This window comes from Arachis ipaensis, chromosome B7 (genome assembly GCF_059453495.1).
Source record: "Arachis ipaensis isolate K30076 ecotype BB chromosome B7, ASM5945349v1, whole genome shotgun sequence".
NCBI lineage: Eukaryota > Viridiplantae > Streptophyta > Magnoliopsida > Fabales > Fabaceae > Arachis > Arachis ipaensis.
Window position 1 is genome coordinate 36,979,657 of NC_142442.1, and position 72,089 is coordinate 37,051,745.

At 37.9% G+C, this 72,089-nt stretch overlaps 2 non-coding genes and 1 pseudogene across 2 annotated transcripts; 1 reads left to right on the forward strand and 2 right to left on the reverse strand.

Annotated features, from left to right (window-relative positions):
* Nucleotides 1-9,850: 9,850 nt before the first annotated feature.
* On the forward strand, nucleotides 9,851-9,954 carry LOC148550856 (small nucleolar RNA R71). The gene has a single exon (XR_015893444.1). It is a non-coding gene; the product is annotated as a small nucleolar RNA R71 (small nucleolar RNA).
* A 13,009-nt stretch (nucleotides 9,955-22,963) lies between these two features.
* LOC148550857 (small nucleolar RNA R71) lies at nucleotides 22,964-23,071 on the reverse strand. The gene has a single exon (XR_015893104.1). It is a non-coding gene; the product is annotated as a small nucleolar RNA R71 (small nucleolar RNA).
* Nucleotides 23,072-32,497: 9,426 nt separating this feature from the next.
* Nucleotides 32,498-33,384, reverse strand: LOC110265029 (mitogen-activated protein kinase kinase kinase 20-like; annotated as a pseudogene).
* Nucleotides 33,385-72,089: the final 38,705 nt, after the last annotated feature.

Here is a 72,089-nt window from a genome sequence, read left to right on the forward strand (position 1 = left end):
GCCCGGGTCGGGCCGACCCGTGGAGGGTTTGGGCCAGGCCGTAACAGTGCCCCCACACGCCAGTGATAGTCGTGGGAGCTATTAGTGGCGTGTTATTTCGTGTTCCATTCCTTGTCGTTAGGTCGGCCGCTCGTGGAAGGGACGTGCCCCCTGCGCGCGTGTCTCTTGGTTGCTGAGGCAACCGTTTGTTGCTTCGTTCCTTGTGCTGAGCATTAAATGCTCATAATGGGTTGCAAAACCCCACGCGTAAATACTATTTTGCCCCCAAGTCTTTCGCGCTTTCTGTGTGGCAGTTTCAAATAGTTTCAAAGAGCTATCCTTTTTTACACTTCTGTTTCTTCCATCTCCTTGCTATCTCCCTCTTCTTCTTTCACAAATCCCAGAGTGTTGTTGCAGTATCTTCGAGCATCTTCCCTTCATCCTTCTCAACTTTCGCAACAAATTTAGGTAATCCTCTGACTTCTCTCTTCTCTGCTTTGTTATTGCATGCTCGTTGTTTGTATTTGCTTAGTGTTCTTGCGGTCTTGTTTGGAATTTGTTGCTACATGACTTTTTGGTGCTAGGTAGATGTGTTAGGGGAGGGGTACCATTCCAGGGTAGGTTTTTAGGTGTCTTGCGGGATAGGCGTAGCTTTGGTCGTGCTTGATCTTAATCGTTGAATAGGATGAACATAGTTTCTGGGTTGTTTCCGGGCTCCCGACCTCATAGACTAATGGAGTGGTACCCCTAACTGTAGGTATGCCTCGCGTCGTCTTCCGGGCTTCCCCCTCCACCGCGAACTATGACCCCTATGCTTGGGTGACCTCGGACATAAAGGACTCGCCGAATCAGATGGATCTGGAGGAGTTGACGGAGTTCCGACAAGCCGGGTACCTGTGCGGGGGGACTGACGAAGAGACTAATTACCAGACCTTCGTCCCTGCCCCCAACGAGCGATTGTACGAGATTAACTTCCGATCTTCCCGGGTCGCCGATTGGATTTGGCTTTACAAAGCCATGTTCACCCAGGTTGGCGTTTGCCTACCATTCTCCGATTTTCAGATGTCTCTCCTTAATCGGATATCCGTGTCGCCATCGCAACTCCATCCGAACAGCTGGGCTTCTATCCGCTGTTTCGAGATGGTTTATGAATATCTCGAGCTGCCGGCTTCAGTGGATGTCTTCCTCTTCTTTTTCAATCTTACCAACCCCTCCAAATAAGGGAAGGCGAGGAAAGGGTTTTTGTCTTTCCGGTCTGCCCAAGGCCGGAGGATATTCGGCCTGTTCGAGGACTCTTATCATGGGTTCAAGGACAAATTCTTCAAAGTTCATCCTGCTAAAGGTCGCCATCCTTTTTGGTTATTGTTAGAGGGGGAACGCCTCATCCCGACTTATTGGAGCTTCGGGGCGGGGTCTAATTCTTTCATTAAAGTGACCTACAAGGGAATGTCCTCTGTGAATAAAAGGATTGCCGACGTGTTATTTGCTCTTTTTGGAAAGAACCCCGTGAACCCCCACCTCCTCATGGGCGAACGGGAGTCCACCAGGAATTATATTTGTGAGCTGTTCTGTCTTGTGTTTTTTGCATTGTTTGTTGTTAAGTTTGTTCTTCCCAACTTCACAACTAACGCATTTGTTTTTCTCTTGCAGTGGAGATGTCTGCCTCGGTGACTGGGCTCGAAAATTTAGTCAAGACCTTCTTAGAGGATAGCGATGACGAGAAGGCCGATGAGAAGGACGCCGGGAAACCGGATGGCCCTTCTGGGGAGAAGGGGGATCAGGCTGTGCCCTCTCCCCAGGACACCGTAATGTCCGAAAAGAATCCAGCCGAGGTGCAGGCTCCCCCCATTCCCGAAGAGGTGGCCGTTGCTGGGCACTCGTCTTCTACCCACCAAGACTATGATGATGTGGAACTTTTTCATACTCCTAAGAAGCGGAGGGCATCTGCCAGCCCAGAAGGAACTCTCACCATTATGGAACGAAATTTTGATGCTACGAAATTCATCGATTCCCAGCTGATCCCTAGCACGGAGGACCACTTCCATGGTACCGATCTAGCGGGTCAGGCGAGGTGGATGTATCGTACTCTGCTCTGCAGGGCTGTGATAGCTCAGAAAGCCGAGTTCGAGTTGTCGGGGATGCAGGCGCTTCGAAGGAGACTTGAATCCTCTACCCAGACCAATAACGACTTCAAAGTTCAAGTCGAGTCGCTCCAGGGGCAGCTGTCCGAGGTAGGGGAGAAGCTCAAGGCTGCCGAGGAGAAGGCGGCATCTACCGAGGAGAAATTGAAGACTTCAGATGAGTCGGTGGCCCGTTTAGCTTAGCAGGAGATGTCCCTGGAGAGCCAGCTGAACGCCGCTCAAGGTCGGGTGGCGGCCTTGGAGAAGGAGTGCGACCAGGCCGTTTCGTCGGCTAAGGCTGCTAAAGTCGAGGTCGAAGAGCTTAAGAGGAAGCACAAGGCGACCAAGGAGCAAGGGAAGAACGCGATCTTCATGACCGACGAGGCTCTGAAGGCCCAGGTGAAGATCGTGGCTCCTGACTTCGACACGTCGGCTATTGGAGTCTTCAAGACGATCCAAGACGGCAAGATTGTTGACATGCCTCGAAAGTGAGCTCTTGTAACTTGTGTTTTGTGTGGTTTTGTAAGATACTTGTTGATACTTGTTATAACTATTGAGACCTTTGCTACTTTTTAGTGGTCGCCTGGTCGGCTTTTATTATCGCCTTTATTCCGTTTGTTTAGCAGCGTCTTATGTTTTGTTACCGTTTTTCTGGTGTGGACTTATCGTTTGTGTCCGTTTCGCCGTTTATATTGGTAACGGTTGGGACCGTCTTGGTCATGTTATCGCGGCCGTTAGTCATGGCTATGATTCGTCTGGCTCCCGGGGTGATCAGCCCCGGGTAGCCATTGAAGAACGCGATCGTGCGGGATACGTATTGGGAGGTAATAGATAGAATTTAGACAAGTAAAAAATAGTCGTTAGCCAAACAAATTTGTGAACACGGCAGGTACTTTAATAAAGACAAATAGCTAAGAATTAACATGTGAATAGAGTAAGCACCCCTTGGCCCGCCAGGCCGCTTGGTCGGTGTGTCCAAGTCACGAATAGAACCTCCTTAGGTTACCTGCATTCCACGTTCTTGGAATTTCTTTGCCGTCGAGTCTCTCAAGCTTGTAGGCGCCTTTGCCGAGCACTTCTTTGATTCTGTAGGGACCTTCTCAGTTTGCCGCTGGTACACGAAATTGTGATGTCCAGGCTCAAACTATTCCTGGCACGTGAGCAACTTGGTATGCGTAATCGTGATTACACATTCATAATCTGTCACAACTTCGATACAACTAACCAGCAAGTGCACTGGGTCGTCCAAGTAATACCTTACGTGAGTAAGGGTCGAATCCCACGGAGATTGTTGGTATGAAGCAAGCTATGGTCACCTTGCAAATCTCAGTCAGGAGGATATAAAGTGATAATGGTGTTTTCGAATTTAATATAATAAGATAGGGATAGAGATACTTATGTAAATCATTGGTAGGAATTTCAGATAAGCGAATGGAGATGCTTTTCGTTCCTCTGAACCTCTGCTTTCCTGCTATCTTCATCCAGTCAGTCTCACTCCTTTCCATGGCTGGCTTTATGTGATACATCACCACTGTCAATGGCTACTTTCGGTCATCTCTCGGGAAAATGATCCAATGCCCTGTCACGGCACGGCTAATCGTCTGGAGGCATCACCCTTGCCAATGGCTTCATCTTATCTTCTCAGTGAATAATATGCTCACGCACCCTGTCACGGCACAGCTATTCATCTGTCGGTTCTCGATCATCCTGGAATAGGATTTACTATCCTTTTGCGTCTGTCACTAACGCCCTGCAATCGCGAGTTAGGAGCTCGTCACAGTCATTCAATCATTGAATCCTACTCGGAATACCACAGACAAGGTTTAGACCTTCCGGATTCTCTTGAATGCCGCCATCATTCTAGCTTACGCCACGAAGATTCTGGTTAGGAGATCTAAGAGATATTCATTCTAGCTTATTTCATGTAGAACGGAAGTGTTTGTCAGGCACGCGTTCATAAGGGAGAAGGATGATGAGCATCACACATAATCATCATCTTCATCACGTTCTTGGGTGTGAATGGATATCTTAGAAGAGAAATAAGAAGAATTGAATAGAAAACAGTAGTACTTTGCATTAATCTTTGAGGAACAGCAGAGCTCCACACCTTAATCTATGGAGTGTAGAAACTCTACCGTTGAAAATACATGAGTGAAAGATCCAGGCATGGCCGAGATGGCCAGCCCCCTAAACGAGATCAATAGTCTCCTAAGATGAACAATGGATTAAAACTGAGACCAAAGATACCTAATACAATAGTAAGAGGTCCTATTTATAATAAACTAGCTACTAGGGTTTACATGAGTAAGTAATTGATGCATAAATCCACTTCCTGGGCCCACTTGGTGTGTGTTTGGGCTGAGCCTGAATGTTGCACGTGCAGAGGCCATTTGTGGAGTTGAACGCCAGTTTCTGTGCCAGTTTGGGCGTTCAACTCTGGTTTTGGATCCTTTTCTGGCGCTGGATGCCAGATTTGGGCAGAAGGCTGGTGTTGAACGCCAGTTTACGTCGTCTATTCTTGGCCAAAGTATGGACTATTATATATTGCTGGAAAGCCCTGGATGTCTACTTTCCAACGCAATTGGAAGCACGCCATTTTGAGTTCTGTAGCTCCAGAAAATCCACTTTGAGTGCAGGGAGGTCAGAATCCAACAGCATCAGCAGTCCTTTTTCAACCTCTGAATCTGATTTCTGCTCAAGTCCCTCAATTTCAGCCAGAAAATACCTGAAATCACAGAAAAACACACAAACTCATAGTAAAGTCCAGAAATGTGAATTTAACATAAAAACTTATGAAAACATCCCTAAAAGTAACTAGATCCTACTAAAAACATACTAAAAACAATGCCAAAAAGCGTATAAATTATCCGCTCATCACAACACCAAACTTAAATTGTTGCTTGTCCCCAAGCAAATGAAAATCAAATAGGATAAAAAGAAGAGAATATACTATAAATTCCAAACTATCAATGAAACAGAGCTTCAATCATATGAGCGGGACTTATAGCTTTTTGCCTCTTGAATAGTTTTGGCATCTCACTTTATCCATTGAGGTTCAGAATGATTGGCATCTATAGGAACTTCAGATTTCGAATAGTGTTATTGAATCTCCTAGTTCAGTATGATGATTCTTGAACACAGCTTCTTTATGAGTCTTGGCCGTGGCCCTAAGCACTTTGTTTTCCAGTATTACCACCGGATACATAAATGCCACAGACACATAATTGGGTGAACCTTTTCAGATTGTGACTCAGCTTTGCTAAAGTCCCCAATTAGAGGTGTCCAGGGTTCTTAAGCACACTCTTTTTTTGCTTTGGACCTTGACTTTAACCGCTCAGTTTCAAGTTTTCACTTGACACCTACACGCCACAAGCACATGGTTAGGGACAGCTTGGTTTAGCCGCTTAGACCAGGATTTTATTCCTTTAGGCCCTCCTATCCACTGATGCTCAAAGCCTTGGGATCCTTTTTATTTGCCCTTGCCTTTTGGTTTTAAGGGTTATTGGCTTTTTCTGCTTGCTTTTTCTTTCTATTTTTTTTTCTACATTTTTTTTCGCCTATATATTTTTTTTTTCTTTTTTTTTTTTCTGCAAGCTTTGTTCTTTGCTGCTTTTTCTTGCTTCAAGAATCATTTTTATGATTTTTCAGATTATCAAATAACATGTCTCCTAGTCATCATTCTTTCAAGAGCCAACATATTTAACATTCTTAAACAACAACTTCAAAAGGCATATGCACTGTTCAAGCATACATTCAGAAAACAAGAAGCATTGTCACCACATCAATATAATTAAACTAAGTTCAAGGATAAATTCGAAACTCATGTACTTCTTGTTCTTTTGAATTAAAACATTTTTCTTTTAAGAGAGGTGATGGATTCATAGGACATTCATATCTTTAAGACAGAGTTTACTAACTACTAATGATCATGTAATGAAGACACAAACATAGGTAAGCACATAACATAGAAAACAAAAAACAGAAGAAATAAGAACAAGGAATGAATCCACCTTAGTGATGGTGGCGTTTCCTTCTTGAGGAACCAATGATGTCCTTGAGCTCTTCTATGTCTCTTCCTTGTCTTTGTTGCTCCTCCCTCATTGCTTTTTGATCTTCTCTTATTTCATGAAGTATGATGGAGTGCTCTTGATGTTCCACCCTTAGTTGTCCCATATTGGAACTCAATTCTCCTAGGGAGGTGTTGATTTGCTCCCAATAATTTTGTGGAGGAAAGTGCATTTGAGGCATCTCCGGGATCTCATGAATATGAGTTTCTTGCGCCTCTTGAGCTCCATGACTGGGCTCTCTTGCTTGCTCCATATTTTTCTTAGTGATGGGCTTGTCCTCTTTGATGAGGATATCTCCCTCTATGTCAATTCCAGCCGAATTGCATAGGTGGCAAATGAGGTGAGGAAAGGCTAACCTTGCCATGGTGGAGAACTTGTCAGCCACCTTGTAGAGTTCTTGAGGTATAATCTCATGAACTTCCACCTCTTCTCCAATCATGATGCTATGGATCATGATGGCCCGGTCTATAGTAACTTCAGACTGGTTGCTAGTGGGAACGATTGAGCATTGAATAAACTCCAACCATCCTTTAGCTATAGGCTTGAGGTCCAATCTTCTTAGTTGAACCGGCTTGCCTTTGGAGTCAATCTTCCATTGAGCTCCTTCTACACATATGTCCATAAGGACTTGGTCCAACCTTTGATAAAAGTTGACTCTCCTTGTGTAGGGGCGTGCGTTCTCTTCTATGTATGGCAAGTTGAACGCCAACCTCACATTCTCCGGACTAAAATCTAAGTATTTCCCCCGAACCATTGTAACATAGTTCTTTGGATCCGGGTTCTTACTTTGATCATGGTTCTTGGTGATCCATGCATTGGCATAGAACTCTTGAACCATTAGGATGCCGACTTGTTGGATGGGATTTGTTAGAACTTCCCAACCTCTTCTTTGAATTTCATGTCGGATCTCCGGATACTCATTTCTTTTGAGTTTAAAAGGGACCTCAGGGATCACCTTCTTCTTGGCCACAACATCATAGAAGTGGTCTTGATGGGCTTTGGAGATGAACCTTTCCATCTCCCATGACTCGGATGTGGAAGCTTTTATCTTCCCTTTCCCTCTTCTAGAGGATTCTCCGGTCTTTGATGCCATCAATGGTAATGGAAAAACAAAAAAGCTATGCTTTTACCACACCAAACTTAGAATATTGCTCGCCCTCGAGCAATAAACAAAAGAATAGAAGAAGAAGAAGAAGAAATATGGAGAGGGAGAGGGAGATGTGGTTTCGGCCAAGAGGAGTGTAGAGGGGTGTGTTGTGTGAATTTGATGAAGAATGGAGGTCTTTATATAGGGAAGGGAGGGGGGGTTAAGGTTCGGCCATATGGGTGGGTTTGGGTGGGAAATTGGTTTTGAATTTTGAAGGTAGGTGGAGTTTATGAGGTAGGTTTATGGGAAAGAGTGGATGGATGTGAGGGTGAAGAGGTGATGGGGAAGAGAGTTTGAGGTGATTGGTGAAGGGTTTATGGGGAAGAGTGTTTATGGGTTTGTGTGAAAGAGAGTGGTGAGAAGAAGTGAGTGGAGTTAGGTGGGAATCCTGTGGGGTCCACAGATCCTGAGGTGTTCAAGGATTTACATCCCTGCACCCATTAGGCATGTAAAAATGCCTTTGTACCCAACTCTGGGTGTTCAGCGCCAGGTTGGTGGCCATTTTGGGCGTTGAACGCCCATTTGTGTGCCATTTCTGGCGTTGAACGCCAGAATCATGCCTGTTCTGGCGTTCAGCGCCCAGAAGCTGCCCATTTTGGGCGTTCAGCGCCAGAACCATGCTCTGTTCTGGCGCTGAACGCCAGACAGATGCTCCTCCAGGGTGTGATTTTTCTTCTGCTATTTTTGATTTCGTTTTCAATTTTTCTATTTATTTTGTGACTCCACATGATCATGAACCTAAGAAAACATGAAAAACAATAAAAATAAGAATTAGATAAACATTGGGTTGCCTCCCAACAAGCGCTTCTTTAATGTCAATAGCTTGACAGTGGGCTCTCATGGAGCCTCACAGATGTGTAGAGCTTTGTTGATACTCTCCAACACCAAACTTAGAGTTTGAATATGGGAGTTCAACACCAAACTTAGAGTTTGGTTGTGGCCTCCCAACACCAAACTTAGAGTTTGACTGTGGGGGCTCTGGTTGACTCTGCTTTGAGAGAAGCTTTTCAAGCTTCCTCTCCATGGTTGCAGAGGGAGATCCTTGAGTTTTGAATACAAGGGAGTTCTCATTCCATTGAAGGACTATTTCACCTCTGTCAACATCAATCACAGCTCTTGCTGTGGCCAGGAAAGGTCTTCCTAGGATGATGGATTCATCCTCTTCCTTTCCAGTATCCAGGACTATGAAATCAGCAGGGATGTAAAGGCCCTCAACCTTTACTAAAACGTCCTCTACTTGTCCCTAAGCCTGTTTTCTTGAACTGTCTGCCATCTCTAATGAGATTTTAGCAGCTTGCACCCCATAGATTCCCAGTTTCTCTATTACAGAGAGGGGCATGAGGTTTATTCCTGAACCAAGGTCACATAGAGCCTTAAAGATCATAGTGCCTATGGTACAGGGTATTATGAACTTTCCAGGATCCTGTCTCTTCTGAGGTAATGTCAGTTGATCCAGATCTCTTAGTTCATTGATGAACAAGGGAGGTTCAACTTCCCAAGTATCAATGCCAAATAATTTGGCATTCAGCTTCATGATTACACCAAGAAACTTGGCAGTTTGCTCTTTAGTAACATCCTCATTCTCTTCAGAAGAGGAATACTCATCAGAGCTCATGAAGGGCATAAGGAGGGTTAATGGAATCTCTATGGTCTCTAGATGAGTCTCAGATTCCTTTGATTCCTCAGAGGGAAGCTCCTTATTGATCACTGGACGTCCCAGGAGGTCTTCCTCCTTGGGATTCACGTCCTCTCCTCTCCTCACAGGTTCGGCCATGGCGCTTATGTTAATGGCCTTGCACTCTCCTTTTGGGTTCTCTTCTGTATTGCTTGGGAGAGTACTAGGAGGGATTTCAGTGATCCTTTTACTCAGCTGGCCCACTTGTGCTTCCAGATTTCTAATGGAAGACCTTGTTTCATTCATGAAACTTACAGTGGCCTTAGATAGATCAGAGACTAGATTTGCTAAATTAGAAGCATTTTGTTCAGAATTCTCTGTCTGTTGCTGAGTTGATGATGGAAAAGGTTTGCTATTGCTAAACCTGTTTCTTCCACCATTATTAAAGCCTTGTTGGGGCTTTTGATCCTTCCATGAGAAATTTGGATGATTTCTCCATGTTGAGTTATAGGTGTTTCCATAAGGTTCACCTAAGTAGTTCACCTCTGCTATTGCAGGGTTCTCAGGATCATAGGCTTCTTCTTCAGAAGATGCCTCTTGAGTACTGTTGGATGCAGCTTGCATTCCATGCAGACTCTGAGAGATCATATTGACTTGCTGAGTCAATATTTTGTTCTGAGCCAATATGGCATTCAGAGTATCAACTTCAAGAACTCCCTTCTTCATAGGCGTCCCATTGCTTACATGATTCCTTTCAGAAGTGTACATGAACTGGTTATTAGCAACCATGTTAATGAGTTCTTGAGCTTCTGCAGGCGTTTTCTTTAGGTGAATGGATCCACCTGCAGAGGTATCCAATGACATCTTAGATAACTCAGACAGACCATCATAGAATATATCCAGGATGGTCCATTCTGAGAGCATGTCAGAAGGACACTTTTTGGTCAACTGTTTGTATCTTTCCCAAGCTTCATAGAGGGATTCACCTTCTTTCTGTCTGAAGGTTTGAACATCAGCTCTAAGCTTGCTCAGCTTTTGAGGAGGAAAGTACTTGGCTAAGAAAGCCGTGACCAGCTTATCCCAAGAGTTCAGGCTGTCTTTAGGTTGAGAATCCAACCATAATCTAGCTCTGTCTCTTACAGCAAAAGGGAAAAGCATGAGCCTGTAGACTTCAGGATCTACTCTATTAGTCTTAACAGTATCACATATCTGCAAGAATTCAGTTAAGAACTGAAAAGGATCTTCAGATGGAAGTCCATGAAACTTGCAGTTCTGCTGCATCAGAGAAACTAATTGAGGTTTCAGCTCAAAGTTGTTTGCTCCAATGGCAGGAATGGAGATGCTTCTTCCATGTAAATTGGAATTAGGTGCAGTAAAGTCACCAAGCATTCTCCTTGCATTGTTGTTGGGTTCGGCTGCCATCTCCTTTACTTGTTCGAAATTTTCAATCAAGTTGTCTCTGGATTGTTGTAATTTAGCTTCTCTTAATTTTCTCTTCAGAGTCCTTTCAGGTTCTGGATCAGCTTCAACAAGAATGCCTTTTTCTCTGTCCCTGCTCATAAGAAAGAGGAGAGAAAAAGAAAAGAAGAGGAATCCTCTATGTCACAGTAAAGAGGTTCCTTATTATTAGTAGAAAAGAAGAAGAAGAAATTCGAACACAGATAGAGGAGGGGGTTCGAATTTGGTGATGATGTGAGGAAGAGATGTTAGTAGATGAATAAATAAATAGAATAGGATGAGAGAGAAGGAGGGATTTTTCGAAAATTATTTTTGAAAAGGAGTTAGTGATTTTTGAAAATAGTTTTTGAAAAATATTTAGTAAATTTTTTTTTTTCGAAAAAAAATTTTTTTTTTTGAAATCGAAAATAAAAATAAAAATAATTAGTTAATTAAAAAATAATTTTTGAAAAAGGGGGAGATATTTTCGAAAATTAGAAAGGGAGAATTAGTTAGGTGGTTTTGAAAAAGTTAAGAAACAAACAAAAAGTTAGTTAGTTAGTTGAAACAAACTTTAAAAAGATAGGAAGTTAGGAAGTTAGAAAAGATATTTTGAAAAGATATTTTTGAAAAAGATAAGATAAGAAGATATTTTTGAAAAGATATGATTGAAATTAGTTTTGAAAAAGATTTGATTTTTAAAATCACAATTAATGACTTGATTCATAAGAAATCACAAGATATGATTCTAGAACTTAAAGTTTGAATCTTTCTTAACAAGAAAGTAACAAACTTCAAATTTTTTGAATCAAAACATTAATTGTTTATGTTATTTTCGAAAATAACTGAGAAATTTGAAAAAGATTTGATTTTTGAAAAAAGATTTTGAAAAAGATAAGATTTTCAAATTGAAAATTTGATTTGACTCATAAGAAACAACTTGATTTTAAAAACTTTTGAAAAAGTCAATCCAAATTTTCGAATTTGATGAGAGAAAAAGGGAAAGATATATTTTTTTGATTTTTGAAATTTTTATGAAAAACATGAAAATTATGCAATGCATGAAATTTTTAAATCAAAACAATGAATGCATGCAAGAATGCTATGAATGTCAAGATGAACACCAAGAACATTATGAATGTCAAGATGAACATCATAGACACAATTTTGAAAAATTTTTAATGCAAAGAAAACATGCAAGACACCAAACTTAGAATTCTTTAACGCTTACGCATCAAGAATTCAAGGATGCATATAATAAACATGAAAAGACACACAACAAAAAATCATCAAGATCAAACAAGAAGACTTACCAAGAACAACTTGAAGATCATGAAGAACACTATGAATGCATGAAATTTTCGAAAAAAATGCAAGATGCATATGCAAGTGACACCAAACTTATGATATGACTCAAGACTCAAACAAGAAACAGAAAAATATTTTTGATTTTTATGATTTTCTAATTTTTTTTTTTTTGGTAATTTTTTTTCGAAAATTATATGAAAAGGAAAAAAAGAAAAAATTAAGGATTCCAAAAATTTTTAATATGAATTCCAGGAATCTTGCATTCTTAGTCTAAAGCTTCAGTACAGGAATTAGACATGGCTCACTAGCCAGCCAAGCTTTCAATGAAAGCTCCAGTCCAAAACACTAGACATGGCCAATGGCCAGCCAAGCTTTAGCATTTAACACCAGAGTATATTGATCTTGATAACAAATTGCTGCTCATCATTTATCAAGTATGTAACTTACCTCTGATGGTTTAGAAGCCTCAGTCCAAAAGAATTTAGACATGGCTTTACAGCCAGCCAGGCTTCACATGCTTCATGAAACACTAGAATTCATTCTTAAAAATTCTGAAGAAAATTTTTGAAAACATTTTTTTTTCGAAAACAAAAGAAGAGTTTTTGAAAGATTTTTGAAAACTTTTTGAAAACAAAACGAAAAGAAAATTACCTAATCTAAGCAACAAGATGAGCCGTCAGTTGTCCAAACTCAAACAATCCCCGGCAACGGTGCCAAAAACTTGGTGCACGAAACTGTGATGTCCAGGCTCAAACTATTCCTGGCACGTGAGCAACTTGGTATGCGTAATCGTGATTACACATTCATAATCTGTCACAACTTCGATACAACTAACCAGCAAGTGCACTGGGTCGTCCAAGTAATACCTTACGTGAGTAAGGGTCGAATCCCACGGAGATTGTTGGTATGAAGCAAGCTACGGTCACCTTGCAAATCTCATTCAGGCGGATATAAAGTGATAATGGTGTTTTCAAATTTAATATAATAAGATAGGGATAGAGATACTTATGTAAATCATTGGTAGGAATTTCAGATAAGCGAATGGAGATGCTTTTCGTTCCTCTGAACCTCTGCTTTCCTGCTATCTTCATCCAGTCAGTCTCACTCCTTTCCATGGCTGGCTTTATGTGATACATCACCACTGTCAATGGCTACTTTCGGTCATCTCTCGGGAAAATGATCCAATGCCCTGTCACGGCACGGCTAATCGTCTGGAGGCATCACCCTTGCCAATGGCTTCATCTTATCCTCTCAGTGAATAATATGCTCACGCACCCTGTCATGGCACGGCTATTCATCTGTCGGTTCTCGATCATGCTGGAATAGGATTTACTATCCTTTTGCGTCTGTCACTAACGCCCTACAATCGCGAGTTAGGAGCTCGTCACAGTCATTCAATCATTGAATCCTACTCGGAATACCACAGACAAGGTTTAGACCTTCCGGATTCTCTTGAATGCCGCCATCATTCTAGCTTACGCCACGAAGATTCTGGTTAGGAGATCTAAGAGATATTCATTCTAGCTTATTTCATGTAGAACGGAAGTGTTTGTCAGGCACGCGTTCATAAGGGAGAAGGATGATGAGTGTCACACATAATCATCATCTTCATCACGTTCTTGGGTGTGAATGGATATCTTAGAAGAGAAATAAGAAGAATTGAATAGAAAACAGTGGTACTTTGCATTAATCTTTGAGGAACAGCAGAGCTCCACACCTTAATCTATGGAGTGTAGAAACTCTACCGTTGAAAATACATGAGTGAAAGGTCCAGGCATGGCCGAGATGGCCAGCCCCCTAAACGAGATCAATAGTCTCCTAAGATGAACAATGGATTAAAACTGAGACCAAAGATACCTAATACAATAGTAAGAGGTCCTATTTATAATAAACTAGCTACTAGGGTTTACATGAGTAAGTAATTGATGCATAAATCCACTTCCTGGGCCCACTTGGTGTGTGTTTGGGCTGAGCCTGAATGTTGCACGTGCAGAGGCCATTTGTGGAGTTGAACGCCAATTTCTGTGCCAATTTGGGCGTTCAACTCTGGTTTTGGATCCTTTTCTGGCGCTGGACGCCAGATTTGGGCAGAAGGCTGGCGTTGAACGCCAGTTTACGTCGTCTATTCTTGGCCAAAGTATGAACTATTATATATTTCTGGAAAGCCCTGGATGTCTACTTTCCAACGCAATTGGAAGCGCGCCATTTCGAGTTCTGTAGCTCCAGAAAATCCACTTTGAGTGCAGGGAGGTCAGAATCCAACAACATCAGCAGTCCTTTTTCAACCTCTGAATCTGATTTCTGCTCAAGTCCCTCAATTTCAGCCAGAAAATACCTGAAATCACAGAAAAACACACAAACTCATAGTAAAGTCCAGAAATGTGAATTTAACATAAAAACTTATGAAAACATCCCTAAAAGTAACTAGATCCTACTAAAAACATACTAAAAACAATGCCAAAAAGCGTATAAATTATCCGCTCATCAGCCGCCAGCTTCCCTTCTCCTGGGTTCGGTGAACCAACGTCGTTGTGTCGCAAGACAAGGTCTCTTTCCTCAAATTCCCTCCTGAGGACTTTAGTGTTGTAGCGCAGAGCTATTCTTTATTTCAGTGCTGTTTCTGACAAGTGGGCCATCTCTCTGGTTTCTTCCACCAGGTCCTTTTCCACCGCTTCGTCTACTCCTGCGAGAAGTAGTTGTGGACTCGGTTCACCAATTTCCACGGGTATCACTGCATCGACCCCGTACGTTAGGCGAAAGGGGGTTTCCCCCGTGGAGCTTTGCTCGGTTGTCTGGTAGGACCAGAGGGCCGAAGCGAGCTCGTCGGCCCATGCGCCTTTCTTGTTGTCTAAGCGCTTCTTGAGGCCTAGTAGGATGACTTTGTTTGCGGACTCCACTTGTCCGTTCGTCTGGGGATGTTCCACTGAGGAAAACTTTTGTTTTATCCCTAGGCCGGTGAGGAATTCCGTGAACTTCTTGTCGATGAATTGCGTCCCATTATTCGAAATGACGACTTCCGGGATACCGAAACGGGTTATCACCTGTCTCCACATGAACTTCCTGCAATTGGATGAGGATATGCTGGCTAGTGGTTCAGCCTCTATGCATTTGGTGTAGTAGTCGATGGCGACTATGAGATATTTAACTTGTCCCGGGCCAGTCGGGAAAGGCCCTAAGAGGTCGACTCCCGATTGAGCAAAAGGTCGTGTAGACGTCAGTAGGCTCAGCTCGGAGGCCGGCGCTTTGTGGAAGTTGGCGTTTTCTTGACACTTTACGCATTTTCTGACAAATTCTCTGGAGTCTCTCATCATTGATGGCCAGTAATATCCAGCTCAGATGAGCTTCCTCGCTAGGGCTTTGCCCCCGATGTGGTGGCCGCAGCATCCCTCGTGGACTTCTCTAAGTACATAGTCCGTCTGGTCGGGGTGCAAGCACTTCAATAGGGGTTGGCTAAGCCCCTTTCTGAACAGTTGTCCTTGTATGATTGCATATTTGGCTACCTCCCTTCTCAACGTTTTGGTTGCTTTCTCATCATCAGGCAACTTGCCATGTTCTAGGAACTTTGCGATGGGGTCCAGCCAGGAAAGGCTTGACTCCGTCAAATGGAGGGCAACCGTCGGTTCCTTCACCATGCCCTGGATGAGAGACCGGTTGCCCGCTCCCGGCTTCGTGCTTGTTAATTTAGATAGAAGGTCTGCCCATGTGTTCCTTTCTCTTGGAACGTGTTGGACCGTGACCTCTTGGAATTGCCTGGTCAATTCTCTAACCTTTTCCAAATATTTTTGCAGGAGGGGGTCCCTGGCTTGATAGCTTCCATTTACTTGCGAGGTGACGACTTGTGAATCGCTGCACACTTCCAGCCTTGTTACCCCGACTTCCCGAGCTAGGGTTAGTCCACCTAAGAGGGCTTCGTATTCCGCTTGATTGTTCGACACAGGAAATTCGAACTTGGTCGATTGCTCGTAGATGACTCCCGCCGGGCTCTCTAAGATGACCCCGGCTCCCCCGGATGTTTGGTTGGAGGCCCTGTCTACGTGGAGCCTCCACCGTGTGCCCGTTTCCTTGGAGGGATCACCCGTTACCTCTACCAAGAAATCTGCCATCGCCTGCACCTTGATTGCATGTGGGGACTCATACTGCAAGTCATATTGGGAGAGCTCGATGGCCCAGGTCATCATCCTTCCAGCCAAATCAGGTTTTTGGAGCACTTGGCGAATTGCTTGGTCCGTTCTTACGACTACACGGTGGCCCTGGAAGTACTGCCTCAACCTTCGGGAGGAGGTTAGGAGTGTCAGCGCCAGTTTTTCTAGTTTGCTGTACCTCAGCTCTGCTCCTTGTAGAGCTCTGCTTACGAAGTAAATCGGTTGCTGAGCCTTCCCCTCTTCTCGTACGAGCACGGTTGCAAGCGCTTCCTCTGTTACTGCCAGGTAGAGGTAGAGTGGCTCTCCGACCTTAGGCTTCCCGAGCACTGGAGGTGCTGTTAGGATCTCCTTGAAGTGGTTGAATGCTTCCTCACACGCTGGGGTCCATTCAAATGCTATCCCCTTTCTCATCAGATTGAAGAAGGGCAGGGCTTTTGCTGCCGATGCACCGAGGAAACGGCATAATGCAGTCAGCCTTCCTGCTAATCGTTGGACGTCTTTGATACAACCCGGGCTCTTCATCTAGAGAATCGCTTGGCACTTCTCAGGGTTGGCTTCTACTCCTCTTTGGGTGATCATGAACCCTAAGAACTTCCCAGCCTCCATGGCAAAGGCGCATTTTAGCGGGTTGAGCCTCATGCCGTGTTGCCGGAGGGACGCGAACACGCCCCCCAGGTCGCTTAGGAGATTGTTGGGCCGTGCGGTTTTCGCGAGGATGTCGTCCATGTAGACTTCTACTATCTTGCCTATGAGTTCGCTGAATATCTTGTTCATTAGTCTCTGGTACATGGCGCCAGCGTTTTTCAGGCCAAATGGCATTACCTTGTAGCAGTAGATCCTTCCCAGCGTTATGAACGCTGTTTTGTCCTCGTCGGGTCGGTGCATCGGTATCTGGTTGTACCCAGAGTAGGCGTCTATGAAGCTCAGATACCGGTACCCCGCCGCCGCGTCGACGAGCGCGTCAATGTTGGGAAGGGGATAGCAGTCCTTGGGACATGCCTTGTTGAGGTCGGAATAGTCTACACACATTCTCCACCTCCCATTGTGCTTTTTCACCAAGACCACGTTCGACAGCCAAGTCGAGTAGTCTAGTTCTCGGATGAACCCTGCTTCAAGGAGGCTGGCCGTCTGCCTGGCCACCTCCTCTGCCCTTTCCGGTGACATCTTCCTCCTCCTCTGGGCCACTAGCTTAGCCTCCGGCTTGACAGCCAGATAGGGTGACATGAGCTGGGGATCTATCCCTGGCATGTCGGCTGGCGTCCAAGCGAAGAGGTCGGCATTGGCTCTGATCATCTCCATCAAAGGTTCCTTTAATTCATGGGGGAGATTTCTATTTATGAATGTGAACTTCTCCTCCCCATCACCGACCCTGAATTTTTCCAAGTCTCCCTCTGGCTCGGGCCTGGGCTTGTCGTCTATTCTGGCATCCAGGTCGGCAAGGAAAACCCCTTATGTTTCTTTGGACTTTTTCCTGAGAGAAAGACTGGCGTGGTCGCAAGCCACTGCCGTTTCCAAGTCCCTCTGATGGAACCTACGGATCCGTCATTAGTAACAAACTTCATTACGAGCAGCTTCGTACTAATCGCTGTCACAAGGTCGTTGATGGTTTTTCTCCCCAGGATGATATTGTAGAGTGTGGAGTCTCGCAAGACTACAAAATCGGCCATTACTGTCCTTCGCTTCTGTCCTTATCCCATGGAGGTCGGGAGGGAGATGATCCCATCCAGCTTGATGAAGTGGTCACCCAACCCTACCACACCGTGCTGGTGGGTCGCTAGGTCGGCATCACGCAGTCCCAAGGCATCGAAAACGTTGTGAAACATGATGTTCGAGTCCGCCCCTGTATCCACTAGGATCTGTTTGACGAGGCCGGTTCCGACTCTGGCCGTGATGACCATGGGGGGACTTTCCGGTACCTCGTCGAACCATTGGTCCTCGGGGCCGAAGGAGATGGATGGGAGTCCCCGGGAACTTCTCGCGGGTGAGGAGGAGACAGCCAGGACTTTGGCGTCTTTCTTCTGTGCCGATCTCGACCTCGGGGCGGAATTCCTCGCTGTTACCACGTTCACCACCGTGAGACCGTGGTCGTCCCCCTCTGGTTCTTGGCGTCGTCTTATCGCTCGGGGCCTATCCTCACCTTCATGATCACGATTTCGTCTCCTCGGCTCCCTTTTGAGGTGGGAGAATTCGGCAAGCTTTCCGTCCCTGATTGCTTGCTCCAGGGCATCCTTCAGGTCGAAACAGTCTTGGGTCTTGTGCCCGTATCCCTTGTGATATTCGCAGTAAAGGCTTTTGTTTCCACCCGTTCTGTCCTTCAGAGGTCGGGGTCTCGACAGTATCCCCTTCTCGGCTATCTGTTGATAAACTTTCGTGATTGGTGCCGTGAGGGGGGTGTAGTTGGTGAATTTCCCGACTCGGGGAAATGGCTTTGGCGTCATACTCGGACCGCTGTCCCTGGCTTGTTCCTTTTGTCTTTCTCCACCCTCGTAGTGGCGGGTTTCGTTGTAGGGTGGTTGCCGTTTGTTGGCAGCCACGACCCGGCTGACTTCTTCATCGTTAATATACTCCTTAGCCACGCATTGGATCTCCTGCATCGTCCATACTGGCTTTCGGGTGCTTGGCTTTGGCAATCCTGGTCATGAACTCAGCCAGGAAGGCATGGCTGATGTCGGAGAAGCGGGTTACCGAGCCCTGCGGGAGGTTATTGAACCACCGTATTGCAGGTCCCGCCAGGGTGACCGGGAAAGCGCGGAACCTTACCTCGTCTCCCACTCCCTCTAGGTTCATCCTGGCCTCAAAGGCCATGAGGTTTTCCAGCGGGTCTTCCGTTCTATCGTACCTCATGTCCGTTGGCTTGTCAAAGTGTTTTGGCAGCCGGACCTCGAGTATGGAACGGTGGAATGGGGTCGCTTCATTATTACGGGTCCCCGTGTTCCCGTCGTTCTTCCCTCGTCGTTCTCCCGACGAGTGTCCTCGTCCCCGCGGTTCGCGGCATGCCGCCTCTTACGTCTGGCATAAATGATGGGGTCATGACGTCTTCTCGTGCGCCCTCTCTCCCCGATGCTTTCGGACTCGGCATGGGGGCTAGCGTGCATCTGGAGCGACTCCTGGAGCGAGAGCGGGAGTGACTCTGCTCTAGGGTGTGTTGGTCGCGTTCACTATCTGCTAGCCGGTGTTCCAAGTCTTGCATTCTATGGCGTAGCTCTTGCATTATTCTGGCGTGGTTGTCGCCAGTCCCCCCAAAGGGGCGTTGATGAGCGGATAATTTATACGCTTTTTGGCATTGTTTTTAGTATGTTTTTAGTAGAATCTAGTTACTTTTAGGGATGTTTTCATTAGTTTTTATGTTAAATTCACATTTCTGGACTTTACTATGAGTTTGTGTGTTTTTCTGTGATTTCAGGTATTTTCTGGCTAAAATTGAGGGACTTGAGCAAAAATCATATTCAGAGGTTGAAGAAGGACTGCTAATGTTGTTGGATTCTGACCTCCCTGCACTCAAAATGGATTTTCTGGAGCTACAGAACTCAAAATGGTGCGATTCCAATTGCGTTGGAAAGTAGACATCCAGGGCTTTCCAGAAATATATAATAGTTCATACTTTGGCCGAGTTTAGACGACATAAAAGGGCGTTGAACGCTAGTTCTACGCTATAGTCTGGAGTTAAACGCTAGAAACACGTCACGAACCAGAGTTGAACGCCAGAAATACGTTACAACCTGCCGTTCAACTCCAGAAAGAGCCTCTTCACGTGAAAAGCTAAAGCTCAGCCCAAGCACACACCAAGTGGGCCCCGGAAGTGGATTTATGCATCAAATACTTACTTCTGTAAACCCTAGTAACTAGTTTAGTATAAATAGGACCTTTTACTATTGTATTAGGCATCTTGGGACGTCTGGTTCTTAGATCATGGGGGCTGGCCATTCGGCCATGCCTGAACCTTTCACTTATGTATTTTCAAACGGTAGAGTTTCTGCACTCCATAGATTAAGGTGTAGAGCTCTGCTGTTCCTCATGAATTAATGCAAAATACTACTGTTTTTCTATTCAATTCAACTTATTCCGCTTCTAAGATATTCATTCGCACTTCAATATGAATGTGATGAACGTGACAATCATCATCATTCCCCCACGAACGCGTGCCTGACATCCACTTCCGTTCCACCTTAGATTGGATGATTATCTCTTGGATCTCTTAATCAGAATCTTCGTGGTGTAAGCTAGATTGATGGCGGCATTCATGAGAATCCGGAAAGTCTAAACCTTGTCTGTGGTATTCCGAGTAGGATTCTGGGATTGAATAACTGTGACGAACTTCAAACTCGCGAGTGCTGGGCGTAGTGACAGACGCAAAAGGAGGGTGAATCCTATTCCAGTATGATCGAGAACCTCAGATGATTAGCCGTGCTGTGACAGAGCATTTGGATCATTTTCAGAAGAGGATAAGATGCAGCCATTGACCACGGTGATGCCTCCAGATGATTAGCCATGCAGTGATAGCGCATCGGACCATTTTCACAGAGAGGATGAAAAGTAGCCATTGACAATGGTGATGTCCTTACATAAAGCCAGCCATGGAAAGGAGTAGGACTGATTGGAAGAAGACAGCAGGAAAGCAGAAGTTCAGAAGAACGAAAGCATCTCTATACGCTTATCTGAAATTCCCACCAATGAATTACATAAGTATTTCTATCTTTATCTTCTATTTAATTATTATTTATTTTCGAGAACTCCATAACCATTTGATATCCGCCTGACTGAGATCTACAAGATGACCATAGCTTGGTTCATACCAACAATCTCCGTGGGATCGACCCTTACTCACGTAAGGTTAATTACTTGGACGACCCAGTGCACTTGCTGGTTAGTTGTATCGAAGTTGTGAATGAAAAATGATTTATTAAGACGTGTGTACAGAGTTTTTGGCGCCGTTGCCGGGGATTGTTTGAGTTTGGACAACTGATGGTTCATCGTGTTGCTCAGATCGGGTAATTTTCTTCTTATTTTGTTTTCAAAAAGTTTTCAAAAATCTTTCAAAAATTTCTCATCTGTTTTCGAAAAATATTCTAAAATTTTTTTAAGAATGAATTCTAGTGTTTCATAAAGCATGTTGAAGCCTGACTGGCTGTAAAGCCATGTCTAAATTCATTTGGACTGGGGCTTCCAACCCAATATTATCAAGAGCAAGCTAGTTGTTGCTAATCCACCTGCTGCTGTTCCAGATCCACCTGATTTACATGCTAAAGCTTGACTGGCTATTAAGCCATGTCTAATCCTCAGATTGGAGCTTTAGACTAAGAGTGCAAGATTCCTGAAATTCATATTAAAAAAATTTTGGAATCCTTATTTTTCTTTTTCACATTAATTTTCGAAAAATCCAAAAAAAAATCATAAAATCATAAAAATCAAAAAATATTTTGTGTTTCTTGTTTGAGTCTTGAGTCAATTTCAAGTTTGGTGTCAATTGCATTTTTTCTAAAAATTCTTTGCATTTTTTCGAAAATTCATGCATTCATAGTGTTCTTCATGATCTTCAAGTTGTTCTTGGCCAGTCTTCTTGTTTGATCTTCATATTTTCTTGTTTTGTGTCTTTTCTTATTTTTCATATGCATTCTTGCATTCATAGTGTCTATATATGAAAAATTTCTAGGTTTGGTGTTTTGCATGTTTTCTTTTCTTGAAAATTTTTCAAAAATAAGTTCTTGATGTTCATCCTGACATTCGTAGTGTTCTTGGTGTTCATCTTGACATTCATAGTGTTCTTGCGTGCATCACATGTTTTGATCCAAAATTTTCATGCATTGCATCATTTTTCATGTTTTTCTCTCTCATCATTAAAAATTCAAAAATAAAAAAAATATCTTCCCCTTTTTCTTCTCATAAATTCGAAAATTTGAGTTGACTTTTTCAAAACTTTTTTCGAAAATATCATCAACAATTAATGTTTTGATTCAAAAATTTCAAGTTTGTTACTTACTTGTTAAGAAAGATTCAAACTTTAAGTTCTAGAATCATATCTTGTGATTTCTTGTGAATCAAGTCATTAATTGTGATTTTAAAAATCAAATCTTTTTTTTTCAAAATTTATTTCAATCATATCTTTTTAAAACATATCCTTTTCAAAAATTTGATTTTAAAATATCTTTTCTAACTTCTTATCTTCTTATCTTTTCAAAATTGATTTTCAAATTTGTTTCAACTAACTAATTGACTTTTTGTTTGTTTCTTATCTTTTTCAAAACTACCTAACTAACTCTCTCTCTCTAATTTTCGAAAATCCCTCCCTCTTTTTCAAAAATTCTTTTTAATTAAATAATTGTTTCAAATTTTAATTTTAATTTGATTTCATTCCTAATTTTCAAAAATCACTAACCCCTTTTCAAAATTTTATTTTCGAAAATCCTCCTTCTCTCTCATCTCCTTCTATTTATTTATTCATCTACTAACACCTCATCTCACCCAAATTCGAACCCCCTCTTCCATCTGTGTTCGAATTTTCTCTTCTTCCCTTCTTTACATTACATTCTTTTCTTCTTCTACTCACACAGGGGAACCTCCATACTTGGGCAAAAAGGATCCCTATTATTATTATTTTTCTGTTCCCTCTTTTTCATATGAGCAGAAGCAAGGACAAGAACATTCTTGTTGAAGCAGACCCTGAACCTGAAAGGACTATGAAGAGGAAACTAAGAGAAGCTAAAATACAACAATCCAGAGATAACCTTACAGAAATTTTCGAACAGGAAGAAAAGATGGCAGCCGAAAATAATAATAATGCAAGGAGGATGCTTGGTGACTTTACTGCACCTAATTCTAATTTACATGGAAGAAGCATCTCCATCCCTACCATTGGAGCAAACAATTTTGAGCTAAAACCTTAATTAGTTTCTCTAATGCAACAAAATTGCAAGTTTCATGGACTTCCATCTGAAGATCCTTTTCAGTTCTTAACTGAATTCTTGCAGATCTGTGATACTGTTAAGACTAATGGAGTAGATCCTGAAGTCTACAAGCTCATGCTTTTCCCTTTTGCTGTAAGAGACAAAGCTAGAATATGGTTGGACTCTCAACCAAAAGATAGCCTGAACTCATGGGATAAGCTGGTCACGACTTTCTTAGCCAAGTTCTTTCCTCCTCAAAAGCTTAGTAAGCTTAGAGTGGATGTTCAAACCTTCAAACAGAAAGAAGGTGAATCCCTCTATGAAGCTTGGGAGAGATATAAGCAACTGACCAAAAAGTGTCCTTCTGACATGCTTTCAGAATGGACCATCCTGGATATATTCTATGATGGTCTGTCTGAATTAGCTAAGATGTCATTGGATACTTCTGCAGGTGGATCCATTCACCTAAAGAAAACGCCTGCAGAAGCTCAAGAACTCATTGACATGGTTGCTAATAACCAGTTCATGTACACTTCTGAGAGGATTCCTGTGAGTAATGGGACGCCTCAGAAGAAGGGAGTTCTTGAAATTGATACTCTGAATGCCATATTGGCTTAGAATAAAATATTAACTCAGCAAGTCAATATGATTTCTCAGAGTCTGAATGGAATGCAAGCTGCATCCAACAGTACTCAAGAGGCATCTTCTGAAGAAGAAGCTTATGATCCTGAGAACCCTACAATAGCAGAGGTAAATTACATGGGTGAACCATATGGAAACAGCTATAATTCCTCATGGAGAAATCACCCAAATCTCTCATGGAAGGATCAAAAGCCTCAACAAAGCTTTAATAATGGTGGAAGAAATAGGTTTAACAATAGTAAATCTTTTCCATCATCCACTCAGCAACAGACAGAGAACTCTGAACAAAATACCTCTAATTTAGCAAACTTAGTCTCTGATCTATCTAAGGCCACTGTAAGTTTCATGAATGAAACAAGGTCCTCCACTAGAAATTTGGAGGCACGAGTGGGCCAGCTGAGTAAAAGGGTCACTGAAATCCTTCCTAGTACTCTCCCAAGCAATACAGAAGAAAATCCAAAAGGAGAGTGCAAGGCCATTGATATAACCATCATGGCCGAATCCAAAGAGGAAGGGGAGGACATAAATCCCAGTGAGGAAGACCTCCTGGGACGTCCAGTGATCAATAAGGAGTTTCCTTCTGAGGAACCAAAGGAATCTGAGGCTCATCTAGAGACTATAGAGATTCCATTGAATCTCCTTATGCCATTCATGAGCTCTGAAGAGTACTCCTCTTCTAAAGAGAATGAAGATGTTACTGAAGAGCAAGTTGCCAAGTTCCTTGGTGCAATCATGAAGCTGAATGCCAATTTATTTAATAATGAGACTTGGGGAGATGAACCTCCACTGTTCACCAATGAACTAAATGCATTGGATCAACTGAGATTGCCTCAGAAGAAACAGGATCCTGGAAAGTTCGTAATACCTTGTACCATAGGCACCATGACCTTTGAGAAGGCTCTATGTGACCTAGGGTCAGGAATAAACCTCATGCCACTCTCTGTAATGGAGAAACTGGGAATCCTTGAGGTGCAAGCTGCTAAAATCTCATTAGAGATGGCAGACAACTCAAGAAAAGAGGCTTATGGACAGGTAGAAGACGTGTTAGTAAAGGTTGAAGGCCTTTACATCCCTGATGATTTCATAATCCTAGATACTGGGAAGGATGAGGATGAATCCATCATCCTTGGAAGACCCTTCCTAGCCACAGCAAGAGCTGTGATTGATGTTAACAGAGGTGAACTAGTCCTTCAATTGAATGAGGACTCCCTTGAGTTTAAAACTCAAGGACATCCTTCTGTAAACATGGAAAAGAGGTACAGTAAGCTTCTCTCAAAACAGAGTCAACCAGAGCCCCCACAGTCAAACTCTAAGTTTGGTGTTGGGAGGCCACAACCAAATTCTAAGTTTGGTGTTGAACTCCCATATCCAAACTCTAAGTTTGGTGTTGGGGAGTCTCAACAATGCTCTGAACATCTGTGAGGCTCCATGAGAGCCCACTGTCAAGCTATTGACATTAAATAAACGCTTGTTAGGAGGCAACCCAATTTTTATTTATCTAATTTTAATTTATTTTTATTGTTATTTCATGTTTCATCAGGTTCATGATCATGTGGAGTCACAAAATAAATAGAAAAATTGAAAACAGAATCAAAAACAGCAGAAGAAAAATCACACCCTGGAGAAGGATCTTACTGGCATTTAAACGCCAGTAAGGAGCATCTGTCTGGCGTTCAACGCCAGAACAGAGCATGTTTCTGGCGTTGAACGCCAGAAACAAGCAGCATCCTGGCGTTCAGACGCCAGAAATGCACAGTGAGGAAAGCTGGCGCTGAACGCCAGAAACAAGCATCTGGCTGGCGTTCAACGCCAGAAATATGCTGCATCTGGGCGCTGAACGCCCAGAACAAGCATCAATTCAGCGTTTAAACGCCAGAATTGTATGCAAAGGCGTTTTACATGCCTAATGGGTGCAGGGATGTAAATCCTTGACACCTCAGGATCTGTGGACACCACAGGATCATCTCAGGATCTGTGAATCTCACAGGATCCCCACCCACCTCACCCTCTCTCTCTCCATTCATGGTCATCTCTTCTGTTTTCCATTCACCACTCACATCCATACACACATCCCTCCATCTCCTCCATCTCTTCTTCTTCTTCTATTCTTTCTTCTTTTGCTCGAGGGCGAGCAACATTCTAAGTTTGGTGTGGTAAAAGCATAAGCTTTTTGTTTTTTTCATTACTATTGATGGCACCTAAGACCGGAGAAACCTCTAGAAAAGGGGAAGGAAAGACAAAGGCTTCCACCTCCGAGTCATGGGAGATGGAAAGATTCATCTCAAGGGTCTATAGCTCAGTGGTAGAACATGTGGCTGTAAATCAAGAGATCTCTGAGATACCCCAGGGGATGCACTTCCCTCCACATAATTATTGGAAGCAACTGAGGATAGGAATACCAAAAATCACTAGGGATCAAGCCACAAAGGCAAGGAAGAGACATAGAAGAGCTCAAAGACATCATTGGTTCCTCAAGAAGGAAACGCCACCATCACTAAGGTGGACTCATTCCTTGTTCTTACATTCTCTGTTTTTCGTTTTCTATGTTAAATGTTTATCCATGTTTGTGTCTTCATTACATGATCATTAGTATTTAGTAACTATGTCATAAAGTTATGAATGTCCTATGAATCCATCACCTCTCTTAAATGAAAAATGTTTTAATTCAAAAGAACAAGAAGTACATGAGTTTCGAATTTATCCTTGAACTTAGTTTAATTATATTGATGTGGTGACAATGCTTCTTGTTTTTTGAATGAATGCTTGAACAGTGCATATGTCTTTTGAAGTTGTTGTTTAAGAATGTTAAATATGTTGGCTCTTGAAAGAATGATGACAAGGAGACATGTTATTTGATAATCTGAAAAATCATAAAAATGATTCTTGAAGCAAGAAAAAGCAGTGAATACAAAAGCTTGCAGAAAAAAAAAAGAAAAAAAATGGCAAAAAAAAAATAGAAAAAGAAAAAGCAAGCAGAAAAAGCCAAAAGCTCTTAAAACCAAAAGGCAAGAGCGAAAAGCCAATAGCCCTTAAAACCAAAAGGCAAGGGTAAATAACAAGGATCCCAAGGCTTTGAGCATCAATGGATAGGAGGGCCTAAAGGAATAAAATCCTGGCCTAAGCGGCTAAAACAAGCTGTCCCTAACCATGTGTTTGTGGCGTGAAGGTGTCAAGTGAAAACTTAAGACTGAGCGGTTAAAGTCAAGGTCCAAAGCAAAAACAGAGTGTGTTTAAGAACCCTGGACACCTCTAATTGGGGTCTTTAGCAAAGCTGAGTCACAATCTGAAAAGGTTCACCCAATTATGTGTCTGTGGCATTTATGTATCCGGTGGTAATACTGGAAAAAAAGTGCTTAGGGCCACGGCCAAGACTCATAAAGTAGCTGTGTTCAAGAATCAACATACTGAACTAGGAGAATCAATAACACTATCTGAACTCTGAGTTCCTATAGATGCCAATCATTCTGAACCTCAATGGATAAAGTGAGATGCCAAAACTATTCAAGAGGCAAAAAGCTACAAGTCCCGCTCATATGATTGGAGCTATGTTTCATTGATAGTTTGTAATTTATAGTATATTCTCTTCTTTTTATCCTATTTGATTTTTAGTTGCTTGGGGATAAGCAACAATTTAAGTTTGGTGTTGTGATGAGCGGATAATTTATACGCTTTTTGGCATTGTTTTTAGTATGTTTTTAGTAGGATCTAGTTACTTTTAGGGATGTTTTCATTAGCTTTTATGTTAAATTCACATTTCTAGACTTTACTATGAGTTTGTGTGTTTTTCTATGATTTCAGGTATTTTCTGGCTGAAATTGAGGGACTTGAGCAAAAATCAGATTCAGAGGTTGAAGAAGGACTGCTGATGCTGTTGGATTCTGACCTCCCTACACTCAAAATGGATTTTCTGGAGCTACAGAACTCAAAATGGAGCGCTTCCAATTACGTTGGAAAGTAGATATCCAAGGCTTTCCAGCAATATATAATAGTCCATACTTTGGCCGAGTTTAAATGACTTAAAAGGGCGTTGAACGCCAGTTCTACGCTACAGTCTGGAGTTAAACGCCAGAAACACGTCACGAACCAGAGTTGAACGCTAGAAATACGTTACAACCTGGCGTTCAAATCCAGAAAGAGCATCTGCACGTGGAAAGCTAAAGCTCAGCCCAAGCACACACCAAGTGGGCCCCGAAAGTGGATTTATGCATCAAATACTTACTTCTGTAAACCCTAGTAACTAGTTTAGTATAAATAGGACCTTTTACTATTGTATTAGGCATCTTGGGACGTCTGGTTCTTAGATCATGGGGGCTGGCCATTCGGCCATGCCTGAACCTTTCACTTATGTATTTTCAAACGGTAGAGTTTCTGCACTCCATAGATTAAGGTGTAGAGCTCTGTTGTTCCTCATGAATTAATGCAAAGTACTACTGTTTTTCTATTCAATTCAACTTATTCCGCTTCTAAGATATTCATTCGCACTTTAATATGAATGTGATGAACGTGACAATCATCATCATTCTCCCACGAATGCGTGCCTGACAACCACTTCCGTTCCACCTTAGATTGGATGGTTATCTCTTGGATCTCTTAATCAGAATCTTCGTGGTGTAAGCTAGATTGATGGCGGCATTCATGAGAATCCGAAAAGTCTAAACCTTGTCTGTGGTATTCCGAGTAGGATTCTGGGATTGAATGACTGTGACGAACTTCAAACTCGCGAGTGCTGGGTGTAGTGATAGACATAAAAGGAGGGTGAATCCTATCCAGTATGATCGAGAACCTCAGATGATTAGCCGTGCTGTGACAGAGAATTTGGACCATTTTCACAAGAGGATAGGATGCAGCCATTGACCACGGTGTTGCCTCCAGATGATTAGCCATGCAGTGACAGCGCATCGGACCATTTTCACAGAGAGGATGAAAAGTAGCCATTGACAATGGTGATGTCCTTACATAAAGCCAGCCATGGAAAGGAGTAGGACTGATTGGATGAAGACAGCAGGAAAGCAGAAGTTCAGAAGAACGAAAGCATCTCTATACGCTTATCTGAAATTCCCACCAATGAATTACATAAGTATTTATATCTTTATCTTCTATTTAATTATTATTTATTTTCGAGAACTCCATAACCATTTGATATCCGCCTGACTGAGATCTACAAGATGACCACAGCTTGGTTCATACCAACAATCTCCGTGGGATCGACCCTTACTCACGTAAGGTTTATTACTTGGACGACCCAGTGCACTTGCTGGTTAGTTGTATCGAAGTTGTGAATGAAAATCGATTTATTAAGACGTGCTTACAGAGTTTTTGGCGCCGTTGCCTGAGATCACAATTTCGTGCACCAGGCGTCCCTCGTGTGACTGTGTTGCGTTCTTCGGAGGCGACCTTGGATGTTGTCGGGTTTCCGTCGTGGTGGCGTCACCTCCAGGCACGGCCTCGCAGCCTGTCCCAGTTTGAACTAGCACGAAGTCCATGAACGAATCCCCATAGACGGCGCCAATGTTCGGTAGGTCGGGTACCGGACGGTTCGGATTGAAGTTCTGCAGATGGTGGGGTCTTGTCTGGTTTTGGGCAGCCGGTCAGGTAAACGCGAGGTCCCGAGCACTTCGTGTAGAAAAAAGGGGGTGCCACCTGCAAAGACACTCCAACACTTTTGTCAGTAAATGTGCAGACGAAAAGGGTGATATGATGTGTGACGTACCTTGGGGGAAGGGTAAATCCTTCCCCTTATATACTGTGTCAGGGGTGGGCCCTACAAGGACAGGCCTACTTTTCTGGGACGTTCTCCTACAACTGTGAGTGAGCTGTCTGGGATGCGTATCCGGGTCGAGTGACGCCCGGGTCGGGCTGACCGTGGAGGGTTTGTCCAGTCCGTAACAATATAATATCATGAAATTGTACATTAATTTAAAAGTTAAGCTCTGTTTATCTTTTTGTTATTCGATAATCGATAATGATAGAAAAAGAATAATAGGAAAAACGTTTTATTATGTACCTAATAAATTCTTAATGGGCTCCATATGAAAACTATGTTAACAATGGTTTAATTAAGGCCAACTTTTTTCAACCAATATTTAAACAATTTTTCTCTTCTCTAGCTAATTATCGGGTGAAAAAAATTGCGTTCCCAGGTTGGTTTCAGTTCTTTATATATATATTAAAATTATATTTTAAAGAGATCAAGGAGCTAATTGCAATAGTTTCAAACTTCATTACATAGAAACAACTTTAATTAGAGAGAAGCTGGAGGAAGGCAGAAAAAGAGGGTAAATTGGAAAATAGGATGGGACAAAATATAAAAGAAAAGGAGAACCTTTTAGCAACAAATGAATAACTGATCAAATAATCAAGTTGGGTTGGTCTAATGGTTAGTTCATTAGTCTGCTTAAACAAGTGTGTTGAGGTTTCGAATTCCGCCTTATGCATACAGCAACCCATTGGCCAGCGACAAACCCTTAAATGGAGCTCAGTACCGCGACGGATTAGTCCTTGGCCTGGCAGGTTGGGGGATACTGTGGAAAACCAGAAAAAAAATTGATCAAATTCGTTCGTCTTGAATCGGATCCGGCCTTAATTAATAACTGGATCTATTTTTGAATTTGTTACTCAACTCTAAATCTGGTGAAATCATACTACTTCCAGACTACACTAAAACCGAGTCTAAATCGGTAAAATTCGGGCCTTGATAAATTTTATATCAAAAAATTATAATGTACTTATTTTTAAAAAAGAAAAAACATGTTACTGAAAAATTGATATCCATATTTACACATGAATTTGTCCATAAATTCTAATTTCGTGCTTCTTTGATCTATTTTCTAATTCAACTAAGTGCGATTAAAAATAAAACAATAAGTTTATAATTAATATAACATAATATTAGAATTAATTTAAAATATATATTTTTTAGTCCTCTTAGAATGCACATGGAGTCAAGTGAAGCCGGATTTGCCTTGACCTAAATCCAATCTTAAATAATAACCACATTTATTTTTGAGATTCTTACCTAATTTTAAATTTGATAAAATCACACTAAATTAGCTCATAAAATATTTAGATTCAGACCGGACTTTCGAGCTGAGCTAGGCCATGCATAGTTGCACACCCGTACCAAATGCTGTGGTCGGCGATAAATAGTAAATCCCAAAGCATTTGAAATGTTAAATTAGCTTGAAGCTAAAATAATATATGATCATAACTAGTGTGGTAAGCACTGCATACATTGAGTGAGGTGGAGGATTCCATTATTGCCTCAGATGAAAAACATTGGAAAGTTTTTTTCAATTCAAAATTTAAATAATTTGACCTGGGATTGTGATATAATTTAATTATTGTCCTTTCTGAGATGATAATGTATATTAAATTTTGAAATATAAATAAGAGTTTAATTTAAAATAAATGTTAAGATTGTTATTAAAATTTTTTTTAAAATTTTTAAAATAAATATATTAAAAATTTAAATTATATATACTTTTTATAAAAATATTTTAATATTAAGAATTTTAAAATGTATTTTTAGAATATACATTTCCTAAATTTTAGAAATAAAATAAATAAGTTTTTAATAACTTTTTAAGGACCTGGAGTAAACAGCTAGAATTCCTACTAGTTTGAGTTCTTGGAACAATAACAAAGAAGTGCAATTTTTATTTCGACATTTAATTAAGTTTTATGTTGACAAAAATAGATGTGCAATTAAGCTATAGAAAACAGCAAAAATTATTGGATCATTTTGCTAATAAAAAGATTAAAACTAGATTATATAATTATTTCATTTCAAGTAAATTGACCGATAAAAGTAATGTGCATACTTTTAGAGTTGTATTTTGAAGTAACTAATTTTTTATATACACGTAATATAATTATTTATGAACTAAGCTATCTTTTGTGATGTTGCTATGTTTGGTTTCTATTCCAAGACAACAGGAAACAGAGGCATAGAAACAGAGAGGGCGGACACAAACTTTTGAGATCATTATTGTGTTAATTTAGAATTTAGAATGAGAATATGGTATACAAGAAAAAGAAGAAGAAAGATATGTTGGAAATACAATTTCATTAATGAGTCCAATTTTTCCCTCTCAATTTCACATCCTTGTATCTTAATATTGCTCGTATGTTCTGCATTCACTTATTCTTCTTGGAGGAACACTCAGGACTCCACAAGTGACACAAGTTTACCAATTGATGATGTTGGTAAGTCAAGACAACATCATCACTAGTGATAATAATCCAGGGCATATTTTTGTCATGCTACTAAAACCAATTGGGATTAGGCCTTAATCAAGGTAGCAATTCTAAATAGAGACATGATAATTAGGGTCTATCCAATTTTTGTTTTTATTTGGTAACTTGTATGAGGAGATAAATGAGTCATGTATCAATTTTGTTGGAATGCAGTTCTATCTTCAGTAATCAGTATAAAGATTTTGCGTCTTGTTCTCTCAAAAATACCACTCATGTAAACTAAAGTAATGAATCAAGTGTTGAACTTACTCAATTTGCATTCCACCAAATTTTAATGGTAAAGAGATGTATCTTTGCTTCATATGAGATATTTTTAGTATACCCAAACGTTATTTAAATATTAAACGGTTAATAATTTTAGTTAAAAAAATATAAATCACCTGACATCTCTCAATTTATCTTTTGGTAAATAAAAAATTAGCTACAAAACATTGCATACGTCATACATTTAGTTCTTAAGGATCAAACCTAGGACATTATCTTTAAACAAGTCAAATAACTACTGCTTGTGTGAGCCTATTTAGGTATCCTAGTTTCCAATCAATTATTTATTTGATCATATACTAAAAGCAGGATTATAAAAGGAAGAAAGAAAAAGAAAATTAAAACATAAAAAGGAACTGATAACATCCAAAGCACAAATAGCAAACAAAATTACTGTTATTAACATAGTTTATTAAATCTTACAAACCATAAATGTTAAGGAATAGACTCATTATTCTTCAACACTTTGTACAACTTTTCTATTTTCTAATACCACCTGATTCCAACTCCCTTTCGGCAAAGCCATCAAGGAGAAGAAGACGACATGACCCAAGAGACCCTACGGCATAACCATCAGGCCTTTGGACAAGGGATACAATAAACAAAACCACCATCCGATCTTACAATATCATAATTTCTCTAACTACATGAACCAGAAAGGAATGAATGATATGAATGAAAAAGTGTAATATAAAGAAAAGGATGATCAAGAAGCATCTCAGCAGTTCACCTCTTGTTGCTAGGATCCTTCATAAAGCACTTTTCCAAAAAATCATAACAGAAAACACTGATTCCTTTTGGCTTCTTGGGTGATAGTTCAAGATACTCAATGAAGAACCTCAAATACTCCTCAGTACGCAAAAAGCTCTCACCCCTATGCAGACAATCCAGTCAGCATTTCAATCACTATGCAGCCAAGTGCCCATATATCTATCGGAGCATCAATATGACTGGAAAATGCCTCCGACGAAAAGTATGACGACGTATCTCTAGGCTTGGACTTCCAAACCTCGACATCTGCTTCCTCATTTTTGGTCTTAGATAATCCGAAATCCGCAATCTTCAATTGATAGTTTGCACTCTCTTTGTCCAATGAAGGAAACAGAAGAATGTTCTCTGGCTTGAGGTCACAATGGGCGATTTCTTTGCGATGAATATGCGAAAGCCCTTTAACAATCATGCGTGTATAGATGCTCATGTCAGTTTCCGGGAGAGGTTTCTTGTGGATCAAGCCATCCAAAGGATCGTGAGGAGCATACTCCAACAGAAGATTATAAAAGTAACGTCCGTGGTCTCAGTTCCAAAGCATCGAATGATTTCTTCGCAACCACCACTTTCACCTTTGCACAATGATTTGAAAATTTGTTCTTCTTTCTACAGTGAGAATGCCAACCTGGGAATGGAGCTCTTCACATCAATGAAACTCTGATACGGTGTTTGTGTGTATCAACAACAGTTGCAAAATAAACAGTGCCATAAGAGCTTGCTCCCAAGACTTTCAGTTTCTTCCGTTGTAAACTACTCATCTTTGATTACTTTTTCTTATTCCTGTATCAACATCAAATGTTCGATATAATGATCAAATAATATTTTTTTGTCAATATACAAAGTTTTGAATACCTCCAGGCTAGTTCTTTTGGTTCTTCTTGTGGATTATGAACTCAGTTTTGTGTTAGTTCGTTACCTTGTGTTATTTATATTAATTAGTTGTATCACTGAAAATCATATAAAATCTATCTTTTGTGTTATTAATATTGTTTATGATCTTATAAATATCTATAAAACGAAATTTAAATAAAGCTTTGCTATATATTAGGATAATATATAGGAAGATAATTTTTAAAATGAAGGTACGTAGGTATTATTGTTATTTTTTCAAAATTCAATGATTAAATTTGGCACAGATATGAAACACGACATGAGACACACAGACACCGAATTTTAACCTTACTGCACCCTATTGATTTACAAATGTATTAACATGCTTCCAACTATTATTAATTTGAGGCACTTTATTTTCAAAATTTTTTATAATTTTACTATGCCAAATAATCTTAATAATAACAAAAAATAATCTGCCACTTACTTTTGTATAACCCTTTGACATCTTGCCACATGCAATTCTCAAACTAAATTTTAATATCATTAGCACTCCGTCATTATACACATCCTCCATTTAACGGTCTAAGGTCATCTATCGTAATTCACTAGAGAAGAAAAAATACAAAAAAAAAATAATAATAATAATAATTTACCGTTTTCTTTTGTGATTCACAACCCTACTAGTTTGAGTCTTTGGAACAACAACAAATAAGTGCAATTTTTGTTCCGACATTTAATTAAATTTTATGTTGATAAAAGTAGTTAATTTTTGTACTATGCGATAGTATCTAATTATATATTTGAACGAGTAGATTTTATTAACAGAAAGATAATATTTTGTTTACATAATAAAAAATATAAAGACAGGAGGAATAATTTAAACTAAAAACAAATTCAAAAATTTTGAAATATCTCTATCTCGTGATAATTTTGAATTAACCGTAATTTTCAAACCCAAATAAAAAGTGAAATATATATCTCCATCTCTACTTTTTTAGGGATTATAAGATTTTATTAGTTAAAAATGGTTATGAAATAGAGATAATTCAATTTCAGAATTTTTGTCTTTGTTTTATAGTATTTATGTCTGTTACGAAGGGTAACCGGAGATTAACGGGTTGGACCCGATGGGTTGGCCCAATCGTCTAGCGGGGGAAGCCTTCGAGCAGGTTCACGTTTGCAAGCCTCCTTCCGACTTGTGTGCGAGGGAGAATGGGGGGTGGTACCTGCAAAGACACTCTGATGCCTAAGTCAGCAAATGGGTAAACATGTTTGGAGAATATTGGAACTTAGTGATACCTGAGGGGTGTCAGTGTATTTATAGTGGTGAACCAATAACCACCGTTGGAGTAGTTCCATCTTTTAAGGAGGATAACCATCCCGTTATCTTAGGGAAGTTGAGATATGGCTCCTGGAAGTGGGTTGAGAGATTTTAGGGGAAGTTACCTATTTGAATGAGCGTTATCTACCGGCTAATCTTCGTCCCCGACTTTTTTTGGCCAAGTCGTTGTTAAGACCGACTTCTTAAGAGAAGGTCGGTGTCGAGAGAGAGCCAATCTTTGGATTGGGCCTTTTATTTGGACCTGGGCTTTAATGTTGGGCCAGGGTATGAACAGTGCCCCTACTCGAGTGCAATCTCTTTTAAGAGTTGGAGTCGAGTATTTTAACTCGGGCTTGTAGCCGACCTGATGAGGAACCGACGTGATTTTTCGAAACCGACGTGATTTAAAGTTTCTCAATGGTCGCGTCTAATCAAACGTTGTGTCCGTTAGGAGTTCACGTATTTATCCGCGGGGATCGGTTACATTAGTAACGGTGCATTTCTTTAATGACAGTTTTGATTTTACCATTATGCCCCTGGCATTTTTATAAATACTTTCCCTCCCTTTCTTTGTTTCGTTTCTGGAAACTTTTTAGCCTTCATCCTTTGTTTGAAAAGAAACTTCTTCTGCTCGAAAGAAACTCCTCTCTTTTACGCGTTGCCGTCGTCTCTGCCTTTCTTCGCTAACAAAGGTCAGTTCTTTCTCTCCTCCTCTTTTATTAATGAATGCTTTTTACTTGCATGCTTTGCTTAGGGGAGTATTCGTAGCAAGTCTGGCTGTAGGCCTAGTGTTTCTGTTTCACTGAGGATCTTACGTTGGCCCTATAGAGACCTTGTTTTTGACTCTTTTTCTTTTTTTTTTCTTTGTAGGTTCCGTCACCCTCTTACTAGGAAAATATGTCTTCTTTAGAGTCCCTTTCCCAGTGGGTGGATGTTACAGTTCTTGGGAAAGAACCCCTTGTAGATACTGACTATATTACCGATCTTCGTATTCACCATAGAATTTGTGTTCTTGATGAGGACGAGCCAAAATATGAACTGATTGCTCCGGGTCCGGAAGACCGGGTTTGTTTTGGAAGGGCTTCTGATGCGGATCCTCATTTCTTTTTTATGTATGAGAGCCTTTTTACCCGTCTGGGAGTCTTTCTGCCATTTTTCGACTTCGAAATAGTTGTTTTGTCTTACTGTCGCATTGCTCCCACTCAGCTTCACCCCAATTCATGGGGTTTTATGAAAATTTATCAACTTATCAACCGTGAATTAAATTTTCCTACCTCTTTGAAGATTTTCTTTTTCCTTTTTCATATGACCAAGCCCTTTAGTGGGCAAAACAATAAGCAGCAATTAGTGTCTTTCCGAGCCATCCAAGGCCGGAGAGTCTTTACCCTTTTTGATGAATCTTTCCATGACTTCAAAATTTTCTTTTTTAAAGTTCAAGCCGTAGAGGTCACCACCCCTTTTTTCTGGACCAAGACTCTTCTCCACGTTTTCTCCTATACTGGTTGGAAGCCTCTCCTGTGAAAAAATATAGCCTGGATGACCTGAACGAGGTATTGGAGGCTATTGTGGGGTTCTTCCGAGAAGTTTGGGAAATAGCCCCTTATCTCGATACAAAAAAGTTCCTCCAGGGGTCTCCGACCTTTGTACAGACTCAATTAGGTAGATATGATTGTTTTTTTATTTGCTCCAACTTGTTTTAATCATTTCTGACTCTGGAATTCCGATTTTCTTGTAAATTGATTTTTTGCCTTCTTCCTTTTCAGAAATGGTGAAGAAAGCTTCTGCCTCTTCTTATCAAAAAGTTCAAGATGCCAAGAAAAGGTCTCGAGCGCGGGTGGATGTGGCAAGGGCCACTGGTACTCTTCCTCCTCCTCCTCCCCCTCCTCCTCCTCCTCACAATTTGGAGACTTCCTCTCATCCTATCATGGTAATCTTCAAAGGGAGTACTCAATACTCAATACTCTAATTTTTTTCCATTTCAATTTTAATAATATTTGTCATCAAGGGGGAGATTGATGAGTTTAGAAAAATCTAAATTTAATTTGATAATGAACAAACACTATTAATATAATTAAATTACAAAATTGTCAATTTGATTTTGATTCACATGTATTGATTGATAATTTTGTGTGTGCAAATTTTTAATGGGCCGAAAAGAAAAGAAAAGATTCTAAGCCCAATAAAATCAAATTTTAGCCTTGTGCAATATTGTCATATGAATGTTGGCTGAAGTGTTTTATTTGTTGGGCCATTCTGAATCATTATTGCAGCAAGCCCAATATGCTTGTAAACATTCAGCTTTGTTCAAAATCTGTCATATTGAGTGGCTGAAGCAATTTGTGGTTAATTGGGCCAGAATCATGTTGAACTAAGCCCAAAACTAAATTGCTAGCTAGAAGCAAGCTTGCATGGTCCGAAACCATTAAGAAAGCAAAGTTTCATTGCTTCCAATGGACCCTACTTTCATTATGTGATGGATTTCAAATTCATTTAACTTGAATTAAACTTACATTGGAAACATGAGAGAGAGTTAGCTATTGATTTGATGGACACCATCAATGCTACACGCTACCTAATGCAAGGGAAGTGGAAATTTAATTTACTTTATCAAAATCCATTAGTTAGTGTTCAAATTTTTCTCTCCTCTCTTTCTCATCTTGCTTCTTGTTTTCGGTCATTACACAGCAGCTATGGAAGAAACATTGAGCCACCGAAAAGAAGAAAGTGCAAGCAACAAGACCATCACAATGATGGCAAGAAAAAGAAAACAAAAAGTATGTTGTGGCTGAGATTCTCATCACTTATGGTAAGATTTGGTGAATAGATCTTGGCTTCTCCATACCCAAAAATGGATGAAGAAGATCTCGGTCAATAGAGGAAGATCCTTGGAAGGATGGCTTGTCTCTAATTTTGCTCAACCACCACAGGAGGTAGCTACAGTGGCTACGTGATGGAGGAGGTAGAAGTTGGAGCAGATGAAGCTATCATCATCATGAAGCATCAAGGGCTAGGAGTCCATCTTGGGGAGCAAGGCAAGATGGAGGGCTCGAATTGATGATTATTGGTGATCAAGGAAGGACCAGAGGTAATTGCATGTTGGATTTTACATTCAGTTTCCTCTTCTCTCTCTCTGGCCGAACCGGTTTGCATGAAGAAGAAGAAGATTAGCTTGGTTTGTTTGGTTTCAACGGTGGAGGCTTCTCCCTATAAGTAAGGGTGAACAGTCAGGGCTTGAAGCAAGGAGTGAGAGTGCAAGGCACAGGGTTCTCATAGCTACCTAAGCTAACAGAAGTTCTTCTCTTTCAATGTTCTTTATTTTATATTTTTCTGTTTAATTTTGTCTGTCTTGAGTCTCATGGAAAAAGGCAAACAGTGAGGTTCGTAAGAAAAAGCCATAGAGCGGAAAAAGGCAGAGAGTGCAAAATTAAAAGAAAAAGCCATAGATGTCTTTAGAGGTCCTTTGTACATCTGTGTTGTGTTTCATGATTCTGTGGGAATCCCCTTGTAAGTTGGGTTAGCACTTAGCAGTTGAAAGCTTGGCAGTGACCAAGTCAAGTTCAGGATTGGGGTTTAGATTCTAGACTTGTCCTATATAGGAAGGTAGTTCCTAGGGAGAATTGGTGTATGTAATCAATAATGATTATAGTGAAATTCCGTCATTGTTGTGATGGAGACTGGATGTAGGCTACATTGCACTTAGCAGCTGAACCAGGATATATCCTGGTGTAATTCTTCCTCTCTTCTACTCCATTTCTGTTTCTGCTACTCAAAGAGATAAAGCTGAAAAATATCTCGTGCTGATCGACAAGACAAAAAGAAAAGTCTCGTGGCTGGGTACGAGACAAAAGAAAAAGTCTCGTGGCTGGTTACGAGACAAAAAGGCAAAAAGTCTCCAGAAGTTGTTTCAAAGACCAGCAAGTATTATTAAGTGAAAAAGGGGCTAAGATTCAACCTCCCCTTCTCTTAGCCACTGAAAACCATCAGATGTGCAAAATAATTTCTTATCTTGAAATTAATTCTGGTTAGTGAGATAAAATTTAAAATATTTTTTATTTTCTTACTCAAATTTAAATTTAAATTTCGAATTGAATAATGGCTCATTTTTTTAATTTCAATAAAAAAATAAATTGGTTAGATATAAAATATTTAGCATTTAATAATTTATTAGATTAAAATATATATATATATATATATATATATATATATTAGTACGTGAATAATAATATCCAATGTATTAATTATTATTTTTTTACAGAATTAATGTATAATCTATTGAGGTTTGATTTATTATCTAAAATTTTTTTCATAAACTTTGTAATATGTAAAAATAGTGATCTTATTTGTTATTATTATTTAAACAATTTTTCATAATTTTTAATTAGGTAATTAATTTAATTAATAACCTTTATTTATTGTTTTTATACTAAAAAAATATCAATTTATACTATTTATATATTTTTCACTACTAATAAATAAATAAATAAATATTTGTACTATTATATTTATTGTCTTAGATGATGACTTAAGTTACTTATTTTGTATGTTAAATAATATTTTGTATGTTAATTTATTAAATATTAAGATAAAAAAAATTATTCAATAAATTATATAAATAGTCATTACAGAAAAAAAATTATATATTAAAATTATCTATTTTAATTATGTGAATAATTATTGTTATTTTTACTTTTTTGTTACATTAAAAAATAATATTTAAAACTAAAAAAGAGATAATTAATTTTTTTAATTTGAATTAAAAAATATGTTGTAAATATATTCAACTTTTACATATACTAAGTGTTATAATATTAAATAGTATAGTATTTGCTATAACAATGACTCAAAATATTAATCCAAGATATATTTGGGTCTAGTATGACCTCAATGCAAGCAAGATCAACTAAAATCTATTATTAGGGTCCTAAATCCGACTTAGGTTCATTACCTTAAAGGCCCAATGCAGATGAAGTCCACACGTCCCCTCTTAAATCGACTCAAATTGGATCTTCGATGCTAGCTAGATATGGTAATGAGTACTCACAGGAGCGTGAGAAGCCCCTTCCCATGCCTCACTCTTATTTTAAAAAAATGCCCCGTTCCTTCTCTGTCATTGCAAGTTCTTGTTTAATTATCCCTTAGAGAATGCAGATCTTCTTGGTAAACTTTTGAAAAAAATTAACACAAAAAGACATAATATAATAATCATAAAATAATCAGTTCAATATAATTCAACACAATTTATAACATATTTGTTATGAAAAATAACATTTCAAAAGGAGAAAACATAAAAACATATTCCAATATAATAACATAACATGATTTTTTGGGACGATACTGAGCGACGTAGTGACGGACTTGAGAGACAGAGAAAGTGAGTTAGAGAGGATCGAGACTGAGAATGAGTCTAAAAGAAAAAGAAAAAATTCAAATTGGAGGCAGAAATTAGGGTTACTAAATTCAAAAAATGAATTTATGTATATATAAATTAGGATAAATTAATAATTTTATTTCATGGAGCGGGTATTTATGTCTGTGTCCCCACTAGCGGTGGCAAAAAGGAAAGCCCGTCCTGTCTCACCAAAAGCCCGCGATCTAGTGGGCTAGCCTGTCCCGCCCCGCCTAGTAAGGGGGTCTTAAATTTCTCCTCCGCCCCGCCTAATGGTAGGCTGGCGGGTTGGCGGGCTCTCCTTTTTTTATAAATCATTAAATATTAAAAAATATATATAATTTCACAATAATTTCAACAAATTTATAATTTCTAAAAATATAAAAAAAATTATAATTATAAATATGTAATAAACATAATTATAAACTAAATTTTTTGAAACAAAATAATAAAATCAATATTGTCCAAAACAAAACAAATATTATCCAAAATATATAATTAAATATCTTCAAGTTTATAATCAATCAAACATAAAAACATAATCCAAAATATATGTAACAGCCCAGACCACCCGCTAGCACGATATTGTCCGCTTCGGCACACAAGGCCTCACGGTTTTGCCTTTAACGATAGGGATGCTAGCCGAAGCCCCCCACACTCACTCGTCAAAATGCGTCATGCTAGGGAGAGGTATCCACACCCTTATAAGGCATGCTTCGTTCCCCTCCCCAACCGATGTGGGCCTTACAATCCACCCCCCTAAGGGAGTCCAGCGCCCTCGCTGGCACATCGATCCGGGTTCTGGCTCTGATACCATCTGTAACAGCCCAGACCACCCGCTAGCACGATATTGTCCGCTTCGGCACACAAGGCCTCACGGTTTTGCCTTTAACGATAGGGATGCTAGCCGAAGCCCCCCACACTCACTCGTCAAAACGCGTCATGCTAGGGAGAGGTATCCACACCCTTATAAGGCATGCTTCGTTCCCCTCCCCAACCGATGTGGGCCTTACAATATAACTTAGAATATCTTTAATTATCATCTTCATCCTCTTGTAGATTAATAACATCATAGAAATTTGTAAAAAAATGGTTTTGACAAAATAAAAGCTTGGCCCAGCAGAAAAACTTGCACCGTCCCACCGAAGCCCACCAAAAACTCATGGATTAGGTGGTGCGGAATAGGTGTGCTTTTTAAGTTTGACAGTCTCAAATTTTCAATCCAACCCTCCTTTTTTGTCGGGTTATGCGGGTCAGCTCGACGGATTTTGGCCCGTTTGCCACCCCAAGTCCCCATCTATTTTCGGATGGCAAGTCGTGAGGATTTTACGAGTCTCCATCTAGCCCCAAAATGCTATTAATCCCTGTAAATACCTTTTTTGGCTGTTTTTGTGATTATCCCTATTCCTAGCATTCATTGGTTTATGACGTGGAGCTATTCTAGCCACTCAATAAATTCTCAGATAATCAAAATTTAGGTTATATCATTTTTATACAGCCACATGTATCCTTGTTATAACAATATTAATAGAAGATAAACAGATAAACACTAAGCTATTGTTTGAATATAAGATAAAAAATAAGATGAAAGAAAATAGAAAGAAAGAAAATGAGAGGAAACAAAATGGAAAGAAAAGTATATTTTTGTATGTGTGTTTAGATGAAGAAAAAATGAATGGAAAGAAAATAGAGAAAAAAATTTCTTTTGCTTGGATGGAAGGAAAATTATAATAGAGTAAAATTATATTAATATTTTTATATATTATATATAAATTATAATTCAAAAACTTTGTATTTTAACCCATGTTTGTACTTCTGCATAAGTTTTCTTCGCAACTTTGAAGAGAAAAAATTTACATGAACTCCACATACATTTTTATATTTTTCATTCAATTTTTTGTTGATCCAAACAATAAAAAATTGATTTTTTCATCTATTTTCTTCTCCACCATTTTATTTCCCTACAAATTCTTTTAATCCAAACAATGCATAAATAAGTCACATTTTTCATATATATATATATATATATATATATATATATATATATATATATATATATATATAACAATAACTAATATCATATATTAGGTTAATTTATGTTAATAAACTAAAGCCACCTCAAAATTACCTAAATCCCCCCAAACCCAAAAACGTTACCTAGTTATCTCCATTTACATTTCTATATAAATCAAATTTAATGAATTCAAATTAGGGTAATAAGTAATAAATCAAATCTATAGGATTCGAATTACTTGACATTGTGATTTGAAAGTAAATTGAATTCAATGAATTTGAATTATGTCATCCCCTACTAAATCGAATCTATAAATTTCGATTTATATGGTCCATGCTAAATCGAAGCAATAAGGTTCTATTTATACTCACTTAATAGCAATCTAACTCATTGTAAATCGAATCTCTTTTATTCTATTTAGTAGCATAGATAGCATCCAAGTAATTTGAATCTTATAGATTCGATTTACTACGAAAATACATAATTTGAACTCCATAAATTTGATTTACATAGATATGTAAATTGAGACATGCGCGTAATTTTTTTTACTTTGGCAGATATACGTAAAATTGGTTTGCAAATGGTTTATAAAGGTAATTTACTCCACATATTATAACTTGTGAAATCATAATATTTTGAGAAGTGATGTATAGACAACTTAAATGTTGATAAGTCTGAAAAATTTTAGAAAAAAATAAAAATATAAAAAAATTACATGATCCATAAATTTTTTTTTTTAAAAAAAATTTCCATAGTCTATGATTAATAACTTTAAAATTATATATATTTTTTTATTTTTATTTTATAGAGACTTATAATTTTATTATCGGCGATGTTAGTGGTTATAGAGAGATTTTTATCTTTAAATAAATTATAGAGAAATTAAAAACAAAATTAGTTGCTATTTTTCTGACAATTCATTTAGTTTTTAGTTTAAATTCAAATTAAATTATATATTCAATTTATATTTATTTGTTTATCCTAATGATTGTATATAATAGATAATATATTTAAACATATTTTGAAAGAAACTATTGCATTTTATATAATTGAAAGTTAACTATGAAATTAAAGTTAAGATGAAGTGAAATACAATAAACATATGAGGAGTGAAATCAAAATAAATAATTAAAAATAAGGTAATAAAATAATTAAAAAAATAAAAAAAGCAAAACAATAATGCATGTAGTTGATAAAAATACACTGCAAAAAAAATTAGTATAATCAATGAATATAAAAGATGAAAGATAAAAATTAAGATATATTTTTGTTAAAAAATTCAAGAAAAACATTGTGAAGAAGAACTTATTAATCAAGTTTTATGAAAATATTATAAAAAATTTATAATAGTAAATAAAATAGTAACTCCTTTAAGAATTATTAATCAAAATACATAAATTAAATTCATTTATTTTATTTATTTGTTATTATTTATTAAATAATTTAATGTTTATTTAATTTTGGTCAAATCAGATAATATAATTAATTAGTTATAATTAATGCTGTTCACCCTAATGGTTTAATTGAAACATATTAAAACTCTAAAGGTAAAATTAAAACTAAATATTAAGAATAAAATAAAAATAAAATTGCATTTGCTATCTTGAAATTTTTTTTAATAAAAATTTTATTTATACATCTTTAAAATACATCACTTTAATACAATGATATTTTTATTAAAAATAAAAATTATGATAAATATCTTATATATTTGTAAGTAAATTATATACAAATATTTTTTGAAGTATATTATTTTTATTATATAAAAATAAATTAAATACTTTTAAATGTGATTATGATAATTCATTAAGTATTATATTTTTTTACTAATTTATATTTAATAATTTACCTCTAACTTTTAATTATAGTAAAAATGTAAGATATAATGCAAAAAAAATATTTATAAAAAATCGCATTATTTATTTTGAAAAAAAATATTTACTCATTATTATAATTTAAATAGAATATAAAATAGATATTAAACCAATTATTTCTTTTAATAATTACTTAGTCACAAATATCCATCAAGGACATGAGATTTAAGAGCATACAAAGTAAATATAATATTTATAACTTTTACACTATCATGATAAGATGATTATCACAAGTCTTTTTAGCATAAATTAAATAGAACAACATATAATAATAAAAAAATAATCAAATCCAAAAAAATTATAGAACACCTATCATACATTACGACGGTTAGTATTGAGAAAGCTTTAACCATTTATTTTTTTATTGAAAAATTACCATTTGTACCCATAAAAGATACAGATGTTGACAAATGTACCCATATAAGAATAAAACGACAATTATAACCATGGAAGATGGCTTCCGTGTGCCAAGAGTACCCGGACGTTGGTTACACAATTGGTCTGTTAGGGTATTCTCGGCACACGAAAGCTATCTTCCGTAGGTACAATTGTCGTTTTATTCTTATATGGGTACATTTGTCAGCGTTTGTATCTTTCATGGATACAAATGGTAATTTACTCTTTTTTATTAGCTATCTTTTTACCTACTCTGCACTTTATCTACAAATATGTTAAGGACTAAACCTATGCTTCAACCTTTCAAAATTCCATATATTCTTGCCAAATACAATATTATTATGCCCCTTTTTTTATAGAAACCATTGAATGGAAGAACCGTTAGTAAAAAGATGAGGTTCTCTTATAATATGTATTACTTTTTATGATAATAAAACAAAAATGAAAAGTATAAAATAATATTGTCTATATTTAAGTTAATTTTAATTTTTTTTAATAACCAAATTTGTCATAATGTAACTGATATACAAAGACAGTTAATACGGATTGGATATATTTTGAATATGCTATACATTTTATGATTTTGTACGGAAGAATATTAATTTTAATTTATATATTTATTATTGGGTATTAAAAATAAAAAGTATTTGTATTGTTAGCATTTTTTAAACCTTCATCAACTCTGATTGTGATTAGGCCTAAAAGATCACCTACCTCATTGGACATAAATGTAATCCAATCAATTTTCATCTGATAGTGCTATACATTCGCATAATCATAGGAGAATCACATTCGCATAATCATAGGAGAATTAACTTTAGCGAGATAACAATATGGTATTTAGTTACCACATAAGTATTTTTATATATAGAATTATCAATCAATTATGTATGGCTTCTGATGAAAATAATATATTCAACATGGATATTGTTTGTTAGGTAAAAGATAACAGATTGACAAAAAAATTAATTACAATGGGTATATTCATTTTAAAATTATTTTTTTATATAATACTATAAAAAATATCATGGTCACCCTGAATTACTACAGGTTCAACTTCCATTGACAGCGGTAGAATACGTAAATTGAGACATTTTCAGACTATAATATTTGTCAAACAAACAGTTAATGAAACACTCATCCATACCTTCTCATTTTGAGTATATTTATACATTAAAAAAAAGAGTTGAAATAGCAAAAGTGATAAAAATGGTGATTTTTATAATTTGTGTGGCTATCTATATATAGAAGACTAGAAGACTATGATTATGTAACAAAATTAATTTTATTTATTGCATTCAATTTGAATAAGTAAAAAATTATCTTATTTTATTTTAGTCCTTAATTCATATGATTTAAATTTGGCTCAATAATATATGATTTGATTTGATTTAATTATTAGTGAAAAATATATTGAGAACCTATTTTATGCATAGATTTATTATTTTAATGAGTAATTAATTAATCTAATTAATTAATTAATACAGATAATTAGTATAATTAATTTAATTTAATAAATTAAAAAAATAAATTAAAAGATACTAACAGAACATAAAAAAAATAAATTAAAAAATAGGGAAAAAAACCTAAATAAGCCATGGGGAGATGAATATTACACAAATAAGCCAAACGAAAAATTGATTCAGCAATCAACCAAGGCACAAATATATGTAGTTCGAATCAAACCGTTTCAAAATTTGATTGAACGTAATTCAAATTGAGCTTACTCGAATTACATGCAAAGCTAATACATACATAATTCGAATTGAGGCAATTCGAATTACTATGAAATGTGAACTAAGCATAATTCGAATTGAAGTAATTCGAATTACACATTGTACAATTCGAATTAGGCTAATTTGAATTAGTGTGGTGCAGACCTCTATAAATATGATGTGAACGTGAGTTGCTCTCATTAGAGGCATAAGATGGCAAGTGAGGAGAGTTTTGTAGTGTTGGTTCACCACAGAGGATTGATTAAGAGAAAAACTCGTTCCGGTGTGAAGTTCACTGATAAGGATCCTCTCTGTATTATCGTGAGGCCTACGACGAGCTATGATGACCTTGTTAGCTCTGTACTACTGAAACTTGGTCTGAAAGGTGTGAAACAGGTAAAGAAGTTTTTCTATCGCATTCCAATCACGGTGCTCCAAGAAACCATGAAGTATGATTGTTTCACGATCAGGAGTGATGAGGACTTGCAGGTCATGTTTCATTGTCGCCGGTAGATTCCCGAAGTGAGGACACCAGAGCTGTTGGCAAAGTTGGTTGATGTGGTATCTAGCTCGGAGGGTTCTAACCGGAATACTACCACTTTAACCACGGTAGCCAGTTCTAGCTCCAGACCTACCGTCGCTTCTTCCTCCGTCCCTGCGTACGAGCCACCCGTACAGCCTGTCGCCTCCCCTTCGTTCGCTGTTGATCTCAACGGCAGTGTTGGCGACGAGGTTGGTACAGGGGAATTTTTTCCGACCTCTCTACAGTGTGCTGCACCGGCTGGGGTTGGAGATGGATTTTTGGATGATCCAGAGGACGATGATGTCGAGCCGGATATGATTGCTGATGACAGTTGCGATGATATTGGAGCGAGTGAGCCTGCAGAGGCGGGAGGGGGATCTAGCTCTAGCACACAGCAGTACCCTCCACATTTTTCATCTTTGGACATGGATGCCATGAGGCAGGAGGGGGTTCCTGGGCAGCCTGCTGGATTTGGCGCTAGAGATGCGCAAGGGTCTGCTGGTCTGACAGAGTTCCAGGTTGGTCAGCAATTTCAGGATAAAGATGAGGCCTTGTTAAGTGTGAAGACTTACAGCATCCGCCGAGGGGTACAGTATAAGGTAGTGGAGTCTGACTATCGCCGGTATGTGGGCAAGTGTTCTGAGTTTGGGAATGGGTGCACATGGTTGATTCGGCTGAGTCTCCGGTAGCGCAAGGGCATTTGGGAGGTCAAACGGTACAATGGACCGCATACAACCATGCAAGTGTTGCGGACCCCCAGCTGTAGGTACCCATCTTCTCAAGTCTAGCTATGTAGGGAAGCCATCTGATGTGAATGCGGTTGCCGGACTTGTCGGAAAATAGCTGAGTACCCAACAACATCATGATATATGCACGAGAAAAGCGCCGCACAGTCTCCTCATCGGCTCCCGCGGGGCACTCCCCAAAAATCTCCTAGAACCAAGTGCAGTTTACGGCAAACTTCTGAACTTGGCTCGGAGGAGGAATCACTCCTAGCAACTCCTGGAACCACACCCAGGCAGGACGGCCACCCTCGATGTATATCTGGAAGTCTGTAAGGCAACCACTGACATAGCGCCCGTCCACTGGCAACCCCAACTGGAACGCCACATCCTGAAGTGTGATCGTGCACTCTCCGAACGGCATGTGGAAGGTGTGCGTCTTCGGACGCCACTGCTCAACGAATGCACTAACAAGGGGCTCATCTAATCGGAACCATCTATCGTTCAGCCTTGCAAGATGGTATAATCTGGCCATCTATAGGTACGGAACGTATCTCTCATCGAGGGGCATGCCCTACTGCCGCTGCATGCTCGAGATGCAACGCTGCGACTGCGAAAACAAGGACCGCATACATAAGGAAAATAATAAACCACACAGAAAAGCAATATAATAAACCACTACCAAAACCGCATGCAAATTCACCACCCTAAACCGCATACAATACCACTAACATAAACCGCATATAAAACCGCTAAATAAACCACATGCAAGACCATTAACATAAACCGCTAACATAAACCATCAACAAAACTTGTATACAAAACCACTAAAATCAACCACACACAATACCACTCACAAAAACCACTCACTCAAACCGCTAACGTAAACTGCTAACATAAACCACATCGAAAGCCACTAACAATACAACATGCAAAACCACTAAACAAAAACCACTACCAATACCACATGCAAAACCAGTAACGAAAACCGCTAAATTAAACCGCCAACCAAACTGCAAACAAAACCACTTCAATAAACCAAATGCAATACCACCAACAAAAAACCACGTGCAGCGTCACAAAAATAAAGCACAAGTAGAAAAAAAAAACCACTAACCTCGTCGTTGATGACACTGGCAATATGAGCCACTCCATCCAACCGATACAGCCTACCTGGATTGTCCTCCATTAGCTAAATACTCTTCTCGAGCCTTTGTTGGAGCAAAACTGGGTCGTTTTCTCTGGGATTTAGTGGGATCTAAGAGTGGGAAAGTGGTTCGAATGGGTTGGATTCGAACTCCTTTTATAGAAAAATCTAGTGTAATTCGAATCACCACCATTCGAATTACTACTAGTGGCGAAATGTGCATAGTTCGAATCATCTCGATTCGAATTATATAGGTTTCCATTCTCATGCTAATTCGAATCACCTAGTGTCGAATTAACTAAAGCTAATTTGAATTGCATCAATTTGAATTATGTGGAGTTCATGTGTGTATGTAGTTCGAATTGCATGGATTCGAATTATTTAATATTCAAGTTCGAAATGAGGTGATTCGAACTACATTATTATGTGCATTGATTGATTGCTGAATTAATTTTTCGCTTGGCTTATTTGTGTAATATTCATCTCCCCATGGCTTATTTAGGTTTTTTGCCCTAAAAAATACTACCAAATCAATTTGATATAAATTATAATAAATTATGTGATATTTAAATATCTAATCAAATCAATTAGTTGATATAGTATATTTATCACAATAAATTGTATTTAATGAGTTAAAAGAAACAAATCGCTAAACACTCTCATAAGCATGCATGTCATATCAACTCCATCATTAAGTGCAGAAACCTGATTTCTATATAATAATAAATAGAATATATGAGAATATGATATGAGACATATTTTAATTATGAAATTGGTATTTGATAAATCACTATTTTATGGTTTATAATGTGTTTAATTGTGTGGTTTTGTCATGATCTTTACCCACTTATTCATATAATTAGCATGCATTTATATTTCCTTCCTAAAATTATTACATGATTGAAAACTTACTTCCTAGAGACTTTTAATTATGTATTTTTAATTCTCCTTTATTCCATTCGATGCCGTGATCTGTGTGTTAAGTGTTTCAGACTTTATGGGGCATGAATGAGTTGGAGATTGAAAAGGAAGCTTGCAAAAATGGAAGGAACACAAGAAATTGAGGAGATGACCAGCGAGAAGTGACGCGGTCGCATGGCTCACGCGACCAAGCGACAGAGAGGAAATCGCAGTGACGCGGCCGCATGGCTCGCGCGACCGCGCGGATTGGAATAGCACAAGTGACGCGGAGGCGTGGACGACGCGCTCACATGGCAAGGCAAAACGCCAAATAATGCGGCCGCATGGATGACGCGATCGCGTGACATGCATGATCTGCATAATCTGCAGATTTCGTTGGGGGCGATTTTGGACCCAGTTTTACCCAATTTTCGGCCCAGAGAAGCAGACTAGAGCCAAGGAACATGCAGAACCGAAGACAACATTCATTCTACACAATTTTTAGTTTTAGATCTAGTTTTACTCTCCTCTAGGTTTTCTTTCTACACATTCATAGTTTTTAGGATTTTACTTTCTATTGCTTTTTGCCGGGGATATTGAGAAGAGTTATTACCTCATCAAGACTTCGTCATTCTAGTTCATTTTCTTTACTTGGCTTTACTCTTCCATGTCCTTTAATTTACTCAATTTTACTATTGGATTATTTTAGAATTTGTTAATACAAGAATTACTTTTATTTTTAATTTACTCCTTTAAATTTTATTTATCATGTCTTTCTTTAATTCCCTTTCTTATGTTATGAGTTTCACATTCACAATGAGCGAGTAGTTCCCTTACTTGACGGGGAGTTGATTGAAAGGAACCCTTGAGTTAGAATACTCAAAAGAAGAATTGTAATTGGGTTTATTGTTGGATTACCATCTAGTCACTAACGCCAATCCCTCCAATTAAGCGGATTGGGACTTGTGAATAGAAATAACTTTCCAACTTGTTTGACTTTCCCTTACCTAGTAAGGGATAACTGAACAGATTAATCCCCAATTATCAATTAATCTTGAAAGTACTGCAACAAGAATAGGGCTTCCAACTAATCAACTCCCAGTCAAGGCTTTTATTTAAAGCACTTAATTTCTCTAATTTAATTCCCTGTCTATTCAACTCAAACTCTTTTGAAAACATCTAATTAATAAAATAGCACACCTTTCTGCAACTCGTTGGGAGACGACCTGGGATTCATACTCCCAGTATTTTAATTTTAATTTCTGTGACAACCCTTTTTAAATTGATAAGCGAAATTCTGGTTGGTTAAGAACTATACTTGCAACGCATATTTTATAATCATTCTTAATTAGCCAATTTTCGCCATGTCAATTTTTGGCGCTGTTGCCGGGGAGTTGCAATAGAGTGCTAAAGTTTTATTAATTGGATTTTTTATTTATTTATTTGCATTTTATTTTATTTTTCTACTATGAGCTGCATGTTTCTTTCGTTAAATGACGCGTTCGCTTCCTGATCCAAGCTTGCCAGTATTCAATCCTGAGATTGAAAGAACTATCTCACGAATAAGGCGAGCTCGGCGTCGGTTAGTCCTCTCTGAGGGCGGATCCGAAACGTCATTTGAGGAAGAAACCAGCCCCCGTTCTACTGATTCGGTTGTTTTACGTATAGGCGACATGGCAGAACCTAGAAGAGTTACTATCCATGAGGAAGGAGCTCCTGATTTTACAATGCAACCGTTTCAAGTGCATCACCCAGCGTTGGCTACAAACTTTGAACTAAAGACTGCACTGCTCAATTTGATGCCCAAGTTTCATGGCTTGTCTGCTCAAGAGCCTATCAAGCACCTGAGAGATTTCCAAGCAGCCTGTTCTACTGTCAGGCGTGATAGTAAAAATGAAACTTCAATTTTGCTGAAAGCTTTCCCGTTTTCTCTTGAGGAAAAAGCAAGAGAGTGGTACTACACTCAACCCGCAGCAACTGTATCCAACTGGGATACACTCAGAAAAGAATTTTTGGAAAAATTCTTTCCAGCTGAAGTTACTGATAAACTGAGGAAAGACATTTCTATGATTGTTCAGGATGAATCCGAGACTCTCTATGAATACTGGGAGCACTTCAATAATCTTCTAGAAGCATGCCCCCCCTCCACATGATTGACAAGATAGTGTTACTCAGTTATGTCACACAGGGCATGAGGCCCCAAGATAAGACCACATTGAAAAGTGCTAGCAATGGGTCTATGAAGAAGTACAAGACCACTGATGAGGCATGGCAATTGATTAGCGACTTAGCTGAATCCACTCAGAATCATAGACAGAAACAAGGCCGTTCAAAAGCCGTTGCAGAAGTATCCTCTAGTAGAGAGACCGTTGCTCTAACTCAGAGTATATATGAAATGACCAACTTGCTGAAGCAGATGCAATTGAACCAACAACAAGTTCAGCAAGCTCAACCTCCATTACAGCAAAGCCAACAGTTAGTCCCACAGAGAGTTTGTGGAATTTGTGCTGATTATAGCCATTATACTAATGAATGTCCGCAGCTCCAGCAGGAGGACAACACTGTGGCAGCTACTCATAACTTCTATGACCGCCCCAACCAAGGGTACAATCAAAAGTGGCAATTACAACCATAGATGGCAGGATAATTCTAACCAGAATTGGAGGGACAACAACAACAGAGGAGGCAGAGATAATCAGGAAAATCAGAGGTGAAATAACAACAACAATAGGCAGTAGAACCAGTACCAGCCTTACAGAGCACTTCACCTGAGGCAATCCCAAGGACCACAGAATACCCAACAGCAGACTTCTCAAATTACTTATCTTTCTTCGTCTTCTAATGATGACTTACTATAATCTATTGATCGGAGACAACAGACCATAGAAAATAACATTTAGACCACTCTGAATGGTCTGAACGCTACTTTGCAAGCCCTTGTCTCACAGATTGGATTAATGAATAACTCCAATAATCAGCCGCTGAGCTCTAGTGGAATTTTCTCTCAACCATTACCCAATCCAAAGGGTGGTATTAATGCCATCACCCTAAGGTCCGAAACCACACTGCAGGAGAGGAATCAGGAGGAGCCAAGCCCACCAGAACACGCCTCAGCTGAAGAGGTAGTGGAAATAGAAGATGTTGAAGAGGAAGAGGACATACAGGACATAGCTGAAAAAGAAGAAGTTCAACCATAGGAGGAAGCATCAAGAGGCGCAAACACTGCAGAAGACACCACTCCCATTTCATTTCCCCAACTTGCAAGGAAGCCCAGGAAGCAGCTGGAATCTGATCCAAAAATGGTAAAGATATTCAAAAAGGTTGAGGTAACTGTTCCTCTTTTTTATGTTATTCAACAGGTACCTAAATATGCAAAGTTTCTAAAAGATTTATGTATACATAAAGACAAAATTAATGAATTAGAAACTATTCCTTTAGGTAGTTCCATATCTGCTTTAATGGAGGTTTACCTGAAAAGTGTAGTGACCCAGGTCCTTGTATAGTTAATTATACTATTGGTGGTGTAATAATTTCTGACTGCATGTGTGATTTAGGAGCATGTGTTAGTATAATGCCTTTGTCTATATATGATATTTTGAGGCTCCCTCCCTTAAAAAGGTCGGCAGCTCGTTTTGTGTTAGCAGATAAAAGCATTATTACAGTGGCTGGAGTTGCTGAAGATGTTTTAGTGGGCATTAAGGAACTCACATTCCCCACTGATTTTTATATTCTGGAGATGCCTCCAAATGACTCAGAGAAGCCATCATCAGTCCTACTCGGAAGACCATTCCTGAAGACCTCAAAATTTAAATTAGATGCTTTTTCAGGAACATACTCTTTTGAAATAGATGGCCGAGTAGTAATCTTCAATTTGAATGGAGTTGTGAAGCATCCTCTGAAGGATCATTCTATCCTCCAGTGTGACATCATTGATGAAACTGTAGCTGAAGTTCACTAGGAGGAGTTAGAAGAGAAGCATACAGGACAAGGTTCGAGTGTGGGGACACTCGTGAACGACAATGAGGGCACTTCGGCATTTTCACTAGCTTCATATAATCCAGAGCCTACCCATGAGCAGAAGCTAGAGTTGAAACCCCTTCCCCCCACACCTCAAGTATGCTTATCTTGAGGACAAGCAGAAGTTTCCGGTTATCATTGCACGGGAGCTCACTTCTCAACAAGAAGAGCAATTACTTAGTGTGTTGAGGAAGCACAAAAAGGCAATTTGGTGGAGTTTGGCAGATATAGAAGGCATCAACCCTCAAGTATGTGAGCACAAAATATTTTTAGAAGAGGGAACAAGACCCGTTCGTCAACCCCAGAGAAGACTGAACCCCACTATCTTAGAGGTTGTCAAGAAGGAAGTGACCAGACTCCTAGAGGTAGATATCATCTACCCCATTTCAGACAGTGAATGGGTGAGCCCAATACAAGTGGTCCCCAAGAAGTCTGGAGTTACTACAGTGAAGAACGAGCATGGAGAGCTCATAGCAACCAGAGTCTAGAATGCTTGGAGGGTCTGCATTGATTACAGGCGTCTCAACCAAGCCACTCGTAAGGATCACTATCCACTTCCATTCATTGATCAAATGCTAGATCGCCTGTCAAGTAAATCACATTATTGCTTTTTAGATGGTTACACAGGTTATTTCCATATTCATATAGCTCCTGAGGATCAGGAAAAGACTACTTTTACATGTCCTTTTGGGACTTATGCCTACAAGAGAATGCCCTTTGGCTTGTGCAATGCACCAGCTACTTTCCAAAGGTGCATAATGAGTCTTTTTTCTGATCTTATTGAGGACTGTATGGAAGTTTTTATGGACGATTTTAGCGTTTATGGTGATTCTTTTAGCCTTTGCTTGGATAGTTTATCTAGAGTATTAGATAGATGTGTCAGTACAAACCTTGTATTAAATTTTTAAAAATGTCACTTCATGGTAAAATAAGGTATTGTGCTAGGACATGTTGTGTCTAATACTGGCATTTCTGTAGATCCAGCAAAGGTGGATGTTATTTCTAGCTTGCCTTACCCCTCCTCTGTGAGGAAAGTCCGTTCGTTCCTTGGCCATGCAGGTTTTTACAGGAGGTTCATTAAGGACTTTAGTAAGGTAGCACTTCCCTTATCCAGATTACTACAGAAGGACATTGAGTTTGAGTTTAGTGAGGATTGCAAACAAGCGTTTGATAAGCTGAAGACCGCCTTGACTCAAGCTCCAATTGTGAGAGGACCAGACTGGAGCCAACCATTTGAAATCATGTGCGATGCTTCCAACCATGCAGTAGGAGCAGCACTGGGTCAGCGTGAAGGTAAGGATCCTTTTGTCATTGCTTATACATCTAAGACTTTGGACGCCGCTGAGTCTAACTACACTACTACTGAGAAAGAGCTTCTTGCTATTGTTTTTGCTCTGGATAAATTCCGAGCTTATTTACTTGGTACTAAAGTAGTAGTGTATTCAAACCACGCAGCTCTAAAGTATTTATTATCTAAAAAGGAGTCCAAACAAAGGCTTATACGTTGGATACTGCTATTACAAGAATTTGATTTGGAAATTAAGGATAGGAGTGGTAATCAGAATCTAGTGGCAGACCACTTGAGTCGCCTTGACCACATTAAGGATGATTCTAATCCTATAGCTGATGATTTCCCATTTGATAGTCTGCAAGCAGTATCCGAGGTAGTCCCCTGGTATGCACCTGTAGCTAATTATCTAGTTAGCCACACTTTTCTTCCACACTTTTCTAAGCATCAGAGAGACAAGCTGAAAAGTGAGTCTAAATATTATATATGGGATGACCCATATTTATGGAGATGTGGCATTGACCAGGTAATTAGGAGGTGTGTGCCTCAATCAGAATTCCAGTCCATTTTAGAGGCATGTCACTCATCTGAGAGTGGAGGACATTTTGGCCCCCAAAGAACAGCTAGAAAAATCTTAGACTGTGGATTCTGGTGGCCTACCCTTTTTAGAGACGCTGCTGAATTTTGTAGATCTTGTTTCCCATGCCATAAATTTGGTAATATATCCAGAAGGGATGAAATGCCTCAACAAATTATGCTTTTCTTTGAAATTTTTTATGTTTGGGGCATTGACTTCATGGGTCCATTTCCAAATTCTAATGGTTGTTTTTATATATTGTTAGCTGTGGATTACGTTTCCAAATGGGTGGAAGCAATTCCTACCCGTACTGATGATGCTAACACTGTTGTTTCCTTTGTTAGAAACCACATTATTTGTCGCTTTGGATCCCCACGAGCAATCGTGAGCGATCAAGGCACCCATTTTTGTAACAGGAGACTAACATGATTAATGAAGAAGCATGGGATAGTTCATAAGGTTGCAACAGCCTACCATCCTCAGACTAATGAGCAAGCCGAGGTGTCAAACAGAGAAATAAAGTGTATCTTGCAAAAGATAGTCAAACCTCATAGAAGAGACTGGAGCACTAGGCTACAATATGCACTTTGGGCATACAGAACCGCATATAAAGCACCCATTGGGATGAGTCCTTTCCGCTTAGTCTATGGAAAAGCTTGTCATCTCCCTGTTGAAGTTGAGCACAAAGCCTTTTGGGCAGTAAAGGAATGCAACATGGGAATTGAAGAAGCCGGAGCTGAAAGGAAATTGCAACTGCAACAATTGGAAAGCCTTCGCCTTGAAGCTTATGAGAACTCAAGACTATACAAGGAGAAGATGAAGGCTGTACATGATCAGCACATCAAGAGAAAAGAATTCCAACCTAGGGATTTAGTCCTCCTTTACAAATCTCGACTAAGGCTCATGCCAGGCAAGTTGAGATCTAGATGGGAAGGTCCATACAGAGTAGAGAAGGCCGAACCATACGGGGTTTATCACCTAAGCCATCCTTCAAGCTCTGAGCTTATCAAAGTTAATGGACATCGTCTAAAGCTGTACCATGGTAAGAAGATGCAGAAAAACAAAGAGCTTGAGATCTTTCTCTTGGAAGATCCCCACATAGCCGAAGATTGAGCTAGTGGAGCGTCCAACTTACGGACGTTAAAGCAAAGTGCTAGGTGGGAGACAACCCACCATGGTATGATCGTTCTTTTCTTTCTTTTTAGTTTTCCTATTCAATAACTCTTCTCTTTATTAGTACATTTGGTGCATATGCATTTCCATACTTTTATTTAAAAAAAAAAACAAGAGCACGCGACGCGACCGCATCAGCGACGCGTCCGCATCGCAAGGAGATGGGAGAAAATAATAAACGAACAGAGAGTCACGCCGGAGCGTGGCTGGAGGCGTGCCAGTGGCACAAATCATCCCACGCGACCGCGTCATGGACGCGTCCGTGTCGAATGGGAACATTGACCTCCCACGCGACCGCGTCACCCACGCGGCCGCGTGCCCTGGATTTCGACGTAAAAAGGATGCACAACCAAAGATTGTGCTCGAGTGGTGCTGGATTGGTGCTGAACGCACAATTCTACCCACGCGGCCGCGTGACTGACGCGACCGCGTCCTATCCTTCTAAAGGCCACTCACGCGATCGCATGCCCCACGCGATCGCGTCACCCAAGATTTGGCGAAAATAATAATTTGAACAGAGAGTTGTGCGAGCACGAGGCTGCCCTCGCGCCAGTAGCATGAATTGTGTCACGCGACCGCATGACCGACGCGACCGCATCGATCAACTTACAGCGCAACTCGCGCGAATGCGTCACCTACGCGGCCGCGTCGCTTGCGCCACACAGCTCACCCTAAATTGCCAACCTATCTTATCTTTCTCTTCTCCAAATCCTATTTTTCCTTTTCCCTCCTTATTCCTTCTTTCTTCCTTCTTCCTCACTTTCTACTTTCTCCCTCTCACCACCATTATCAAGGTTTTCTTTTCTTCTCTTCTTCTTACTTTTATATTCTTCTTCTTAATTTATGTTTTCTTATTTTTCTTTTTCTTTCTTTTCTTTGGTGTTAAATATTTAGTAGAATCCTTTATTTTCCTTATGATTTGCTTGTGGATTGCTAAGAACTTGTTTGGCAATTATATATTAATTTTTAAAAGGGATTGCTTGCATGTTCACTTTAATACTTTCTATACCTTATCTACCATGCAAGCTATGTGTTTGTGAAAAAGCCCATATGGCATTATGCACTTCTCTACGTTACTCTATTCCACTATTTTAATGCTTGCTTTTCATAAACTCCCTTTACTATTGTATTAATTGAAATTAATTGTCAATACAAACGTGATGGTTTGTTACGAGTGATGCTTGATCTATGCTACTCATGCCCTTTGCCGGCATGCCAATAAACACCTTGCATTCACTTGTCATCATATGCACTAGTTATTTTCCATTAATGAGTTTTCACATGTACTCATGAGCGTGTGTTAACATCATTTACCTTTTAATATGCATTTATAACCATCCTTTTCCGTTCTCTTCCTTGCTCTATCTCTTTGAATTTAATTTACTTTCTCTTCCCTTTTTCAGGATGGCCACCAAGAAGGGCAAAGAGAAAGCTACCCCCAAATCAATAGCAAGGAGAGGAACAAAGAGAGCACTAGTGGCAGAGCCTTCTTCAACTGCAGTCAAGCCCTCAACAAAAAAGATTAAGAGGATCATAAAGGTTGATAAAAAGGAGAAAGCCTTCCCAGCAAAGGACACTGTGCGATTCCCCAATCGCTACTGTGAGCAGATGTTCCCCATCCTGGCAGAAAGGAGCTACAACAACGAACACCTTCTTACCCTCCCGCCCAATATTGCTACTTTTGTTGAGCCGCAAATTGAACGAAGACAATGGGGCTTCCTACAAAGACAGCCGAGGCAGGTCAATCTTTCTTGGGTAGTCGAGTTCTACTCTAACTTTTACCTGCCAACCCTGCAGTCTATCTTTGTCCGTCAGAAGCAAGTTCCCATTACAGAAGAGGCCATTCAAAAAGCTTTAGGTCTTCCCCCTATTCCAGAAGGATTGGACGCCTTTCAAGAAGCCGCACTTAAGCGCCAGATGTACCAATTTGACTGGGAAGCTGTTCTCAGAGTTATCGCACTACCTGGCAACCGTTGGACCTACGGATACCATCGTACCTGCCCTAAGGGAATATCGGCTTCAGCACTTACCTTGGAGGCTCATGTATGGGCACAGATCATGTCCCATTACGTCTTTCCGAGCACTCACGAGTCCTCCTTCACTGCGGACATGGCCATTCTACTATGGTGCATCCTGACAGACCAGCCTCTGAATCTACCAAGACATATCCGGAATGCCATGGGACACGTACAAATTACGGGCAACCTACCTTTTTTTGCCTTGGTCTCAGATCTTGTCTCAGCAGCCGGAGTTTCCTACAGAGCTGGAGACACCAAAGTCATGCTTCTACGGGATGATCAGTATGTCCCTAACGGGAAATACCTTAGACTTCCAGCAGCCACTCTCAGCCAGCCTACTGAACCAGTTGAAGACACTCCTTCTTCAATACTACAAGCACCTACAACAGATCAATTGCTCCATCAGATACTTGCAAGGTTGGATGGGCAAGAACATAAAGCTAAGATGAGAGAGTGCCGTAACGAGCGCCGATTCAAACACCTCAAAGAGCTACTTAAAGGAAAATTCAAAGACTCAGACACCCCGGACTCCACTTCCTTTACCAGCACAGGGAGCCACGATGGCTCTGACTGTGGAGATACTGCTACCAGCCCACCTTTTTTCCTAACAGATGGCACCGAGGACGGTGCAAAGCCTTAAATGTGGGAAGGTCGGTCAGTACCTGACTTCCGGAGGTAATTTCTCTTCCCTAACACCAATAAATTAGGATATTTAGTTAGTTTTTCTTTTATAGAATAGGATAAATTGCATAGTAATAGATTAGTTGCATGCATGTTCTACTTGATTGAAAAGACAATAAGTTTCTTCTAAGACTCTATTTTTGGAACAAAATTTCACTAATTTTAATTAAAACTTTTATGTTAAATCTGCTTGAAGTTGTATTTGGAACATGATTTTTGAGCTAAAGAACACACAACCTGTGAGATTTGAGCCTTTATGAATGGTTACATTATTTAACCATAATTATTTTATTCTTGTGTGTTTACTTCTTTATGATTGTAATCTATATTTTGTTTCATCCTATATGTCCAATGTTTATTATATTTATATGTTTGCATATGATTGAGGCCATTATTTGTTTAGCTTACTTATCCAAATTAAGCCTACCCTTTCAATTACCTTTGTTAGCCACTTTGAGCCTTTAAATCCCATTTGTTCTACATTTTACCACATTACTAGCCTTAAGCGGAAAAATAATTATATATCCCAAATTGAATCTTTGGTTAGCTTAAGATAGAATTGTGTGTGTTATTTAAGTATGGAAAATTGTGGAAGCAAAAGATAATAAGGAAATGTATCATGATAATATAATGGGAATTTAGATACCTACTCATGTGAAACTATAAGAACTAAAAATCTATGTGCATTGATAAGCTATGTTTATTTTTATGTCTATAAAAAAATAAAAAAATAAAAAATAATAAAAAAATAAATAAGGGGACAAAATTACCCCAATGCTAAGTTAAGAATTCAAAAGATCAATGCATGTATGATAAAATTAAAATAAAAAGTTGATACATGAGTGTGGAATGTGAAAGGAATTTCTGGGAAGCTAGGTATGAACTCTAAAGTTATATAAAATACATAGGTTGGGATAGAGCTTGGGTTAATTAAAGATTCAATTTATAAGCTCACTTGACCATATATATATCCTTACTATTACCTTGGCCCCATTATAACCTTGAAAAGACCTCATGATGTTTGTATTGGTATATTAAATGTTGTTGATTGGTTAGGAGAAGAACAAAAAAATTAGGGAGCATGATTAGAGAAGGATAGAGTGATTACCCTATACACTAGAGAGACTAGAGCGTACATACATCATCAGTGAGGGTTCCATGCTTAAAATTTCTATATTCCCTACTTTCATAAGCTATCTTCTTGCATTTTTTTATCTGTGCTTGCGGTATGAGAATTGAATTAGTGGAGTTTGATCTGTAATTGTTTTGAAGAGCTTATTTACTTTTGATCAAGTGGACAAGAATCATATAGTTGCATTTACATATATAGGTTGCATTGCATTGCATGAGTTCTACATGTTCTTACTCATTCATTTTATCTCCTTCAACTAAGCATGAGGACATGCTAATGTTTAAGTGTGGGGAGGTTGATAAACCACTATTTTATGGTTTATAATGTGTTTAATTGTGTGGTTTTGTCATGATCTTTACCCACTTATTCATATAATTAGCATGCATTTATATTTCCTTCCTAAAATTATTACATGATTGAAAACTTGCTTCCTAGAGACTTTTAATTATGTATTTTTAATTCTCCTTTATTCCATTCGATGCCGTGATCTGTGTGTTAAGTGTTTCAGACTTTATAGGGTGTGAATGAGTTGGAGATTGAAAAGGAAGCTTGCAAAAATGGAAGGAACACAAGAAATTGAGGAGATGACCAGCGAGAAGTGACGTGGTCGCATGGCTCACGCGACCGCGCGACAGAGAAGAAATCGCAGTGACGCGGCCGCATGGCTCGCGCGACCGCGCGGATTGGAATAGCACAAGTGACGTGGAGGCGTGGACGACGCGCTCGCATGGCAAGGCAAAACGCCAAATGACGCGGCCGCATGGATGACGCAATCGCGTGACGTGCACGATCTTCATAATCTGCAGATTTCGTTGGGGGCGATTTTGGACCCAGTTTTACCAAATTTTCGGCCAAGAGAAGCAGACTAGAGCCAAGGAACATGCAGAACCGAAGACAACATTCATTCTACACAATTTTTATTTTTAGATCTAGTTTTACTCTCCTCTAGGTTTTCTCTCTACACATTCATAGTTTTTAGGATTTTACTTTCTATTGCTTTTTGCTGGGGATATTGAGAAGAGTTATTACCTCATCAAGACTTCGTCATTCTAGTTCATTTTCTTTACTTGGCTTTACTCTTCCATGTCCTTTAATTTACTCAATTTTACTATTGGATTACTTTAGAATTTGTTAATACAAGAATTACTTTTATTTTTAATTTACTCCTTTAAATTTTATTTATCATGTCTTTCTTTAATTCCCTTTCTTATGTTATGAGTTTCACATTCACAATGAGCGAGTAGTTCCTTTACTTGACGGGGAGTTGATTGAAAGGAACCCTTGAGTTAGAATACTCAAAAGAAGGATTGTAATTGGGTTTATTGTTGGATTACCCTCTAATCACTAACGCCAATCCCTCCAATTAAGCGGATTGGGACTTGTGAATAGAAATAACTTTCCAACTTGTTTGACTTTTCCTTACCTAGTAAGGGATAACTGAACAGATTAATCCCCAATTATCAATTAATCTTGAAAGTACTACAACAAGAATAGGGCTTCCAACTAATCAACTCCCAGTCAAGGCTTTTATTTAAAGCACTTAATTTCTCTAATTTAATTCCTTGTCTATTCAACTCAAACTCTTTTGAAAACATCTAATTAATAAAATAGCACACATTTCTGCAACTCGTTGGGAGACGACCTGGGATTCATACTCTTAGTATTTTAATTTTAATTTCTGTGACAACCCTTTTTAAATTGATAAGCTAAATTCTCGTTGGTTAAGAACTATACTTGCAACGCATATTTTATAATCATTCTTAATTAGCCAATTTTCACCACGTCAGTATTATATAATAATTTTTTCTAAATTCTTATTGCTTGTTCGTTGCTAATTTTTACGTAATTACTTAATAATTTTCGCCTATGAAACTATCAACTATCTAGTATTATGATTTAATTAATAAGAATGATGACATTAATATTTTTTCATAAGTCTTATTATTATTTATAATTAGGAAATAGCCATAAATAAATTTATTTCCTTAATGAGTGTTAAATTTGTTGTCAAATTCTATATTACCTTTAAAATTTTCACGTAATTGAGTCTAATTTCTACATTTTGAAATGAATTTACTCAAAAAAATTAATATGTAAATCACATTATTATTACAAATTAATTTTTTAACATAATTAGTGGTGCTTGTTTGAACCATTAAATTTAGCTTCTATGATATTAAATTCAACCTATTTTATTATCTTGTGCCTTCAAAGAATTTACACGACTAACATAAAAATATAACAATTGAAAAAAAATCATTACAATGGATATATTCATTTTAAAAAATATTCTTCTATCTAATACTGTAAAAAAATACATTGGCCACTTTGAATTGCTACAGTTCAACTTCCATCCACATTAATAGAATGCCTAAATTTAGATATATTCATCAAACAATCAATCAATAAAACACTCATCTGTATTTTCTCATTTTGGGTACATTTATACATAAAAGAAATTATACATAAAGAAAAAAAAAAGAAGAAGAAAAGAAGAGTTGAAATAGCAAGAGTAATAAAAATTATTATTCTTATAATTTTGTGTGGCCATCTATATATAGTAGACCAGACAACTATGATTATCTAATAAAATTAATTTGTATTTATTGCACTCAACTTGAATAAGTAAGAAATTATCTTATTTTAATTTAGTTTTTAATTCACATGATTTGAATTTGGCTTAATATATATTATTTGATTTGATTTGATTATTAGTTGAAAATATCTCAGTTGTCTATTTTATTCATAAATTTATTATTTAATGACTAATAAATTAATCAAATTAATTAATTAGTACACACAATAAATTTGGTTTAATAAATTAAAAGAATTAAATTAAAAAATAATAATAGAATATTAAAATAAATAAATTAAAAAATATTACCAAATTAAATTGATATAAATTATAATAAATTATATGATATTAAAATATCTAATCAAATTAATTAGTTAATATAGTTAGTAACTTATATTTAATGAGTTAAAAGAAATAAATCGGAAAACACGCTCAGAAGTATGCCACGTCAGCTCCATCATTAAGTGCAGAAATCCGATTTTTATATAATAGAATAGATTTGAACAAAACTCTACCCAGACCTTTATCTATTTGCTTAAATGACAACCCACACTCTAACGTTGTAAAAATGACATTTTGACCCATAACAATTCATTCCATTGTACATATAGACTCTTTTGTGAATATCTTTGTTATCTCTTAACGAAACAATCTCATGTGGCTGTTAGTTGCCCTCGTGTCAAATAATAATTTGATAGGAATAGATTGTCCTCTGCCTCGTCAACAAAAAGTGTGTTTTTGGACACTTAAATCCCCTATCCATTTATTTAATAGGGACGTAATGCTCCCTGCCTCCAACTAGAGATACCTCTGTTTCTTTGTCTACTTACTACACTTTCGCAGAAATCCCTACCATTGTGTTCTTGCCTACTAATAGGATCTCCGTTGCACAGTTGGTGCAGATGGTTGTATGCAGCTGATTAAGGTTACAACTAAGTAGCCGATATATTTAGCAAATTCTTTGAACAGTTTGAGACTTGAGGGGTAGAAGACAATTGCTATTGAGATTCTACAAAAGTTTTATTGGCAGGTCTTGATTGAGTCATTGTACTCGACAGCAATCTTGGCAATACAAGTATCGGATTCTTTAATTTTTTATTGAATACTCATACAGCTAAATAATTTTTTTAGGGCACGGTTAAGTATGATTTTAGTCTTTGAGGTATAGGTCGAAAATTTTTTTATTCCCAACTCTTTTTTTGCATACAAAATCGTCTTTGAGGTTTAACTTGGTTTTAAAATCGTCCTTCGGACCAAAATACCCTTCTCCTTCTTCACCAAAATACCTAGTTTCTATTCTTCTTTTTCTTCTTCATCACAGTAGCACCTCTTCTTCTTTTTCTTCTTCTTCATCGCACCATCAACAACAATAACAATGAAATCAGAAGTAGAATCATTGTAATAAATATAAAAAACAGAATCAGAAATAGAAATGAAAAAATAAATATGTATTTCAAATATCAAAAAATCAAAACATAATTCATTTCAACTAGCAGCAACAGAAAAAGAAACAGAAGAAACAACAATGAAATTAGAATCAGAATCAGAAGAAGAAGCAGAATTATAAAAAATAGAATCAGAAGCACAACAACAATGAAATCAAAATTAGAATTAAAAGCAGAAGAAACAAAAGTAAAAGAACAATGGAATCGGAATCGGAAACAATGTGATTAACAAAATAAACAAATCAACAAATCAAAAGCAGAATCGGAACCCTACGGAAGACTGTACCAGTGGCGAGAACGTGAAGCGGCGGCGAGGTCGGTAGTAGCGGCGGCAATGGCAGAGCTCGATGGCGATGAGGCACCCCTCTTCCTCTCCCTGGCCGTGCGTTTTCTCTCTCTCTTCGCGAGCTCCTCGATGGCGTCAAGGCGGGGCGGCAAGGCGCGGGACAACACCTCCTTCCTCCTCCTCTCTCTAGTGCATCACTGGCTCGCATCTCCTCTGCCCCTCGCGAGATAAAAATTATTCTTTTTAGAAGTTATAATTCATAAAAACAATAAGTTTAACTAATAACATTGATTGACATGAATATTTAACACAGAAAAAAAAACCATGAATTTTCAACATGAAGATATGCTATCATATTGCCAAATACAAAAATTGTAATCTATTATTAATATCAGAATGTTTAAAATTTAATTGGCATAGCTCTCTCTCCTTCTGGTTTTGATTTCCGAAGACAACGGCGGTTCCAAGTCTCGTTGGCGCCGTCCCCCCTTTCCCTTCTTCCCTTTTCCCCTTTTTCTTCTTCCCTTTCCCGTGATTTGCCTTTTCCCTCTCTTCCGTTATTTCTCTTTTTTTTTTCTTTTTTTATAATTTTTTTGTTTAGGGGTAATTTGGTAATAAATGTTAAAATTTAAGTAAAAATAACGATTTTAAAACCAAGTTAAACCTTAGGAACAATTTTGTATGCAAAAAATAGTTGAAAATGAAAAAATTTTTTGACTTATACCTTAGGAATCGAAATCGTAATTAACCCTTTTTTTATTACTGTTAATTCATTCTTTGAACAAACTTGTATATTATCAATGTATGTCTATTTCTATTTTTATTTGATACAACAATTATATAAAAAAAAGCTAATACAAATAACATGAATAAGGAAAAAGTAATTGATGTGATTGAAGACGTTTACCAACAATATCAACGAACTTATTCTTGCGAATCGTGCATCTTGAAACGATTAGAACATGAGGGAGGATATTAGAGAGATCAAAATACATGATTATGGCAATGATTATAGTAATGATGAGTTCTTAATCATCTAAAAGATTTAATTTGAAGTGGAAATAGAGGAAGACGTTGCGGCATAGTGGAAGCACAAGAAAAGAAAAGACGAGGCGATCTACAACAGCGAAATAGAAGGAACATGCGACAGTGAAACAAAGACATAAGAACCAAGAGAAAGAGGCAACATGCTACGGCAGAACAAAAACAGAAGAAAGAGGAAGCAACGTTATTTGAAAATAAGCAACTAACGAGTTAATTCTTAAAGTGGTCTTTGAAGTTACAGTCAAGTCTCAAAGTGGTCCTTAAAATTAACAGTTACCCAATTTCATCCTCGAACTTGCATTCTAGGACTCATACTAGTCCTTGAGACATTTTCCATCCATCGAAATCCTGAAACGACGTCGTTTTGTATTAAAAAAAAACCTAGAGCCTTCCCCTCCCCTTCCCCTTCGCTAACGCTCACTATCACTTTTCCTCTCATCTCCGGCATCCCTCTCCAGCCACCCACCAATGTCCGTCTCAACTTTTCCTCCCTTTTCACTAAAGTCTGCATCTTTCACCTCTTATAACCACTTTTCGCTTCTTGGGCTTCTCGCTTTCTTCATCAAACACGCAAAGAAAAAGATAAAAAAAATGATAAGCCTTTTGGATTTGTACCATGTTCTCACTAGAAGGAGGAAAAACAAGGGCTATCCTCTGTTTTGCTGTTTCTCTACGTCAGTGAGAGATTGGCGAGCTGGAGAAAGAGGTTGGGGGTCGTGTTCTGTGAGTGATGATGAGGTCGAAGGGAAGGGGCAGGCCAGCGGCGCAGGGTGGTGGCAGCGGTGGCTGGTCTTGCACGAAGGGGAGGAGAAAAACAAGGAGAAGAAGAATGGGAAGAGGAGGGAAGAAGAAGGGGTCGTGGGTGGTCTCTGGAGTTGCTAGCGGCTGGCGGCTTGGGAAGGAACGACAGAGGGAGACGTCGCGGCAGTCTGGGTTTGATGGCGGCGCTAGGGTGGTGGCAGCCGGCAGCAAGCTTGTGGAGAAAAGGGGCTAGCTTCGGTGGTCTGCGATGTTGCCGGCGGAGAGGGAGGTGTTCGCTGGCGGTGGCTCGTTGGCGGTGGAGAGGTGATGATGAGAAGCCAAGGAACAAAGAATAAGGGAAAGGAAGAAAAAGAGAAAGGGGAAGGGGAAGGTGTTTTTGTTTTTTTTTTTTTTTATATATAATACAAAACGACATCGTTTTAGGATTCCAACGGACGGAAAATGTCTTAGGAACTAATATGAATTTTGGAGTGCAAGTTTGAGGATGAAATTGGATAATTATTAATTTTAGAGACTCTTTAAAACTCGAATATAACTTTAAGAACCACTTTGAAACTTATCTTGCAACTAACATGCACATGGAATTATTCCATTAAGAGATGACGAACACGCTCACAGAAGGGTATGGATGTCCAACAGAATGAATTGTTTGGAAGTTGGAATGTCATTTTTGCATCCTTAGGAGGGTGGATTTTCATTCAAACAAATGGATAGGAACTATAGTGGGTTTTACTCTAGTTATTTTAAAGGAACAATTATTCTAAAAAGAATAGATATCTTAAAACAATTATACTATTTGTATAAAAAAAAATTAGCTACTAATCAAACACTACATAAGAATTCGTATTCGGTGTTTATAAAAATTTTTGAATGATGTTGTTTTATACAAGTTTGGTTATTTGCGCTATGGCAGGTTTATTTGTTCTATTATAATAAGTTTGATTATATTATTTTGGTGGCTAATTACTTTGTAAAAGCAAAAAAGTATATGAAGTAATAAGTATGAATATATACAAATACATAATGCCTCATTTGATGGCTATTTTTTGGAATAAGTCATATAAAATGAGAATTTAAATTATTTAAAAATTAATTTTTATGTTTAAATAGTAAATTAGTGAGAACTAAACTGATTTGAGTTTAAAATATTGCATTTGTATCCTTTTCCCCTCAATTATATTGCATAGTCCACCACCATTTTTCAATCGGCATAGCTCATTGTCAAACTATTGTTGAATCAATGTCCACTGCCTAAAGGACAAAAAAAAAAAAAACATGATACAATGAGAGTACATCTCCCTAGAAATATACCTGATCTTGTGTAGTTTATTTTTGTTTTCTTGGGTCTTTGGCACTTTCCTATACAAAAAATAAATATTTATATGAACAAAGAAAAGAGAGAAATTGAAATAAGAAATCAAACAAAGTCAGGAGATTTATAAATCAAATTAATTCTATTTTTTCTAATTCTAAATAAAATAATTGATTTTCTAATCAAATTAGTTTCAATTTCAAGAGATTCCAAATACTAAGTACTTGTTTAAGATTTTAATTTGATCAGAAACATTGCATTTTGAACAATTTTAGGCAATTATAATTTCATTATTAAAGGAGTAGGGAAAAACTGAACAAGTATGTGGAAAAACAGAGACATGCTACATAGAAACCAAAAAATTGCTATAGTATAAGATATGATGTTTATGAAAAAAATTTTTATTATTAAACTATAACATGTTTGATTATTTTATTATGTTAAATTTGGTTATTTTAGTGGTTGAATATTTTTTTAAAAAATATGTAAAATAATATACAAAAATATACATAAATATATAATAATTCATTTAATGGCAGACTTTTTTTTTTGTAATTTTATACAATGATGACTAAAATTTTTTTTAACTCTGAGATATTTTAAAATTATTTTTTAATGTGAATTATTTTCTTTAGCCTATCACAGAATTAAAATAAAACGCTTAATGAACCGAAAATATAAACCAAGTTTTATTTATGTTTTAACTTTTGAATTTATCAGAATTTAATGTCTGCAGGCCCTATAATAAATACATTGATAAATTTAAGACATGAGCTGTGTAATATAACTACCTATATTTATGGGTGGCCCATTCTTTAGATCTATGGTATTTGTGTTACCGTCCCCTTAACCTATCTTTTGCTAGATTGGGTCCATAACATATTAAATTCACTCTGAACCTTTAATTGTCTGTCAACTTCAGAATCAAATCATCCATCTTTATTATTTATCTTCTTCACTTTTTGTATGTTCCAGGATTCATTATTCCAATTACTCAATCATCAAAATTTCTTACAGAAATTATTTTCTTATCCAATATTTCTCGAAAGTCTTGTTACTCATAATATTTAGTCATGCACGCACTTTAATGTATTGGTAAGTAGCTCATTTGTTTAAATTTTGCTCAAAATAAAGATGAATCAAATTTGTATTATGATTTCTATCCCAATATATTAGGATTAATTAGTATTTATTAGAATTATTTAGTATATTTGAATATTTATTATAGGATATTATATTTTTATTATTTCGATTCTCTTATAAATATTTTTTTATATTATAATCATTTCATATAATTTGAATATACATAAATCTTTTTTCTATTTCTCTATTTTGACCTTTCTAACATGGTATCATATCAGAGCCATAATATCTTTCTTGAAGAGGATATGTTATTTTTTTTTGGTGAAATCACCGTATTTTTCATATTTTTTTTGTGCTTTTTTTTTCTTTTTCTTTTGTCAACGCTTTGATGCTTTCTTACCTCACCAATTAACCCATCCACTGCTTATTCTCATGGAGAAACTATATATTTTTTGTCACCTTCCGATAGTTTGTCATCTCTTCGCACTTTATCAATTTTTAGCTGGCAGTTTTGTCTGCATTCCTGTCTGACAATTTCGTCTGCGTTTTCTTGCAGCCGTTGCGCTTCCTTCAGACAGCGACAGTTCCATCTGCGCTTTCTTCCGACAGTTTCATTTGCACTTGTTCTATCAGTTTATGCATTTTTTTATTTCGCTGTTTTTAAATAAGTTTCAAACACAAGTGAAGGGATGTCATAATATATTAGAATCAATTAGCATTCATTAAAATTATTTACCATATCTGAATATTTATTATAGAATATTACGTCTTTATTATTTCGATTTTCTTAGCACCTATAAATACTCTTCTATATTGTATCATTTCATATAACTTGAATATACACAAACCTTTTTTCTACTGCGACCTCTCTAACCATTTCAATTCGAAGAATAAAACATAATTTCATTTTGTGAGTTGCACAATAAATTTATAGTAATATTAAATAGTTTAAAGTGATAAAATAAAGTTTAAACAAGTCTTCATGAGTAAGAAAAATCACATGAAGAGAAAAATAATAGATAATTTGTATTAAAATGTGTAAAAATACAAATTTATAGCAATATTAAATAGTTTAAAGTAATAAAATAAAGTTTAAACAAGTCTTCATGAGTAAGAAAAATCACATTAAGAGAAAAGATTAATTTCTACATACAAGTGATTCTTCTATACAAGTCTTACAAGTCCTCTAATTGATATTACACTCAAACGCACCTCTAACAGATTTTTAATTTTTGAAAGGATTCTGTTTCCTTTTTCGAATTTCTTGCCTTCTCTTTCTCTTTCTTCATTTACGTGCTTTTCTCTCTGTTCTCTTTCTTCGTTATTCTCGATTTCCATTGTTTTTTGACATCAAGCTTCTGAAATCGTTTTTGAAGTGTTTCATCTTCATCGTCGTGTTTCTCCTCGTTCTTTTTTTGATTTTGCAACATTATGTATTTTTTTCTTCTTTGTTTGATTTTTCCTCCCAAAAAGAATTATGAGAATATGAAATAAGAAAATGAAGAAAAAGAAGCAGCAGAAGATGAGGAGGAGAAAGTGAAAGAGTTCTGAATTATGCATAAGGTGTACTTCAACGAATTTTAGGTGTATTTCTTAAATCCTTTGGGTGTATTTCTGTAATCGTTTGGGTATATTTCTGAAGTTCCATTATATTCAAAACGATTTTAAAGCTTGATTTCAGAAACCATGAAAATCGAAAAAGAACGAAGCAAGAATACCAGTGATAAGCGCAGGTAAAACAATGAATGAAAAGGCGAAGAGAGAACGCACGAAGGAGATCGAACAAATTTGGCAAGAAACTCGTTTTTATGGAGGAAGAAGAAGAAGAGTCGTTCATAATGCATGGTGAGTAGCACGCTTTGGAAACAGAAAGTGGTTGAATAACGTGAGTGTATTTACTCTTGAATGTGGGAGTGTAACGTGCGTGTGTTTTGTTAGACTTGTGCCAACTTGTAACACTTGTAAGCCAAAAAGGCTTGTATGTATAGCAAGCCTCTAAGAAAAAAATAATAGACAATTTGTATTAAAATATGTAAAAATACAAAAAAAAATATTTGAATGAAACTAGCACAAATATAAAACTTAAGAAAATGTAAATTGTGAAATGATAAATTGCAGAATTTATAAAGATAAAAAAAAAAGTAAAGTACAAAAATATAAATACAACAAGAATTAAATTTGTTCTAAACACTCACATGCACTAACAATGTATGCTTTCTTTCATCAGTATAATCGAGCATTTTCAGATTACATGTGTTTCTGTAACAAAATGGAAATATGCCTTGACTCCAACTTCTTTGTCCTATTTATAGACATAATACACTTATAGGAGAAACTAGACTGGGACTTCAAGTTTTCATGTACTTTGGTTGTTGCTTTGGGCTCAAATCTTCATTCTTATCCAAAAAAATATGTGGATTGCTTCTTAAATCTTTTGAGGGACAACTTGTCTTTAGCCAAAATGCTCATATCCATAGATAATTTTTTCATTTCTTCGACCTTGACCAATTGTCTCAACATTCAACTAATTATCCTTAATTTTCAAATAACAAAATTTCCCTTGAAACATTTGATATTAACATTTAAATTTATTGAAGTTCTTGAACTAATAGTAAAAAGAGATTAGATAATTGTAATTTCTTATAATGCAAGTAATGCAAAGAAAATGAGTTATGATTTTGTTTTGTACACTACCGCTGAAACCGCTATATATAGAATATAACAAACTCTATGGGAGGTCTAACTAACACTAATTATCATTGACCTATTCTAACTAATTCAGTTGAAGATTCTTCATTAATTGCATCTCTCTTATCAGTCCCCTTAAAATCAAGGAAGATTTGTGAAGAATGACCTTTAATTTACGAATCTATCAAAAGTAGCAAAAGATATAAGTTTTGTGTAGATATCAGCTACCTCGTGAATTCCTGTAGCATGGACAATTTTTCAATTTTTGTTGATTAACTCTATCTCAAATATGATAGGATTAGCCGAAATTTGGCCAGCACTCAGGATATGCTTGAATGATTTTCAATGAATGTTTAATGGATTATTCATTAATTAAATACATTTATTTAAAACAAACACGATTGTGAGATCTTATTAGATGATGTAATTGGTTAAACTTATCAAAAAATGATTAACCTGATTAACAGGTTACTTTTTTTAAATCCAAACCATTCAAATAAAATATAATAAATTAAGAGTTCAAATTTACGAATTCACAAGGTATGCAGCA